Source organism: Thalassophryne amazonica, chromosome 3, assembly GCF_902500255.1.
Source record: "Thalassophryne amazonica chromosome 3, fThaAma1.1, whole genome shotgun sequence".
Classification (NCBI taxonomy): Eukaryota; Metazoa; Chordata; class Actinopteri; order Batrachoidiformes; family Batrachoididae; genus Thalassophryne; species Thalassophryne amazonica.
The window spans coordinates 28,516,489-28,588,577 of NC_047105.1; the positions used below are offsets into that span (position 1 = coordinate 28,516,489).

Here is a 72,089-nt window from a genome sequence, read left to right on the forward strand (position 1 = left end):
GCAGCCATCCCACTTTGGATGGAGCAGCTCTCATTTCTAGAAATCTGGCCAATTTTCTTAAATCCTCCAAACCGTGACTATCCAGGGTTGGGACCAGGAAGCAGAGTTGTAGTCTTACACACCTCTCTGCAGCTTCTCTCCCCCTGCCATCCCCTCATTACCCCATCCCCGTAGAGACGGTGCCTGCTCCCAGACCACCAATAACCAGCAAAAATCTATTTAAGCATAAAATTCAAAAAGAAAAATAATATAGCACCTTCAACTGCACCACAGACTAAAACAGTTAAATGTGGTCTATTAAACATTAGGTCTCTCTCTTCTAAGTCCCTGTTGGTAAATGATATAATAATTGATCAACATATTGATTTATTCTGCCTAACAGAAACCTGGTTACAGCAGGATGAATATGTTAGTTTAAATGAGTCAACACCCCCGAGTCACACTAACTGTCAGAATGCTCGTAGCACGGGCCGGGGTGGAGGATTAGCAGCAATCTTCCATTCCAGCTTATTAATTAATCCAAAACCCAGACAGAGCTTTAATTCATTTGAAAGCTTGTCTCTTAGTCTTGTCCATCCAAATTGGAAGTCCCAAAAACCAGTTTTATTTGTTATTATCTATCCTCCACCTGGTCGTTACTGTGAGTTTCTCTGTGAATTTTCAGACCTTTTGTCTGACTTAGTGCTTAGCTCAGATAAGATAATTATAGTGGGCGATTTTAACATCCACACAGATGCTGAGAATGACAGCCTCAACACTGCATTTAATCTATTATTAGACTCTATTGGCTTTGCTCAAAAAGTAAATGAGTCCACCCACCACTTTAATCATATCTTAGATCTTGTTCTGACTTATGGTATGGAAATAGAAGACTTAACAGTATTCCCTGATAACTCCCTTCTGTCTGATCATTTCTTAATAACATTTACATTTACTCTGATGGACTACCCAGCAGTGGGGAATAAGTTTCATTACACTAGAAGTCTTTCAGAAAGCGCTGTAACTAGGTTTAAGGATATGATTCCTTCTTTATGTTCTCTAATGCCATATACCAACACAGTGCAGAGTAGCTACCTAAACTCTGTAAGGGAGATAGAGTATCTCGTCAATAGTTTTACATCCTCATTGAAGACAACTTTGGATGCTGTAGCTCCTCTGAAAAAGAGAGCTTTAAATCAGAAGTGTCTGACTCCGTGGTATAACTCACAAACTCGTAGCTTAAAGCAGATAACCCGTAAGTTGGAGAGGAAATGGCGTCTCACTAATTTAGAAGATCTTCACTTAGCCTGGAAAAAGAGTCTGTTGCTCTATAAAAAAGCCCTTCGTAAAGCTAGGACATCTTTCTACTCATCACTAATTGAAGAAAATAAGAACAACCCCAGGTTTCTTTTCAGCACTGTAGCCAGGCTGACAAAGAGTCAGAGCTCTATTGAGCTGAGTATTCCATTAACTTTAACTAGTAATGACTTCATGACTTTCTTTGCTAACAAAATTTTAACTATTAGAGAAAAATTACTCATAACCATCCCAAAGACGTATCGTTATCTTTGGCTGCTTTCAGTGATGCCGGTATTTGGTTAGACTCTTTCTCTCCGATTGTTCTGTCTGAGTTATTCTCATTAGTTACTTCATCCAAACCATCAACATGTTTATTAGACCCCATTCCTACCAGGCTGCTCAAGGAAGCCCTACCATTATTTAATGCTTCGATCTTAAATATGATCAACCTATCTTTGTTAGTTGGCTATGTACCACAGGCTTTTAAGGTGGCAGTAATTAAACCATTACTTAAAAAGCCATCACTTGACCCAGCTATCTTAGCTAATTATAGGCCAATCTCCAACCTTCCTTTTCTCTCAAAAATTCTTGAAAGGGTAGTTGTAAAACAGCTAACTGATCATCTGCAGAGGAATGGTCTATTTGAAGAGTTTCAGTCAGGTTTTAGAATTCATCATAGTACAGAAACAGCATTAGTGAAGGTTACAAATGATCTTCTTATGGCCTCGGACAGTGGACTCATCTCTGTGCTTGTTCTGTTAGATCTCAGTGCTGCTTTTGATACTGTTGACCATAAAATTTTATTACAGAGATTAGAGCATGCCATAGGTATTAAAGGCACTGCGCTGCGGTGGTTTGAATCATATTTGTCTAATAGATTACAATTTGTTCATGTAAATGGGGAATCTTCTTCACAGACTAAAGTTAATTATGGAGTTCCACAAGGTTCTGTGCTAGGACCAATTTTATTCACTTTATACATGCTTCCCTTAGGCAGTATTATTAGACGGTATTGCTTAAATTTTCATTGTTACGCAGATGATACCCAGCTTTATCTATCCATGAAGCCAGAGGACACACACCAATTAGCTAAACTGCAGGATTGTCTTACAGACATAAAGACATGGATGACCTCTAATTTCCTGCTTTTAAACTCAGATAAAACTGAAGTTATTGTACTTGGCCCCACAAATCTTAGAAACATGGTGTCTAACCAGATCCTTACTCTGGATGGCATTACCCTGACCTCTAGTAATACTGTGAGAAATCTTGGAGTCATTTTTGATCAGGATATGTCATTCAAAGTGCATATTAAACAAATATGTAGGACTGCTTTTTTGCATTTACGCAATATCTCTAAAATCAGAAAGGTCTTGTCTCAGAGTGATGCTGAAAAACTAATTCATGCATTTATTTCCTCTAGGCTGGACTATTGTAATTCATTATTATCAGGTTGTCCTAAAAGTTCCCTAAAAAGCCTTCAGTTAATTCAAAATGCTGCAGCTAGAGTACTGACGGGGACTAGAAGGAGAGAGCATATCTCACCCATATTGGCCTCTCTTCATTGGCTTCCTGTTAATTCTAGAATAGAATTTAAAATTCTTCTTCTTACTTATAAGGTTTTGAATAATCAGGTCCCATCTTATCTTAGGGACCTCGTAGTACCATATTACCCCAATAGAGCGCTTCGCTCTCAGACTGCAGGCTTACTTGTAGTTCCTAGGGTTTGTAAGAGTAGAATGGGAGGCAGAGCCTTCAGCTTTCAGGCTCCTCTCCTGTGGAACCAGCTCCCAATTCAGATCAGGGAGACAGACACCCTCTCTACTTTTAAGATTAGGCTTAAAACTTTCCTTTTTGCTAAAGCTTATAGTTAGGGCTGGATCAGGTGACCCTGAACCATCCCTTAGTTATGCTGCTATAGACGTAGACTGCTGGGGGGTTCCCATGATGCACTGTTTCTTTTTCTTTTGCTCTGTATGCACCACTCTGCATTTAATCATTAGTGATCGATCTCTGCTCCCCTCCACAGCATGTCTTTTTCCTGGTTCTCTCCCTCAGCCCCAACCAGTCCCAGCAGAAGACTGCCCCTCCCTGAGCCTGGTTCTGCTGGAGGTTTCTTCCTGTTAAAAGGGAGTTTTTCCTTCCCACTGTAGCCAAGTGCTTGCTCACAGGGGGTCGTTTTGACCGTTGGGGTTTTACATAATTATTGTATGGCCTTGCCTTACAATATAAAGCGCCTTGGGGCAACTGTTTGTTGTGATTTGGCGCTATATAAAAAAAATTGATTGATTGATTGATTGATGACCTTCTTGCTGTAAAGCAACAGTGCTAACCACTAATCCACCATGCTACCATTCATTACTAATAACATTAATTATTATTATTATGACTTGATACTTTCCCAGGAATCAAAGCACTAAAGAAAATAAACTAATTTTAAAGGATATAATGGCAATAATAAAAAGTGCATTACAACAAATGCACAAAAATCCCAAATGGAAGAGGTGATTGTAAAAGAAAAAGGTGTATTGTACTCCAGTGCTTATACATGGGTTTTTCTTCTTCAAAAACCATTTTTTAACAGTCACGACTTATAGCACAGAAAATACAGCAAATAAAAGAATGTGGGCAATTTGGTGCTTTTACCATAAAATGCACTATCATTTCACATCTGCCCCGACTGTGTACAGTTGATAAACTCTTAAGGACTGATTTGACAGCACAGTGTGTGACTTCACTCCAGTATTTTCACACAGCATAAGCAGATTTCAGGCCTGAAACTCAGAAGTAGTAGACCTGCTGGAACATGGCTTGAAGGCCTTTGTTGACGGGACAGTAGTTGTAGATGAGAGCTTTAGCTTCCTCCTCAGGACTCTTGAATCTGTGACGACTCTTCATGGCTGAAAGTAGGAAGGAAAGTACACAAGAGCGTGAAGAACACAATAACGAAAGTCAAACACGGGTACGGAGCGAGGTGGGAGGACCACGACATTACCTTCAGAGACGAAGAAGGCGCCGGTGTAGAAGGCGACATGTGCAGCAGAGCTGGTGTGGACTATACCTGGTTTATTTATCCACTCAAACAGACTTTTCTCCGGATGCCACTGCACCGCGTAGAACGGATAACGGTAGGCTGACAAAAGCACAGAAAAATGCAACATTACCTCACTTTTAAGAAAAAGTGTAGCATTGCATCAAGTGATGAAATGGAGCAGAGAGAGCTGGAACACGTCTTTATCTGAGAGCTGTGTGTGGTCGAAAATGGCCACGTGCACCCATACTGAGCACTGAGGGGTTGAGTGCTTTGCTCAAGGACACTTCAAATACTCGGCTGGAATCAGACCCAAACACTGACCCAAATATATGTTCTGAGTTTACATTTGCAGCCTCCCTGTTGGACTTGATGTTGACATGATGGTGTTATTGTGCCATCTTGTGGACAGTCCTTTAAATATATTAAAACTGTTTTTATTGGTATTTCAGAATGTGAGCCGCTATTCTTGTAATTTTTTGTTTTTTTTTTAATACTTGGATACTATAAATTCAGGAATCATACCTTCCATAGTGGAGATGAATTTCTTCTTTCCATCATTGTTGGTGGTCAAGATCCTGTAAAAGTTCTTCAGCTTGGCATTCTGCGTGAAGTTCTGTTGATTCAAAGGTACAGATTTTGTTTAATACTGCATCCAAACTGGCAATGAACCTTCATGTACTTTGTGTTCACAAGATGGTGTTTGCTTAGTTTGGATTCTGACAACTTCTGCAGGAGGTATTTTTAGTTAAAAGAAATGCTTTTATGTCTCAGGCTGCCATTTTTTTTAAACACATTTAAAGCAACAATGGCACCCTGACTGATATCAGGCAGCTTCATGAAATCCTTGGACCCACTGTCAGACCCTATACTGGTGCAGGGGGTCCTGATTTCCTCCTGGTTCAAGGTTCAAAGCAAAGCCACGCTTTACCAGCATACAAGTCCCACATGTCCAGAAACTAGAGATGGCCGATACCGGGAATTTTGGTACTGATCTGATACCAAGTAAATACAGGCCCATTATCACCAATACTGATACTTTTTCATATTTAAGGTTCATAGATCCAAAGGATCCAAAAGACCTAGGATAGAATTTTGCCAAACATTGAACGTGACAACAAAATACTTTATTATCACAATCAACATTTTTGTTTAAAAAAAAAAAAATCATTCAACACGACTTAAAACAAAATCTCCTGAGGTAGAGGGCTGACAAACCACAATACAAGGGTGCGCTACTCCGTGTTGTGTGACACAGAGCAGTGCTGCTCTTACAGACAGAGTAGACTTTGATGAATCTGCGTGCGCAGCAGTCAGTGCGTGCAGGAGAGAAAAAAATCTTGAGTATCGATCTTTTTACACGAGGCTCATTCAATATCAATACAAGCGTTGGTATCGATATTAGGATCGATCCACCCACCTCTACCAGAAATGCTTGTTTGAGAGGAGAGAGAGAGAAAAAAGTGTAGGTCAGGTCTTTTAACAGCACGCAGCTTTTTTCTTTAACTCTCCTGTTCTCATTTCAAAAATAGAAGCATGCATCTCCACCTCATACCAATCCTTTATAAATGTCTGGTGGACTTTCTTATGGGCGAGACTGTCACAACATGTGCAAATATGTAATGTGTGCGCATGTGCACAGCATGTCAGAAGACGTGCAGATGAAAACAGGGAGGCAAAAGTGAACAGAAAATACCTGTGTGGTCAGACTCCAGCTGTGGAAGTTGGAGGTGATGCTTTCTTCAGCCAGAGACTGGAGGAGATCTTTTGGAAAACTTTGAAACATTCGACCGGACACTCCTGCAGAATTAGCAACACAGTAAGTTTCAAATAAAGAGACAAAAAAAAAAAAAAATGAAGGTCACATGTGAGTCACCATCAGTGTTGCCACAGTTACTTAAAAGTAATCCAATTACTGAATACTCCTTGAAGTAACTTTTACTTATTACTCAATTTTAAAAGTAACTAAGTTAGATTTCTAGTTACTTTCAGCAGCTGCCGACAACACCCCCCTGCCACCTCAACATGAAAATAACCAGTTTTGTCAATACTCACTTTATCGTCACCCTTTCTTGACTTCAATGAACATAAATACTAAAAAAAAAAACAGTCAGTCTTTCTTGACCTTATATATATATATATATATATATTTTTTTTTTTTTCTTCTAATATTTATTTCATTCATTTAAAAGAAAAAACAGAAAAGCAGAAATAACCAAACATTACGAACTGCTGAATGAAAAGGAGCAGATTGGAAGTCTTATATTTTCTGCCCAATTTTTACAATACAATCTTGCAATATCAAGCATCATTAATCGACAATTTTAACAGATTACATTTCTATGACTTTGTCACAGCCCACTGACTTATTTCATAATCTTAACCATTATGTAGAAGATTACATCCCTAACAGATTACATTTTAAACTTCAAACATTCTAAACACTAACAGATTACATTTTTGGCTTTGTCACAGCCCACTGACTTATTTCATAGTTTCATACTTACTAAATGCATCTAGTTTAATACGTTTTATTAAATAATTTAAGCGATCTTGATTCTTTGATTTCTTTACTGAGGTTGTTCCATAATTTTACAACATTCACTGCAATACTCCATTCCTTTATCTTGGTTCTGAATCTTGTTTTTTTTTTAAAGACTTCTATGCCTTTCAAATTATAACTACTTACTCTTTTTTTCAAACATATTTTGAATGTTTAATGGTAAGGTATTGTTATTCGCTTGGTACATTGTTTGTAATAATTTCAAATCAACTAAATCATGAAATTTAAGTACCCCATACTTAATGAACAATGGATTAGATGGATCTCTAAAACGACTGTTGCTTATCACTTTTAAAGCTCTTTTCTGCAAAATAAATAAAGGTTGTGTATAAGTTGTACATGTTGATCCCCAGATTTCTACACAGTAAGTTAAATATGGGACAATCAATGAATTATACAATGTTAATAATACATAACTATTTAATGAATATTTTCCTTTATGCAAAACAGCAATGGTTTTCGCTATTTTTCCTTTTATGTAATTTATGTGTGACTTCCATGTAAAATCATCAATCATGACCCCTAAAAATGTCGTTTTTTTACCCTTTGAATGTCCATTCCATCTATTTTTAACAACATCATTTTTTTTACTCTGTCAAACAATATGAAATTTGTTTTATTAAGATTTAATGACAATCTGTTTATATCAAACCAATATTTAACTTTTTTCAACTCTGTATTTATCACTTGTGCTACCTTATGTATATCTGATCCAGAGTAAAATAATGTTGTATCATCTGCAAATAAAATGCTACTAAGTATATTAGATACATTCACAAAATCATTGATATACAAAATAAACAGTTTGGGTCTGAGTACCGACCCTTGTGGTACTCCACAAATAATGTTACATAATTCTGATTTAGTATTATTTATCGGAACAAACTGTTTTCTATTTTCTAAGTAGCTTTTTACCCACCGATGTGCAATCCCTCTTATTCCATATTGTTGTAACTTGTGAAGCAATCTTGAATGGTTGATAACATCAAAAGCTTTTTTCAGGTCAATAAAAAAACACTTACAAAATAATCCTTATTATCTATTGCTGCTGATATTTTCTCTGTTAGTTCCATAATTGCCATAGCTGTCAAATGTTTTGTTCTGAATCCATACTGAGCATTATTTAAAATATGATGTTTCTCAATGAATTTATCCAACCTTGTCAGAAAAACTTTTTCCATAATTTTAGAAAACTGTGGAAGCAATGACACTGGCCTGTAATTTGAAACGTTATGTTTGTCTCCATTTTTATATAATGGGACTACCTTGGCAATTTTCATTTCGTCTGGGAAAATTCCTGTTGACAGAGAGATTACAAATGTAAGTGAATGGTTCAATAACAGTTTCTATTATACTTTTTACAGTCATCATGTCTAAATCTTCATAGTCAGTTGATCTTTTGCTTACACAGTTTTTTACAATATTCCTTATTTCATCTTTTTCCACATTGTCAAGGAAAATACTATTGACTGTATTTACAATTGTATTTAATTTATCTTCTACTATTGGTTTATTTCCCACCTTTGAAAAATAATCATTAAACTCATTTACAACTTATTTTATGTCATATATCTCTATTTTCCTTGACAAGGTAATTTGGAACAGTTGATTTCACGCCATCACTTTCCATCACACTTTTTATAATTCCCCATGTTGCCCTCATATTATCTTTACTCTTATTTAATTGTTCACTATAATAATCTTTTTTTTTGTTTCCTAATTATTGTCAATAGTTTATTTTAATTTTTTTGTATCTGTGTTCTGTTTCCTTTGTTTGCATTTTTAAAAAAACACCTATATAAAATAGTTTTTCTTTACACAAGCATTTTTTATTCCCTTAGTCAGCCATGGTTTATTTACTCTTCTCTTACTAGTTTTTATTAATTTACAATTTTTATTATACGATTTCATCAGTATTTCATAAATGAATTATATGCTACATTAACGTCGCCGACAAACTTCTTCCCAATTTTGATTTTTAAGGCCATAATTTAATGCCTCTAAGGCTTTTAATGACTTATCTCTTTTAGAGTTTATAACAGTTTTTTTTTTTGTACCTATTTTTATATTTAAATATTGAAAAAACTGGTAAATGATCACTAAGATCTGTCATCAAGATCCCATTCTTAATAATTTCATCTGTTCTATTTGTGAATATATTGTCAATTACAGTTGCACTTTGCGATGTAATTCTGGTTGGTTTTGTTATCAAGGGGAATAAGCCCAAGCTATTCATTGAATTCACAAAATCCAACTTGGCAACTGGAGCTTTCCACATTAACATTAAAGTCTCCACACATAAAGAGCATTTTGTTTTTGATTTGATGGAATAATTCTATTATTTTATCTGTAAATTTCACAACAAGAGTCTGGTGCTCTATATACACAACTGATTAGAATATTTTTTAGATGTTTCATGTACAATTTCCACTGTTACAATTTCTATGACATCATCTATAATTGTCATTTCTTCTACAATTTTACATGTCAGATCTGTTTTTATGTACAAAGCAAAGCATATTTACGAGTATCTCTCATATCTGGAGAAGGTTTGCTCTAAAATTGGGCAACCTGTTCCGTCTCTCACCTCTTTATGTGATCAACTGACAGTAAAAACTGCTCACAAAAATATTACATGACTCCACCCATGTGCTTTCTTCAGAGTTTGAGTGGCACCCTTCAGGACGCAGACTTCGTTGTCCAGGCTGTCGGACTCAGAGGAGAAAGACAACCTTTATCCCCAGGGCTGTCCAGCTCCTAAATGCTGAACTTTAAAGTAGACCTGCATTGAAATAAATGCAGTCAGATCTTTGGACCAAAAAATGACTTATATTTACACTTAAGATCCTTCTGAATGTAGTAAAGTAAATCTGCAAGCCCAGATCTGTCATTCAACAGAGAATCTTTGTTTAAAAATGGCAAATTTACAGCTAAAATTTGGCCCTCCGCAAAACTGTCAGCACATCCGGGACGTTGCCGAGACGTCAAAGAGAAGACCCTATCCCAGCATGCATTGCACGCGCCAACTGTAATTTGTGGATTTCCGTCAGTTTGCATCTCTTACAAAAGCACCTTTTTATTGTCTTATACAGAAGGATCGACTTTTTTAAAACTTCATATGGTCTTGCGGTACGTTTGGTGAGTATACATTTTATTTTTGCTTGAAAATTATTTTTGGGGAATTTTCATACACCCATTTGATTCAGTGGTGTTGCATTGAAAATCTACTGTCTTTAGCCTCCAGAGTTACCGCTGCGGGGTACGGATGCGGGACCCGCAAAGAATCCAAGTCATTATAAAGATACAAACCTCTCTCAGCGGCCACGGAGCTCTGCGGCTGCGATTACCAAAACCGTACGGCGCTGCGGATTTTTCCGCAAGAAGTCTATCCTTTTGGGCAGGGGGAGCGCTCCGCATCAAAACAGCGAGCGTAGTCTCTGGACTTGTTGCCAAGTTGGCCGTGCCTCCATTCAGTAGACAGGGTGGTGGTGCTGGAGTTGGCTGCAGCTCTGCACAGCAGACACGGGGGCGGTGTGAGTGGCCCGCTGCAGCGTTTACGGAGCCCGGTGACTCAGTAAGGGCATCGGAGGCAGTGAGAGCAAGGCGTAAGGGTCGGGGAAGAACGTCGCCCACTGTCGATGTCGCCGCTGATCTGAGCATGCAGAGCTGTATCTCGTATTCATTCAGCTTACTTTTGAATGTTGAAACCATGATGTGTATAACAGTAACATTACTAACAGATGACGTGTATAACAGTAACATTACTAACAGATAAAATCAATTTCAATTGAAACGCGCAAGATCGGACTGAAGGCGCTAGTACTCCGTCTTTTCCCTCACGTCACGGCAATGTCCCAGATGTACACAGTTTTCGGGGAGGGCCAAATTTTAGCGGCAAATTTGTCATTTTTAAAGGAAGATGTCTCTGCTGAATTACAAATTTGGGCTTGCAGATTTACTTTACTACATTCATAAGGGTCTTATAAACACATATCAGCTATTTCTTTCTGAGATCTGACTACATTTATTTCAATGCAGGTCTACTTTAACCCCCTCATGGCTTGGAATCTGATGTTACCACATTTTAATAGCACTTTATAATCCAGCACGTATAACCTTTTTAGCTGTTGAATGTGGCTGCATGGTCTGTGTATATTCTTGGAGGTTGTGTGTTGTGTGCATGTTATTTATTTATTTATTTATTAAAGTCTTCCAAGCTACTGTCGTGCCTTTTTAAAATTGTCCTTTGGGGATAAATGTGATTTGATTTTAACTGTTGACAGCAATGTAACAGTAAAATGTGCCATTTCTGACACATCCATTTTTTATGAATGTAACTATTAAATTCTTTCTAACATTTAAATTCTTTCTAAACATTTCAGTCGTTGAAATTATTATTATTATTATTATTATTGGTAGTACTAGTAGAAGTAACAGTATGAAATGTCTTCAAAAGTGGACCTTTAAATCTAGGGATGTTTGAGGAGCCATGCCCCTCCCCCATCCACCCACGCCCCCATCCTGCGTGGATTCACCTGTGGTTCGCTGTTTGAGCAGAAAAATGGATAACATTAAATTATGCAGAAAACACGACCAGATTCACAGGTAGGAAAGTTATCAGCATTTTTTACATCATGTCGTCCTCAGAAAGAGACTTAGGTGCATTTGCGTGGGAAAAAAAAATGTTTGTATTTGTGCATTGCAGATAAGCTGTTTTTAATGAGGACACACACAGTGGCACAGAGTTTTAAACACACAAAAAAAGCGTCTTTGTAAAACCACAGCTCTGAGCGTCACTGCACTTTGAGAGACAACTGTTTATCAAGTAACATGTTACTAAGTATGCTGAATGATGAGCAGCACAACCTGACTTCAATAACGTCTAAAAATTTGAGATTCAGGATTAAGGTGACTAAACCTAATTCTGTAACTGTGAGAAGGAAAGAAAGAGAACCAAAGGACAGATGTGAATACCTGGTTCAAAATTAAGGGGCAGAGCCACGGCTTTGGTGTCTGTGAGGGTGAGCAGGTTTTCATTGGCCGTGAGGACAGACAGCTGCTGGAAGCCCTGACAGATTCCCATGATGGGAAAGTAGTCTTTCATAATGTTAGCCTGCAGGGGAAAAGGTGGAGAGGATTGGCAAAGAAATATGAGGAGGGTTAAAAGACCATTTTAATCTGAAGTGATAATTTTATCCAAATTGAAAAGACTGCAAAGCATGACTGTTCAGTATTGTGTTTTATATAACTCCTAAACTGATCCTGGGCCATTAATTAGTGGATTCAATGTCATGTGACATTCATTATTTGTTCCATTGCATGGGTGGCGTCACTATCGTGCATTTTCAGTCCCATTTCCTGTGCATTTTTGTCCTGTCAATTTCGCACTATTGCATGGCAACATTTGCATCTTGAAAAAATTCTTTGATGATATGAGGAAGGTAAACCCAGCAGTCGCAGTGTTTGTGAGAGCATCTTTAGTGGCAGTTGAAGCACTGGCAGATGAAGAACTGGACAAGTTCTTGTGATGATTTTTCACTAGATTTAAGAAACCAAACATGTTTCCACAAACTGCCGAGCTACCTGCCGGCTGGAGTAAACTACTGGGTCTGCTGGCATCCCATTTCTGCTCCCAGAAGAAATACCTCTCTAATTTTAAGTAAATTGTCAATAAAATAAATAATGAGTCAGATGTATTTAAGCATTATATAAAACAAATAATGAATGTGTTGAAAGATGGAATGTACCATCATCTTTCAACCCAAGCAAATATTCTTACCAATGCACATGTAGTAAATATTCATTACCTGTGTGTTATAATCCTCCAGATGCACACATTCATATTAAGGATTTCAATGTTTAAAAGCACATTTAAAGCCACAGTCACACAGCATTAATATGGGAGTGGGTGTTTTCTTCTGCAGGCCTCTCATCTTGTGCACCAGCATGGACTCTCAAAATCTCCCAGAAATTTCCTGTATAATTTCTTGTATTGTCTATTGTTTCGCTAGCATGGCCCAAGCAGAGGGTCACCCCTTTGAGTCTGGTCTGCTTGAGGTTTCTTCCTCAAATCATCAGAGGGAGTTTTACCTTACCACTGTCGCAGGTGTTCTTGCTTTATTTATTGCAACTTTATTGTGATCTGGCACTATATAAATGAAAAGAAATTGAAATTGACACCGAAGCCAAAAGGAAACAAGAATTTTGAACTTACAGTGACATCATTTAACCGTTGTCCAGCTTCGTTCCTGTAGCTGGTGCTTCGTCAGAATTTTCAAACAGCTGAAAAATGTGAACGAATCCCGACAACAACCTCAATTTATCCGTAATCCATTTTGCTTTCTGTCTTGACGGTTCCTCATTGTTTGTGTAGTTCCCGTACTGTCAGCATTCCATTTCATTGTCGTCCAACCTCCTAAGTCGGACGTCTTGCAAGAATATCAACTATATCTGAATGGATCAGTAACTAAAGATCCGATGAGCTGAACGTGACTCGTCCATGTATGGGACGAAAAGCAACGTTGTCATACAGAAACAATAGCAGCAAGAACATTTTATCAACTACTTTAACTGTTTACGCACATTCGCAGGCCGTCTGTAGCTTTAGAGGCTGTGCACACATACAAATGGCTGTGCGCATGTTCGCATGCCGTCTGTGGCTGGACGGCATGTGAACGTGCGTGTGCGCACACATTGTTTTTGTGAAGACAAACGACTCTCGCACCTGCAGGTGCTGCGGACAGTATAGACTGGCTGCAGAAATGATCACAGGCTGGCGCTCGGTCTGATACCCGCTGTCAAGTAACGTCATCGTGAATGTTTTGTTTTGATTTTGTTTGAAGCGTCAAGGTCACCGTTGGCTTTGTTTTTCTTTTGTTTGTTTCGGTTTTGTTTCATTCTTTTATGTGCTCTGGACTCACAGGCTTTCCGGTGATGGGAGAAGTGCAGGCTCATTTGATTTGTGAGTTTGGGACTTTTTTGACAGGAGCTACCCTGTCAATGTGGAGACCTGGGTTTGAATCTTGCATATGCTCCCTATCTGAATAATTAGACAAGACACTCATCTGCATCGACTCAGTCCTCCCAGGTGTTACAATGGGTACCAGCCTTGGCTGGAGAAGTAAATGTGAGGCATTATTGTAAAACACTTTGTGCATCTGCAATACTCCTATTCCACAGAGCACGTTCCTTCCATTTTCATCCTGAATAGCAAATTGGGGCACATTCTGAAGTATCACAGTAACTCCTTGATCCATCTTTAGTCAAACTTGAACAAACTTGGAATATATACAGTAGGTATGGTCATCACTGACACCAGTTTTTAAATTTTCAACCCCATTCAGCAAATAGTCACTCGTGCATGGTCACTTTTGGGAGTTTGTAGTCTTAACAGCTTCAGTCATGTTCAGACGTCTTTAAACGGGGTAGTCCTACCGAGTACAGCTTGACACTTGTTTGACTGTGCTCCATCGGTGTAAAGATTTGAAGCAAAAGCAGCGTTTGTTGCAGTTCAAACTGAGAAATTTTGTTTGAGCAGGATGCCAGGTGTGCCCTTTAAAAGCCAGTCTCACACTCAGACTCAACCTTATTGTCCTTCTAACCGCATAACATGATAGAGCAAAGTGGTTTCACAGGTCTCAGTTTTGTTGTGTGAAATTTTAACTAAACATAAGCTAAAGTAAACAAACAATAATAAAATAACATAAAACCTGCATGCGTTATTGCACGATGTGTAATAGCAGCAACGGAAGTGTATATATACACACACAAGAATAGTGCGACAGCGGTGAGATGCGCAGTCGGAATGACAGACTCCGCAGCATTTTGAATTAACTGAAGGCTTTTCAGGGAGCTTTTAGGACAACCTGATAATAATGAATTACAATAGTCCAGCCTAGAGGAAATAAATGCATGAATTAGTTTTTCAGCATCACTCTGAGACAAGACCTTTCTAATTTTAGAGATATTGCGTAAATGCAAAAAAGCAGTCCTACATATTTGTTTAATATGCGCTTTGAATGACATATCCTGATCAAAAATGACTCCAAGATTTCTCACAGTATTACTAGAGGTCAGGGTAATGCCATCCAGAGTAAGGATCTGGTTAGACACCATGTTTCTAAGATTTGTGGGGCCAAGTACAATAACTTCAGTTTTATCTGAGTTTAAAAGCAGGAAATTAGAGGTCATCCATGTCTTTATGTCTGTAAGACAATCCTGCAGTTTAGCTAATTGGTGTGTGTCCTCTGGCTTCATGGATAGATAAAGCTGGGTATCATCTGCGTAACAATGAAAATTTAAGCAATGCCGTCTAATAATACTGCATAAGGGAAGCATGTATAAAGTGAATAAAATTGGTCCTAGCACAGAACCTTGTGGAACTCCATAATTAACCTTAGTCTGTGAAGAAGATTCCCCATTTACATGAACAAATTGTAATCTATTAGATAAATATGATTCAAACCACCGCAGCGCAGTGCCTTTGATACCTATGGCATGCTCTAATCTCTGTAATAAAATTTTATGGTCAACAGTATCAAAAGCAGCACTGAGGTCTAACAGAACAAGCACAGAGATGAGTCCACTGTCTGAGGCCATAAGAAGATCATTTGTAACCTTCACTAATGCTGTTTCTGTACTATGATGAATTCTAAAACCTGACTGAAACTCTTCAAATAGACCATTCCTCTGCAGATGATCAGTTAGCTGTTTTACAACTACCCTTTCAAGAATTTTTGAGAGAAAAGGAAGGTTGGAGATTGGCCTATAATTAGCTAAGATAGCTGGGTCAAGTGATGGCTTTTTAAGTAATGGTTTAATTACTGCCACCTTAAAAGCCTGTGGTACATAGCCAACTAATAAAGATAGATTGATCATATTTAAGATCAAAGCATTAATTAATGGTAGGGCTTCCTTGAGCAGCCTGGTAGGAATGGGGTCTAATAGACATGTTGATGGTTTGGAGGAAGTAACTAATGAAAATAACTCAGACAGAACAATCTGAGAGAAAGAGTCTAACCAAATAGCGGCATCACTGAAAGCAGCCAAAGATAACGATACGTCTTTGGGATGGTTATGAGTAATTTTTTCTCTAATAGTTAAAATTTTATTAGCAAAGAAAGTCATGAAGTCATTACTAGTTAAAGTTAAAGGAATACTGATGATTCAACCTTGATTCAACCTCATCATATCAGGCTTCCATGCGCTCTGATTCATGAGAGATTTTCCCGGAGACGCCCTGAGTGCGACTTCTGAGCTTTCCACAGCTCCTCTCAAAGGTAACCTGGCCTCTTGATTTTCCACAATAGAGTACTTTGACCTTTGGTGGTTCCAGATGCCTTCCTGCGCAGCTTCCATGCTGCAACGTCTCCTGGCTTCCACTCCACTACACATCACTTTGGAACTCGCAGCTGTGCCGTTGTTCATCTGCACTCTACCTCAGAGCATGCTGCTCTGCACCGCTCAGCTAAGTTCCTGCTGACTCTGAGTTTGTGAGATTCCGCCTCTCATTCTGCTCCTGTCAGTGACTGTGCATTTCGAAGAACTGTACGTACTGTTATGCAGAATGACGAAGAACTTCCGAGTCATTCCTGAAGCCAAGTCAAGCTTAACTGAACTGCGTCATAAGACACTGCTGACCTCTGAGAACAATTTCTGAACTGTGAACATTCCGGCTTTAAGCCTTCTTTGAACATTCTGTTGTTAAAGGCTTCCAGTGTTATGAGTACAGCATTATGAGCGCATGAGTGCTTTGTTTCCTCGTCTTTTCAGAACGTTCCTCCATCCTCGGCTCTGTGCGTTCCACCTGGCTCCGGTTCAGGTCCCATCTGTCCTGGATTTCAACCCACTCTCTAACTCCCAAGCCTGGCTGCAGTTGCACTGCAGCTCCCGATTTTCCACTGCTACAAACGGGCCCTGTTTCAGCTCTGCAGGCACCATCTCCAGCTTCAGCATATTTAATCCTTTGTTATTCATTCTTGTAAATAAATCTCCTTTCATTCACACCTGTTCTCATCATTGCTCCCAGCATTTGAGTCCATCGCCGGGACCGGACCGTAACAGTTATATATAAACATTGCTTTTTTGTGTTATCCATGTATCATTGATATATTCACATGTATGTTTATATTGATTTTACAAAATAAACAATCACTAAATGGATGATACGTGTTATTGTGCTCACTTGAAAGACACAATCCTCAGTGCACACTATTAGTAGATAAGGTTGCTCACTTGTTTGTGGGTGATATGGAATTTGCACTTTTTTAAATTTGTTCCTTTTACATGTAAAGGTTTAGTAAATCAGGCCCATGATGTCCTAAAATTTCAGTTCTTAAAAGCTGGATTTATTTTTTTTTTTATGTGGATGCAGCTGACTTGGTGATGGACTGTGCCTGAATCTGGGTGTATTGTTGCGTAATGTATTGTTTTATGAAGACTGTGCTTCACCACCAAAACTGTAAGTGGCACTGTTGTATGAATTGATGCTATTCACATTATTACACAATTTAAGCTCTGAGGGTTAATGATCAGTGGCTCGATGCAGTTTGATGCAGAATTCTTACCTTCACGGCTAAGTCATAAAAAATCTTGGCGATTTGGGTGAACTGAGACTTCTCAATATCCACATCTCCTCCTGGCAGCAGCAACCTGAGGAGGCACTGCTGAGTTAGATGTCTAAGATAACGCTGTGAGGTAAAAGTGAACTTGAGAATACAATGAGAATGAACAAAACTCACCCGTTTACTGAGTAAAATAGCTCAACATAGTCTTCTCTCGTAAGATTAATCCTAGGAAAAAAATTAAATGACTTTTAAAATGTTTGAAGGATAACATGGTCAAGGCAGAATCATTTTAATATCTTTGGAATGGCGTATTGACCAGTGAGTCAAATTATTTATAAGGATTTTTATTAAATAATTTTTTTCAGCAATTTTAGCAGCTCAATGAAATGATTAATTTCGAGACATTTCTAAGCATAGGCAACCTAATCTGCCAAGGGTGCCACCTGCAGGTACATATAGATATGTATCATGTAACATGGCTTTGTGGTTGGGGGATAAACCAGTTTACAACGCATCGCAACGGAAAGTCCAGAGTCATCAGAGAGGCCAAGTGTAAACACAGAGTATTGAGAAACACTCTGTAGAGAACAATCCCGAAGGGAATCAAAACATTGACAGACTGTAAGACGACCACTCTGCACACCACTGATGACACAGACCTTCCCGACGTCCTGAAACACCTTGTTGGCTGCTAAAGATGCTGGTGCTACTCCCCACACTATTCCACTAGTAGGTGAGCAATCACTAGCCTTACAGTGTCATCAGGTGAGATACACCCTGCAAAAGTCAATGCAAGCAAAGTTGCTGGTCCAGGTGGCGTGCCTGGGAGGACTCTAAAGGAATGACATATCAGGAGTGTTGACAGACATATTTAATCTCTCGCTACAACAAGCAGTTATTCCAACATGCCTCAAATCTTCCATCATCATTCCAGTGTCCAAGAAGTCAGCCGTGAATTGCTTGAACAACTACCAGCAAGTTGCTTTTTCACCCATAATCATGAAGTATTTTGAGATAGTGGCGCTCTCATATATCAGATCAGTCACCCCCCGACACACACCAGTTTGCCTATCAAGCAAACCACTCTATGGACAACGCCATCTCAGTTGCACTCCACATTGCTCCAAACTATTCAGAGCAACAAAAAAAATTATGTGAGAATGTTATCTGTAGTCTTTTGTGCTGCATTTAACACCACTGTCCCTCACAAACTGAACAACCTCGGCCTCGACACTACTCTCTGCTCTTGGCTGGTGGACTTCCTCATAAATAAACCCCAGAGTGTCAGAATTGGAAAAGAAATCTTTTCCACATTCATCCTGGTACAGGGATGTCTACTGAGCCCAGTGCCATTCACCCGTCTGACACATGACTGCTCCCCCAGACACCCTTCAAACACAACTGTGAAATTTGCAGATGACACGGCAGTAATTGGATTCATTTCAGATGATAATGTGTTGGTTTCCAGGATGGAGGTGTCACACCTCACTGACAACAACAATCTGGACCTCAACACCTGCAAGACAAAGAAGATCATTTTAGACTTCAGGAGAACAAAAGGCAAAGAACGCCCCCCTCCCCTCCCTTCACATCAATGGGGAGGTGGTGAAATGTGCTGAAAGCCTTAACTACCTGGGAACCTGCATAACAAAAGACATCACATGGTCCCCAAACACCACCTATCTGATTAGAAAACAAAGCCCAACAGTGAGTATAATTTCTCAGGAAGCTGAGACAGGCCCATCTACCTCAGAAGCTTTAACACTGGGAGGTCCAAGCTTTTCTCTTCTACTTGTAAAGTCCACGAAGAGTCAAATGACCCCAAGATCCCCCGTGGAGAGCTACTTCTGTTATGTAAACAAGGAAGTCTCAGAACACCTCAGGGGAGGGGCTGACTTGGCTAGCCACATTCTTGTGTTTGCATGAGATGCACAGTCGGAATGACAGACTCATTCAAGGTGGAGGTGGGATTCAATCAATCAATCAATCAACTTTTTTCTTGTATAGCGCCAAATCACAACAAACAGTTGCCCCAAGGCGCTCCACATTGCAAGGCAAGGCCATACAATAATTATGAAACACAGTCTACGTCTAAAGCAACATAACCAAGGGATGGTCCAGGGTCACCCGATCCAGCCCTAACTATAAGCCTTAGCGAAAAGGAAAGTTTTAAGCCTAATCTTAAAAGTAGAGAGGGTATCTGTCTCCCTGATCTGAATTGGGAGCTGGTTCCACAGGAGAGGAGCCTGAAAGCTGAAGGCTCTGCCTCCCATTCTACTCTTACAAACCCTAGGAACTACAAGTAAGCCCGCAGTCTGAGAGCGAAGCGCTCTAATGGGGTAATATGGTACTATGAGGTCCCTAAGATAAGATGGGACCTGATTATTCAAAACCTTATAAGTAAGAAGAAGAATTTTAAATTCTATTCTAGCATTAACAGGAAGCCAATGAAGGGAGGCCAACACGGGTGAGATATGCTCTCTCCTGCTAGTCCCCGTCAGTACTCTAGCTGCAGCATTCTGAACCAACTGAAGGCTTTTTAGGGAACTTTTAGGACAACCTGATAATAATGAATTACAATAGTCCAGCCTAGAGGAAACAAATGCATGAATTAGTTTTTCAGCATCACTCTGAGACAAGACCTTTCTGATTTTAGAGATATTGCGTAAATGCAAAAAGGCAGTCCTACATATTTGTTTAATATGCGCTTTGAATGACATATCCTGATCAAAAATAACTCCAAGATTTCTCACAGTATTACTAGAGATCAGGGAAATGCCATCCAGAGTAACGATCTGGTTAGACACCATGCTTCTAAGATTTGTGGGGCCAAGTACAATAACTTCAGTTATTGTACAGGGAGGGATCCTTGATGTAGGGATTACATCAAGGATCAGCTCTGACTCCTTTCTTGTTTGCAGTGGTGATTGACAGGTTGACGGATGAGATCAGACAGGAGTCCCCATGAACTATGATGTTTGCAGATGACATTGTGATCTGTAGTGAGAGTAGAGAGCAAGTTGAGTCTAGTCTGGAGAAGTGGAGATATGCTTTGGAGAGAAGGGGCAAGACTGAGTAAATGTGTGTGAATGAGAGGGAGCCCAGTGGAATAGTGCAGTTACAAGGAGTAGAAGTGGTGAAAGTAGATGAGTTTAAATATGTGGGGTCAACTGTTCAAAGTAATGGAGAGTGTGGTAGAGAGGTGAAGAAGAGAGTGCAGGCAGGGTGGAGTGGGTGGAGAAAGGTGGCAGGAGTGATTTGTGACCGAAGAATATCAGCAAGAGTGAAGGGGAAAGTTTACAAAACAGTAGTGAGAGGGAGGACAAAGAGGAGGTTTATGGATGTGCTGAGAGAGGACATGCAGGTGGTTGGTGTGACAGAGGAAGATACAGAGGACAGGGTGAGATGGAAACGATTGATCTGCTGTGGCGACCTCTAACGGGAACAGCCGAAAGACAAAGAAGAAGAAGAAGAAGTGCCTGCTTAAAGGGCTGCTGATTTGTGCTTAGGTGGATAAATAACCTTTACCCTGGGGGAGAGATGAAATTTTGTTTTCTAAATTGTATTGAAATGCGACAGGTATACTTGTGGCAAATGCAGAAAAGACCTTCCATGGCAGTGTGGGGACTGTTAGTCATTGTGAGTGACTGTAACATGTATCTATTGTATATATTTTGGTTTTCTGGTGTGTCTTTTGGTACATTTTGGTATATTTTAATAAAATCCAGAAAACAGAGTTTTCTTTTGGTGTGTTTTGTGGTACATTTCAATAAAATACAGAAAACAAAGTTTTCTTTTGGGGTGTTTTGTGGTACATGTCAATAAAATCCAGAAAAAGTTTTCTTTTGGTGTGCTTTTTGGTACATTTCAATACAATTCAGAAAACAAAATTTCATCTCTCCCCCCTGGGTAAAGTTATTTATCCACCTAAGCACAAATCAGCAGCCCTTTCAGACATTAAATATGCAAACACAAGAATGCGGCTAGCCAAGTCAGCCCCTCCCCTGAGGTGTTCTGAGACTTCCTTGTTTACATAACAGAAGTAGCTCTCCACAGGGGATCTTGGTCATTTGACCATCCTGTGGGCCTTTAGAGGTAGATTGGTCATTTGACCAGTCCTTGGTCTTCCAAGTGTTAAATCAACTTTTACTGCAGTATCCTCTCCTACGGTCTGATTATGTCATATGCCAACTGTGCAACTGCAGAACAGAAGTGTGCCTCAATATATTGAAGGTTGTTCAATGAATCATTGGGACAGACCTTGTCAAGAAAGATGACTTTAAGCTTGCTTTTAGCTTGTTTTCATCTTGGAATATAGTACGTGCCATTGGATTAATATACATGCTGTTGGATTAAACTGGACAGTGTTTGGTACTTTCCCAGAGTAAGTAAGGTCATACCGGACTTTTCCATTACAAATGGGGAGGCCCATGGAATGAACTCAGTGGTGAAGACGATGGAATATGTCTAAGATGATTCTAAAATGACAAAGTATGATCAAATGAAGTATTAATGTGTTAAAAGTAATATCTAAGAATGATCCTAACATAACAAGTATGATTAAATGAACTATTAATGTAATAAAAGTAAGAGATGATTAGAAAAAGTATGTTACAAATAAGTGAAATGAATGATTATATGAGTTGTTTTTCATAAAGAGTGCAGAGTCAGAAGAAAGAGGAAGTGAAGAAGTTTTTCATAAAGGGTGCAGTTAGAGAGAAAGAGGAAGTGAAGAAGTGATGTTGCAACAAGGCAGAAGCTGATGATAAACAACTGATCAAATGATTAAGATGTGGTAAAATATGAAAATGAATAATAAGGAATGAAAATGTTTGTATATGATCATGTGAACTGTTTTTATGTGAAAGAGAGTTGTAATGAAATGATTGAATATGATTGATGTGATTCTAAAGACATGATTTAGAAAAACGAATTCTCAGAAAAGTTGAAGTGTTAACAGAAAAGAGGAACTTAAGAAATAAGTTACTGGCAAAGGGCCGCAGATGGCTTCCACTAAGGGAAGGAGAAGGGAGGAGGTTTTGAGTCACCATCGTCCCCATGGTAACCAAGATCATCTGAACAGCAAAGAGTCAGCACATATATAAACTGTAAAACACCAGGAAATGGGGTTATTCTTCCAGGGAGAGGTGCTGTTGTCACTTCTCCCCTGCTACGAGGAGATCACAAGACTTGACCATCCTGTGAGCAGCAATTGGAATCGTGGAGTGAGAGGATTGGAGCCATAAGAGATCATTTGAGAGAGTTTTCAACTCCCACTCAGGCCATCCAGTCACGGAGTAGCAGAGCATTGGAGAATAATCACTGGCCTTAAGTCTGAGTGAGGAAGTTTCAACGATTTCTCTCTCAAGGAACATCACATCATACCAGAATGGATTAGATCAACTTTTGGTTGATTGAAGAAGGAATAAACTCTTATGTGGATTAATTTCCTGAAGGATTACAACATCACACAAGGATCACGGTCAGCTAACAACTAATAGCTGATGAAGAGGAAATCAAGTTCATCGAACTGGGGATTTTAACATCAAAAACCTCCTTCCCTCACTCCTAGAAAAATTGTTAAGAAGTTAATCCAGTCCAGTCAGAGTGAGATCAGACAGCATTATTGAATCAAAAACAAAAATCTCTGCCAATCATTATTCTGATTATATTTGAATTTCTGTTGTGAAATTATCATCATATAACCTATTTTGATTATGTTGTCGGCACTTGCAAAACCTGCAATAAATTTCCAAGCATGCAGTTAAAGTGTTAAGGCTCGGACATTGGATTATTGATGCTTCTTAAGGTGTAAAAGTTAAAGTTTATTGGTTGTATAACATCAAAAAGTGCTCTAAAGGTTAGTCTGGTTTTTAATGAATTAACGCATCCTGGGGACTCGCTGTACGAGTCACTAAATTTAAAATCTAGCAACATTCCAAGAGCCCTGATCCATAAGAGGAGAGCTGCCGTTAACAGGCGTGGCCGGTTCGTATCCTGGTTCCAGAGAAGGCTATTCGACCGGGGTGCGAGATCAGCGTCAGCGGGGTGGACGTCCGGATGGAGCGGCTAGACGAATCTCCTCACCACCAGCTTGAACAGCCTTTGTGCAGCCCTGCCGGGTAATACCCGTGGAGACACGAAGGTCGGACCCCAGAGACGGAGAGCTGGTTTTAGTACACAAACGCGCTCATCGGAGGGTGAGCGTGTGCCGCGTGTATCTAAAAAATACTAACGGGATCTGACAACCTCCCGAACATGAACACTGTCTCCCCTAGCAAACTCAGGACATCCAGGCTGCCATCTGTTTAAACCCGCGACTGTATGGAAAGAGGTTTAGGGCAATCTGTCCAGAGAACATTATTGTAGAAAGAGCAGCACGGTGGCTTAATGGTTAGCACTGTTGCATCACAGCAAGAAGGCTGTGGGTTTAATTCCCACCTGTGGCTTTTCTGTGTGAAGTTTTCGTGTTCTCCCCATGTTTGTGTGGGTTCTGTCTGGGTTCTCTGGCCTCCTCCCATATCCAAAGACATGTAGGTTAGGTGGATTGGAAACAAAAAAAAAAAAAAAAAAAAACTGTCCATAGGTGTGTCTGCAGGTGTAACTGTTTGCATGTCAACATGTGGTCTTGTGACAGACTGGCGTCCTGTCTAGGGTGTACCCCACCTTGCGCTCTATGACTGCTGGGATAGGCTCCAGCCCCCTGCGACCCTTAACTGGACTAAGCGGTTTAAGATGAGTATGTGTGAGTGTGTGGCTGAACTATGAAGGTTTGGCAAACATCTGTATGGCTTTTGTTTTTTTTTTGTTTTTTTTTTGTTTTTTTTAACAAAGGTATCCTTGGCCTTGGTCCATGGAACTGGCTTAAAGCACCGCTCCAGACTGGTCCAGGTCAACCTGGAGCTCTTTTTATGTTTTGCTTGGTGTGTCCCCTATCACAGATTTTCTTCTTAGGTTTTATTTCTTACTGCTACATCGGGTCCTTGTGCTTCCTATCTTATGGGCCTATCACACTGAACGCATCAGGCCGATACGTCAAAGCTTTCGAATGCGTTGTAACGCCAGTTGCTTCGCTTCAGAAGCGTCAAGGAGGTCGGAAATTGCTACGTCACACTCTGGCTGTTTCCACAACCCGAAAAAAGTTCAGTGATCGCCATCTTGAATTTGCATCACCTGAACCACAAAAAAAGCTTTAAAAAAAAAAAAAAAACAGCAGAATGATTTTCCCATCACCCTGCTGGGAGAGCTTTTTTCGGCTACTTTTCGGAGTGACGCCGAACGAGGGAGGACTGACGACTTGGTGAGATATCGATCAAACTGTGACAGCGGGCCGACCCACACGGAGAAGCCGGGATTTGGGGCATCATCCCTGGGCAGAGCGAGGCAGGCAGCCGGGGTGATGGAGGAGACCCACTCAGTCTGAGATCTTCCACTTTTTGGATATACAAGGTCTGTTAGAAAAGTATCAGACTTTTTTTTTTTTTCTTTCAAAAACCTGACATATTTGAATCACGTGTGCTTGCATGAGCCAACCTTGAACCTTTGTGTGCATGCATGAATTTTTTTACGCCTGTCGATTGCATCATTTGCTGGCAAGCAGCATTTGTATGAGGTCGTGTGTAGTGCTCTCGGCAGATTTTCATTGCAAGGAAAAAGGCGGAAATGACGCAATGGACAGGCGTGAAAAAATTCACGCGTGTGCACAAAGGTTCAAGGTTGGCTCATGCAAGCACACGTGGTTCAAGTCAAAAAAAAAAAAAAAAAAAAAAAGGTCCGATATTTTTCTAACAGACCTCGTATGCAAAGTCCCAGTTTGCCCAACAGAGTTTAGTTCTGCAGCTTTATCGAGGTGAGAATAATATAAAAGTAAAATGTGACGTTTACTGCACTGCTGTGAAGGTTTAATGATCGGCTAACCTTTTAGCACAGTTGATCTGAGTGAACGCTTTAATTTGTAAATGGTTCAGTCTTTTTATTTTTACCAAATAAAGCTACAGCTTTTTTGGAGACCACAAAAGCTCAACTTTAAAAAACTTTTTTTTTTCCATCGTGTGTTTTTTCTCTCTTTTTTTTTTCTTTATATATAAACTGTTTAGTGTTTCTTTATATTTTAAGAAATATTTTTATTTGTCCCAATCAGGAACATTTGCTGTGCAAACAACCAAACTTCCATTGATGAGCTGAACACCATGAAGTCCAGTCGAAAGAAAACATCTCTGCTCTTCAAAATAGGAGAAAAGTGTCAGCAACACCACCAGAGTTCAAAGCTGCAGAAGAGACTTATCTGGTCCGAAGAATCCAGCATAACATCACCTGCTTCTAAATAAAAGGCTCTTTCAACAGCAACTATTTTATTATTTTTTTAAAAAGCTGTTTCATTTTATATTTTAACAATAAATGAACGGATCATTAAAAATGTCCACAAATCAAAGTCAAAAGACATTTGAACAGGTACAACCCCTGGCACAAATTATGGAATCACCGGCCTCGGAGGATGTTCATTCAGTTGTTTAATTTTGTAGAAAAAAAGCAGATCACAGACATGACACAAAACCAAAGTCATTTCAAATGGCAACTTTTAGGCTTTAAGAAACACTATAAGAAATCAGGAAAAAAAAAAAATTGTGGCAGTCAGTAACGGTTACTTTTTTAGACCAAGCAGAGGGAAAAAAATATGGAATCAATTCTGAGGAAAAAATTATGGAATCATGATAAACAAAAGAACGCTCCAACACATCACTAGTATTTTGTTGCACCTCCTCTGGCTTTTATAACAGCTTGCAGTCTCTGAGGCATGGACTTAATGAGTGACAAACAGTACTCTTCATCAGTCTGGCTCCAACTTTCTCTGATTGCTGTTGCCAGATCAGCTTTGCAGGTTGGAGCCTTGTCATGGACCATTTTCTTCAAGTTCCACCAAAGATTTTCAATTGGATTAAGATCCGGACTATTTGCAGGCCATGACATTGACCCTATGTGTCTTTTTGCAAGGAATGTTTTCACAGTTTTTGCTCTATGGCAAGATGCATTATCATCTTGAAAAATGATATCATCCCCAAACATCCTTTCAATTGATGGGATAAGAAAAGTGTCCAAAATATCAACGTAAACTTGTACATTTATTGATGATGTAATGACAGCCATCTCCCCAGTGCCTTTACCTGACATGCAGCCCCATATCATCAATGACTCTGGAAATTTACATGTTCTCTTCAGGCAGTCATCTTTATAAATCTCATTGGAAAGGCACCAAACAAAAGTTCCAGCATCATCACCTTGCCCAATGCAGATTCGAGATTCATCACTGAATATGACTTTCATCCAGTCATCCACAGTCCACGATTGCTTTTCCTTAGCCCATTGTAACCTTGTTTTTTTTCTGTTTAGGTGTTAATGATGGCTTTCGTTAAGCTTTTCTGTATGTAAATCCCCATTTCCTTTAGGCGGTTTCTTACAGTTCGGTCACAGACGTTGACTCCAGTTTCCTCCCATTCGTTCCTCATTTGTTTTGTTGTGCATTTTCGATTTTTTGAGACATATTGCTTTAAGTTTTCTGTCTTGACGCTTTGATGTCTTCCTTGGTCTACCAGTATGTTTGCCTTTAACAACCTTCCCATGTTGTTTGTATTTGGTCCAGAGTTTAGACACAGCTGACTGAACAACCAACATCTTTTGCAACATTGCGTGATGATTTACCCTCTTAAGAGTCTGATAATCCTCTCCTTTGTTTCAATTGACATCTCTCATGTTGGAGCCATGATTCACGTCAGTCCACTTGGTGCAACAGCTCTCCAAGGTGTGATCATACCTTTTTAGATGCAGACTAACGAGCAGATCTGATCTGATGCAGGTGTTAGTTTTGGGGATGAAAATTTACAGGGTGATTCCATAATTTTTTTTTCCTCAGAACTGAGTGAGTCCACATTTTTTTCCCTCTGCTTGGTCTAAAAAAGTAACCGTTACTGACTGCCACAATTTTTTTTCTTGATTTCTTATAGTGTTTCTTAAAGCCAGAAAGTTGCCATTTGAAATGACTTTAGTTTTGTGTCATGTCTGTGATCTGCTTTTTTCCTACAAAATTAAACAACTGAATAAACATCCGCTGAGGCCGGTGATTCCATAATTATTGCCAGGGGTTGTAGAAGCTCTCCACTTATTGCACTCAAATTCATATTTTAGAAATGACTCTGTCCTGATAACATTAAAGGCAATTACATATTTTGGCAAAATTACAAGTTGAAATGAGTATAAAAAAAAAAAAAAAAAAAAAAAAAAGAGGTTTATGTCACAGAAATCCTACTTTACAATCACACTGCAGTCATTGTTAAATTATTTCCTGTTGCATTTATAATAAACATTTGTATTTATTGACATTGTCTGTTTTTCTGGTTGAAATGAGATATAAAGAATCTACCAGACTTTAATGTACAAGTTTCCATGTTATTTTGTTTAAAAATAAATGTCCGAGGTTCCTTATGTTAAATCAAATAACAGGTGGTTTTAATTTACAGATGAAAGGTTTCTAAAGAACCATTTATTGATTATTTAGCTATTTTCATTACAAGTGTTCTAAACTTTTTTTTTTTTTTTTTAACAGTAATCACAAATTTTGAGGTAACAAACAACAACAAAAAAACATTTCCAAGGATTTTTCTTCAGAAAACTGCTCTATAAATGAGCAGTCCTGTGACATGTTTCTGTTTTGTAGAGATCAGCGGTTTCTGCCACTAGTCTTCCATGTTTTGGCCCGACGCATCGTTCCTATTGGACAGCGTGAAGATACGTCACAGCTCAGAGTGTCGAAAGTTGGATTGGGTTGAACTCATTAGCCTGCCGACAAGCGGCAATGCGCGCTCCCGTCAGAAGTCAGTGTGAAAGGCCCATTACTGTATGGTTGTGAGACTTGAACTTTAACCAGTGACCTAAGGTGATGCCTGGATGTCTTTTTGGAAGATCCTTGGCTACCATAAGAATGACTTTGCATCACATGCAAAGTCGACATGCCCAGCGCTCCACAATTTCTCTTATACTCACTGGGCTGGTAAGCAGTGAAAGCCGAGATAGGCATGTCCCAACTTGTCCCCTGGCACGCCGAAACGGAGGTGTTCTCCTTTGTCTCACTCGATCAGCGAATCGGTCCTGACGCGCGAAGCCTCCGCACGGCTTTCCGTGACAAAATCTCTTGTTAAAAGTGAAATCTGCCGGAAAATGGCTGATGTCCAGCTCTTGTGATAACCAGAGAAATTGCTCATGACGGTCCCAGCTCCACAAAGCCATCCGATTAGAAATGATTGGTGTTTTCTGCCTCTCGATGGTGGCTAGGGAGTGTGGCGTGCCGTGTGCCATTGTGGGACATCCTTAAAGCTGTAGTAACAGTCCTTATTCTCTGTGAAGCCCGTAAAATTTTCACCAAAAGCCAGATAAATTTTTTGAATTGTTTCCAGCTGCTTACCTCTAACAGTTTCTGAAAAAATTCTGATGGGAAAAAAAGCCCAAATCATTCGGCCATTTCCTGACAATGAAAATCCGACGAGGGGGCTGGACCACTCCTCCCACAAGGCGTGCTCATAGGCGAATGACGCAACCGACAGGCGTGGAAAAACTCACATGCACACGAAGGTTCAACCTTGGCTGACGTAAAAACATATGAATCAAATCCATATGGTTTTTGATAAAAATAATAAGGTCGGATACTTTTCTAATAGACCTCCTACACTCAACAAAAAATAAATGCAACACTTATCACCATTTCCCTCAAATATTGTTCACAAACCAGTCTAAATCTGTGAGAGTGAGTACTTCTCCTTTGCTGAGATAATCCATCCCACCTCACAGGTGTGCCATATCAAGATGCTGATTAGACACCATGATTAGTGCACAGGTGTGCCTTAGACTGCCCACAATAAAAGGCCATTCTGAAAGGTGCAGTTTTATCACACAGCACAATGCTACAGATGTCGCAAGATTTGAGGGAGCGTGCAAATGGCATGCTGACAGCAGGAATGTCAACCAGAGCTGTTGCTCGTGTATTGAATGTTCATTTCTCTACCATAAGCCATCTCCAAAGGCGTTTCAGAGAATTTGGCAGTACATCCAACCAGCCTCACAACCGCAGACCATATGTAACCACACCAGCCCAGGACCTCCACATCCAGCATGTTCACCTCCACGATCGTCTGAGACCAGCCACTCGGACAGCTACTGAAACAATCGGTTTGCATAACCAAAGAATTTCTGCACAAATTGTCAGAAACCGTCTCAGGGAAGCTCATCTGCATGCTCGTCATCCTCATCGGGGTCTCGATCTGACTCCAGTTCGTCGTCGTAACTGACTTGAGTGGGCAAATGCTCACATTCGCTGGCGTTTGGCACGTTGGAGAGGTGTTCTCTTCACGGATGAATCCTGGTTCACACTGTCCAGGGCAGATGGCAGACAGCGTGTGTGGCATCGTGTGGGTGAGCGGTTTTCTGATGTCAATGTTATGGATCGAGTGGCCCATGGTGGCGGTGGGGTTATGGTATGGGCAGGCGTCTGTTACAGACGAAGAACACAGGTGCATTTTATTGAAGGCATTTTAAATGCACAGAGATACCGTGACGAGATCCTGAGGCTCATTGTTGTGCCATACAGCCAAGAACATCACCTCATGTTGCAAGGATCTGTACACAATTCTTGGAAGCTGAAAATGTCCCAGTTCTTGCATGGCCGGCATACTCACCGGACATGTCACCCATTGAGCATTTTGGGATGCTCTGGACCGGCGTATATGACAGCGTGTACCAGTTCCTGCCAATATCCAGCAACTTCGCACAGCCATTGAAGAGGAGTGGACCAACATTCCACAGGCCACAACTGACAACCTGATCAACTCTATGCGAAGGAGATGTGTTGCACTGCATGAAGCAAATGGTGGTTACACCAGATACTGACTGGTATCCCCCCCAATAAAACAAAACTGCACCTTTCAGAGTGGCCTTTTATTGTGGACAGTCTAAGGCACACCTGTGCACTAATCATGGTGTCTAATCAGCATCTTGGTATGGCACACCTGTGAGGTGGAATGGATTTTCTCAGCAAAGGAGAAGTGCTCACTATCACAGATTTAGACTGGTTTGTGAACAATATTTGAGGGAAATGGTGATAGTGTATGTGGAAAAAGTTTTAGATCTTTGAGTTCATCTCATACAAAATGGGAGCAAAACCAAAAGTGTTGCATTTATATTTTTGTTGAGTGTATATCACTGTGATAAATGCGGTGTTTTTATATGGTGTGGGATCTTAATTTTTTTTCTAATATTTCCATGTCCTTCCTGATATGACGCAGATTCCCGCAGCTTTCAAAGAACAGCTCTGTAGCTCAGTGGTAATGTCTCTGACCGACAATCAGAACTTTTGAAACGTGCGAGTTTGTGTTCAGTGGGTGGTGTGTTTTTTTTCTTTTAAAAAAATTATTCCACATAAGCGGCGCAATGTGGTTCCACACGTACCAGCTGGTTTTATTTTTTATTTCTTCCATATAAGCGGCGCCATGTGCTGCACCTCGCACTGTTCCTGCTTGAAAGACGTGCAAGAACTCTCGCACCGGGTTCATGCACGCCTGCCCGTCAGCGCAATATTTTCATGGTGCGCTAATTTCCAACTGTTTCGCATGGTTTCGCCGCAATCGACAAGCCGTCGACCAAACTTCGCACTGTGTGTGAAGGGGCCCTTTTATTTGTTTTTCTGTATCTTTTTAGCTGATGCATCATACAGAAATTGTTTTCAATAATTTCATTGTTTAGGCGACTGCACAATGATAATAAAGATATCTTGAATATTAGCTCAACATTTTGCTTCCCAGTGGTTCTTGGACTCCAACAGGGTTGCCTCTGGTGACTGATCCTGTTTGTGATTTTCATGGACAGTATTTGATGGAGTCAAGGACTGGTTGGTATCTGGTTTGGTGCCTTCAGAATTACATCTCTTTTTGCAGATGATGTGGTTCTGTGTGCTTCATCAGACTGAACTCCGATGTGCACTGGGCAGGTTTGAGGCTGAGTGTGACGCAATTGGGATGAAGCTCAGCATCTCCAAATCTGAGACTATGGTCGTTTGACAGAAAAGGGTGGATTGTCCCCTCTGGGTCAGGGAAGAGTTATCACCCCAAGTGGAGGAGTTCGAGTACTATCTTGGAGACCTTGGATTCATGAGACCTCCGGGTATCCCGTGGTGTATTACCATGCATAGCAGGTGCCGGAGGCAGAGCAGGGAGAGGAAGCAGAAACATGGACAACAGGAGGGCCTGCAAGCCCAGCTAAGGAACCAACCGCAGAGATCTCCGCTACCTTATAGCTTCCTCACAAACACCAGATCCCTTGCAAACAAGATTGATGAGCTGCATCACAGATCGCCTAGAAATGCCACATCTGCGAGTGTTGTCTACTGATTATTAGCAAATCTTTGCTGCACCTGCATATCCCCAATGCCACAGTGGAGCCAGCAGGCCATACCATTCACCGCTATAATTGGACAGAAACCTCCAGTAAGAGCATCAGACGGGGGACTCTGTATTTACATGCTCTTCTACCTGCCACGGGAGCTAACTGTATCCATTGTGACTGCTGTTTACACACACACAAGACTCACACAAGACTCAGACACAACACAGACATTAGACACACCAGACATGGAGGATGGGCAGCGGTAACGAAAACATGACGGGGAACGGGGTGACAGAAGCACACGCATACACACCAACAACACGACGGGTACAAAGGACTGAGACACACACACACACAGACAAGATGACGTGCATATAAACACACTGGACTCGGAGGACAGACATGACACAAAAACCAAATAAAAGCCCCTGAACAGATAACTCCACAACATATATTAGTATATAGTACATATTTCATATTTAAACAATTTTTGTGGTGTATAAGATGCCTTGTTTCTTATACGGTGTACAGCAGCTGTAAAGATGATTCTATTCTATGAGTGGGGGTAAGATGGAGTGTGAGATCAATAGATGGATTGGGGCTACATCTGAGGTCCTAAAGATGCTGTACCAGATCATTGTGGTTAAAGAGCTGAGCCTGAAGGCAAGGCTCTCCATTTACACTCACTTGTGGTCATGAACTTTGGGTAATGACTAAAAGAACAAGGTCGTAGATACAAGTGTCAGAAAGGGGGTATCTGGGCTGACACTCTGGGACAGGGCGAGATGGTTGAATATCTGGGAGAGACACAGAGTAGAGTCACTGCTCTTTCACATGGAAAGGAACCAGCTGAGATGGTTCCTCACCCAAGGGAGGTCCAGGCATGTCCAAATGGAAGGAGGCCCTGGGGAAGGCTCATGACATGCTGGAGGGATTCTATTTCCTAACTGGTTTGGGAACACTTCGGGATCCTAGACTAAACTGCTTGGTCTACTGTCCTCATGACTTGGACCCAAATAAGTGGCAGAAAATGAATGAATGAATTATTGAAGAAGGTTTTTCCCAAACTGAGTGCTGATTGTATTTGGGATGGTCTGTTCCTGAAAGTGTTGTACAAATACAGTTATTATTATCATGATTGCTATTATTAAGCTGTGTAGGCAATTATATTGTTTGTACATTTTCTTGTCATTATTCCTCTTTTTCTTCTGCAATGTAAGTCTATGGCAAGCTGCAATAACTATATAGTAAAAAGTTGTATAATTTGGCATATTAAGGGCACTCCCAGTAATCCCAAAATGATTTTTCAGTCTCGAGTAGAATATGATGATCCACGGTATCAAATGCAGCACTGGGATGGAACAGCACTAGAACCGTAGTGGTGTCAGAATCCAATGCAAGCAGAAGATCATTTACCACTTTAGTGAGAGCTGTCTCTGTGGAATGATATTTTTCTAAAAGCAGACTGCAGTGGCTCAAAAAGATTATCCTCAGTAAGGTGGTCCATGAGATGCTGTGAAACCACTTTTTCCTGAACTTTAGAACAAAATTATAGATTTGATATCAGCCTATAGTTTTCCAGTATACTCGGGTGAAGATTAGATTTCTTAAGTAATGGTTTAATCACTGCAGATCTGAAACATTTAGGAACAGATCCAGAAGTTAATGACATATTGATAATTTCCAGCACAATGTGCCCAAGAGATTAATTATTAATTAATAAGAAATCATATACTCTCAGAGCTTGGCTGTTGAAACCACCTCCAGTAATCAGAGGAATTTTCTACAGCTGCTGCTTGTCTCATGTGCTTCATGGTGTGGAGAACACATGTGGAATCATCTCAAAGGTAATTATTTGTAATATTTATATTGTAATGGCTTCGTAAAATAGTTACGTTTTCATTCCTTTTTAAGAGTATCTAAAATTGTGCTTATTGTATCTCATCATAATCATTTAGATGAGCTGCACTGTCGTGCAGCACTGATGCCATGACTTGCAGTGACACACTGTTTTCAAATAGATTGTGCAATGTTGACATGTAGTTCTCAAAATTAATGCGTGCTAAAGAGTTTGAACATTTAAAAATTTTCTTTGCACACAGCTGCACCCAGTTTACAACAGTATACAATAAGTTTAAGTGTACCTTAAAAGGTACCTTAACTGTTATTTATTCCCCTTAGGTGGAACAGACTAGGTAACAACTGGCCCCAGGCCTGGGAACATGTGCTGGTGCCGCACATATTTGCACTGTAGCTGTTGTTTATGCCAGAAAAACACTGATGATCTCGTCATCAAGAACCACCTCTGTATTCATGTGGAAAGCACAACCTGATTGGCTAGTAAGATGCAGGCCACATGCACAATGCTTCAAAAATACACTTAAGCCTCTTTCAGACCGGGTCAACGCCGAGCTTATCTACGTGGCAATAAACTGAGCGATGGAAAGCGGTCCGTGAAATGGATGCAAAAAATTACACATTTAATTTTTTTGCACACTTTCGGTGTAGATCTCCAGACGCAGCTTCACTGCCAGTGCAACGCCTCCAAACCACGGAAGAAGAATAGGTGGGCCAAGCTTCCCCCCCTGCGCTCAACTTACGCAGCCTTTCCTGTGTATCAGATACACAGCACAATGCAACTGTACACAGGCCTGCAGCACTGCTGGCGAGTTAACACAAACCATCAATAGATCAGGTGGCAACAGACCCATACGGAATGCAGAGTTATGGGTGTGACATAAGTGTTCTGATCAATGAAAAATTGCAGTGCCCTCCACAAGTATTGGGACACTTGGTATTTCACACATTTTAATTTGTTTGAGATTTCAATTAAACCATTACTTAAAAAGCCATCACTTGACCCAGCTATCTTAGCTAATTATAGGCCAATCTCCAACCTTCCTTTTCTCTCAAAGATTCTTGAGAGGGTAGTTGTAAAACAGCTAACTGATCACCTGCAGAGGAATGGTCTATTTGAAGAGTTTCAGTCAGGTTTTAGAATTCATCATAGTACAGAAACAGCATTAGTGAAGGTTACAAATGATCTTCTTATGGCTTCGGACAGTGGACTTATCTCTGTGCTTGTTCTGTTGGACCTCAGGGCTGCTTTTGATACTGTTGACCATAAAATTTTATTACAGAGATTAGAGCATGTCATAGGTATTAAAGGCATTGCGCTGCGGTGGTTTGAATCATATTTGTCTAATAGATTACAGTTTGTTCATGTAAATGGGGAATCTTCTTCACAGACTAAAGTTAATTATGGAGTTCCACAAGGTTCTGTGCTAGGACCATTTTATTCACTTATACATGCTTCCCTTGGGCAGTATTATTAGACGGTATTGCTTAAATTTTCATTGTTACGCAGATGATACCCAGCTTTATCTATCCATGAAGCCAGAGGATACGCACCAATTAGCTAAACTGCAGGATTGTCTTACAGACATAAAGACATGGATGACCTCTAATTTCCTGCTTTTAAACTCAGATAAAACTGAAGTTATTGTACTTGGCCCCACAAATCTTAGAAGCATGGTGTCTAACCAGATCGTTACTCTGGATGGCATTTCCCTGATCTCTAGTAATACTGTGAGAAATCTTGGAGTTATTTTTGATCAGGATATGTCATTCAAAGCGCATATTAAACAAATATGTAGGACTGCCTTTTTGCATTTACGCAATATCTCTAAAATCAGAAAGGTCTTGTCTCAGAGTGATGCTGAAAAACTAATTCATGCATTTGTTTCCTCTAGGCTGGACTATTGTAATTCATTATTATCAGGTTGTCCTAAAAGTTCCCTAAAAAGCCTTCAGTTGGTTCAGAATGCTGCAGCTAGAGTACTGACGGGGACTAGCAGGAGAGAGCATATCTCACCCGTGTTGGCCTCCCTTCATTGGCTTCCTGTTAATGCTAGAATAGAATTTAAAATTCTTCTTCTTACTTATAAGGTTTTGAATAATCAGGTCCCATCTTATCTTAGGGACCTCATAGTACCATATTACCCCATTAGAGCGCTTCGCTCTCAGACTGCGGGCTTACTTGTAGTTCCTAGGGTTTGTAAGAGTAGAATGGGAGGCAGAGCCTTCAGCTTTCAGGCTCCTCTCCTGTGGAACCAGCTCCCAATTCAGATCAGGGAGACAGATACCCTCTCTACTTTTAAGATTAGGCTTAAAACTTTCCTTTTCGCTAAGGCTTATAGTTAGGGCTGGATCGGGTGACCCTGGACCATCCCTTGGTTATGTTGCTTTAGACGTAGACTGTGTTTCATAATTATTGTATGGGCTTGCCTTGCAATGTGGAGCGCCTTGGGGCAACTGTTTGTTGTGATTTGGCGCTATACAAGAAAAAAGTTGATTGATTGAATTACAAAAAGTAAATCAGGCTTCTCAATATAAAAATTTCTAAAATTATTTTCCTTAAACTCAAACTCAAAGCAAGTCTCTGCAAACTGATGTAAATTGATTAAAAATATGGAATGCTTCGGTATAACACCTGTAAATACAACCCCTGGCAAAAATTATGGAATCACCAGCCTCGGAAGATGTTCATTCAGTTGTTTAATTTTGTAGAACAAAAACAGATTACAGACATGACACAAAACTAAAGTAATTTCAAATGCCAACTTTCTGGCTTTAAGAAACACTATAAGAAATCAGGAAAAAAATTGTGGCAGTCAGTAACGGTTACTTTTTTAGACCAAGCAGAGGGAAAAAAAATATGGAATCACTCAATTCTGAGGAAAAAATTATGGAATCATGAAAAACAAAAGAATGCTCCAACACATCACTAGTATTCTGTTGCACCTCCTCTGGCTTTTATAACAGCTTGCAGTCTCTGAGGCATGGACTTAATGAGTGACAAACAGTACTCTTCATCAATCTGGCTCCAACTTTCTCTGATTGATGTTGCCAGATCAGCTTTGCAGGTTGGAGCCTTGTCATGGACCATTTTCTTCAACTTCCACCAAAGATTTTCAATTGGATTAAGATCCGGACTATTTGCAGGCCATGACATTGACCCTAGGTGTCTTTTTGCAAGGAATGTTTTCACAGTTTTTGCTCTATGGCAAGATGCATTATCATCTTGAAAAATGATTTCATCATCCCCAAACATCCTTTCAATTGATGGGATAAGAAAAGTGTCCAAAATATCAACGTAAACTTCTGCATTTATTGATGATGTAATGACAGCCATCTCCCCAGTGCCTTTACCTGACATGCAGCCCCATATCATCAATGACTGTGGAAATTTACATGTTCTCTTCAGGCAGTCATCTTTATAAATCTCATTGGAACGGCACCAAACAAAGTTCCAGCATCATCACCTTGCCCAATGCAGATTCGAGATTCATCACTGAATATGACTTTCATCCAGTCATCCACAGTCCACGATTGCTTCTCCTTAGCCCATTGTAACCTTGTTTTTTTTTCTGTTTAGGTGTTAATGAAGGCTTTCATTTAGCTTTTCTGTATGTAAATCCCATTTCCTTTAGGCGGTTTCTTACAGTTCGGTCACAGACGACTCCAGTTTTCTCCTATTTGTTCCTCATTTGTTTTGTTGTGCATTTTCGATTTTTGAGACATATTGCTTTAAGTTTTCTGTCTTGACGCTTTGATGTCTTCCTTGGTCTACCAGTATGTTTGCCTTTAACAACCAACATCTTTTGCAACATTGCGTGATGATTTACCCTCTTTTAAGAGTTTGATAATCCTCTCCTTTGTTTCAATTGACATCTCCAGGGGTTGTAATCAGTTTTATTGACACTTTTCTTGAGACAAGTCAGGGAATAGATACATGAACATTTCCAAGTCACTGACTATGTCTTGGACTTTATTTACAACAATTATTAAGAAATACAAACAGTATGACACTCTATACAGTGGTACAGAGGAGGATTTTCTTAAAAAGAAGACCCCAAATTCAGCTTCACCTCTGACATCTACAACCCCTGGCAAAAATTATGGAATCACCGGCCTCGGAGGATGTTCATTCAGTTGTTTAATTTTGTAGAAAAAAAGCAGATCACAGACATGACACAAAACTAAAGTCATTTCAAAAGGCAACTTTCTGGCTTTAAGAAACACTATAAGAAATCAAGAAAAAAAGATTGTGGCAGTCAGTAACGGTTACTTTTTTAGACCAAGCAGAGGAAAAAAATATGGACTCACTCAATTCTGAGGAATAAATTATGGAATCACCCTGTAAATTTTCATCCCCAAAACTAACACCTGCATCAAATCACATCTGCTTGTTAGTCTGAATCTAAAAAGGAGTGATCACACCTTGGAGAGCTGTTGCACCAAGTGGACTGACATGAATCATGGCTCCAACACGAGAGATGTCAGTTGAAACAAAGGAGAGGATTATCAACTCTTAAAAGAGGGTAAATCATCACACAATGTTGCAAAAGATGTTGGTTGTTCACAGTGAGCTGTGTCTAAACTCTGGACCAAATACAAACAACATGGGAAGGTTGTTAAAGGCAAACATACTGGTAGACCAAGGAAGACATCAAAGCGTCAAGACAGAAAACTTAAAGCAATATGTCTCAAAAATCGAAAATGCACAACAAAACAAATGAGGAACGAATGGGAGGAAACTGGAGTCAACGTCTGTGACCGAACTGTAAGAAACCGCCTAAAGGAAATGGGATTTACATACAGAAAAGCTAAACGAAAGCCATCATTAACACCTAAACAGAAAAAAAACAAGGTTACAATGGGCTAAAGAAAAGCAATCGTGGACTGTGGATGAAAGTCATATTCAGTGATGAATCTCGAATCTGCATTGGGCAAGGTGATGATGCTGGAACTTTTGTTTGGTGCCGTTCCAATGAGATTTATAAAGATGACTGCCTGAAGACAACATGTAAATTTCCACAGTCACTGATGATATGGGGCTGCATGTCATGTAAAGGCACTGGGGAGATGGCTGTCATTACATCATCAATAAATGCACAAGTTTACGTTGATATTTTGGACACTGTTCTGATGTTTAAGGATGATGAAATCATTTTTCAAGAAGATAATGCATCTTGCCATAGAGCAAAAACTGTGAAAACATTCCTTGCAAAAAGACACATAGGGTAAATTTCATGACATAGGGTTAATGTCAATGAGCAGATGTGATTTGATGCAGGTGTTGGTTTTGGGGATGGAAATTTACAGGGTGATTCCATAATTTATTCCTCAGAATTGAGTGAGTCCATATTTTTTTCCTCTGCTTGGTCTAAAGTAACCGTTACTGACTGCCACAATCTTTTTTCTTGATTTCTTATAGTGTTTCTTAAAGCCAGAAAGTTGCCATTTGAAATGACTTTAGTTTTGTGTCATATCTGTGATCTGCTTTTTTTCTACAAAATTATACAACAGAATGAACATCCTCAGAGGCCGGTGATGCCATAATTTTTGCCAGGGGTTGTACAAGAAGAGATCATCAGACTTTTATCTTCTTCTTATAAATCATATTTGAGCTTGATCACAATATTTAGTGTCAACTCTGTTGTAATGTAGAAAACACCACAAGTCACAAGTGATAAGCAAGTCACTTGATGTCCAAATATTTATGGACCTGACTGTAAAAGAGAGGGAAGAGACCTTTGTAAGATGCTGGACTGTGATAAGGTTCACTGAAGTCAGTCAGTGGATCCTGTTTGTTCTGGATTGTTATTCATACGTCAAGCCTGGAGGGACTCTGGAGGGATTCATACGTCCTGGAGGGACTCTCGTGCCTTTGTCAGATGTGGTTGCGTGTTGATCGTCTATGCTGTTGGCAGTCAACCAGCCATCTTTTGTCATCTTTCATGCTTGTAAGGAATGTCAGCACATTACTTCTGCTAAATGAACCACAATGACAAAAATGCGGCTCCTGTCCGTGAGAAGGTTGCTTCTTGAGCCCCCTCCTGCCTGAACCATTCTGCTTCCTGCCCTGACAGTCAGTCCTGTAGGTCTACACTAGGAATTAAAGACCAGTCCTGCCACTGTGTGTTGTGTGTAGGAGCTCATTCTACCAAACGTTCATGATGACAACTAAAGGCCCAGTCACACTATGACGTGAGATTCATAAAACCTCAATGAAATGCTGGAGAAGACTCTCCAGGGGTCCAAATTTCATGTTTTTAATGCAGGTCGATGTAGCTCAGCAGAGGGTGACGCTGTACTGGCGGAGCTTGATGTTTGCCAACTGTCCACTGACTTACCCTCAGATGAAGTTCAAGTTTTGTGATTGGAAGGGAGGTGCATTGGTAGCGCACTCCACAGAGCAGTAGAGAAGCTTGGCGGAGATGATCACCAACTCAGTGCTTGTGACGTCAGGAGCCTACATACAGTCGACGTAACTGTGATTGTGTCACGTGCTACTGGTGCATTGTGGAGACTGATTCCACATATTCCTTCACATTTCTTCACACACGTCTTCATGACCAAGAGATCCAAAGGAGATGGTCCATCCAGTCAAGCTTATGACTTTGACCACTGGAGGTTGGCAGAGATGAAAGGAGCAGCACTACTGGGGAAGGTGATGCAGTGGTAATGGAGCTCAACTGTTGCTTGCAATTTATCATGAATGTTGAAGGTTTAAGCAAGTTGAAATTTTTTCTGGGACCACAACAAACATCAGCATTGCTCGACTGAGTTAAGGCCCCCTGACATTTGCACAACTTTGATCTGCGCACTTGCACACATGTCGTCGTGACAATCCCACCCGCTGTGTTACCAGCTAGATGCCATGCTTTGTTCCACTGACTGCCACATGCTGTGCGCTGGATGCTGCGTATATAAAATAATTATTTCGCAGAGGATTAATCATTTTCTCTGCAAGTTGGTTGCTGAAAACGGCTCTAATCACTTTCTGAATCACAGAGCACTAGTCAAGCCGGAGCCTGAATGAGCTGGAGAAAGCATTTGGAGCCGTCTAAAAAGGTAATTATTTGTCATGTTTACAATGTCATGGCTTGGTAAAACAGTTGCGTGTTCTTCCCTTCTTGTGTGCAGCTGTAAAAGTATGTTTATGATAGATTTAACATTCTTGTTATAATCGTTCAGACGAGCTGCACTCTGATGTGGTGCACTGAGGCAATCACTCACACTGTTCACTTCTTCATTACTCGACTTGACGAGCTGCACGTCATGTTGGCGACTAGATTGCACAACGTTGCATGACATTTATGCGTGAAAGAATTTTTGAACATTTCAAATTTCTCTTTGCGCAATTGCACGCGCCGGTGCCCCTCTCATTCAGTTTACACCCGTTAAAGACACTTTTACTCTCGTGCACGACACAGGGCATGCAAGCACATGCATCAAAGTCATGCAAGTGTCAGAGGATCTTTAGACTTAGCTCCTGTGGAGTCTGACAGACCTCGGTGCTCATCAACATTAATCAACTTTTCACTCTCTGAATACCGAACTAATCATTACATTGTGAATGCACCATAAAGGGTGGAAAATACAGTGCCACCCTTGGGTTTTCACAAGGGATGTCCTGTGTACTATGATGGTTTTGTGACTTCTTCCCTAAAGTTACTTTATACCAATAACTTTTATTCATCAAACACACGTATCCACTAATCACCTCTAGATACATATTTGAGGAACATTCCCCCAGGATTCACCCATCTAGGATTTTTGGTTGCTTAGATAGACAATAAAGGTGTTTTTCAGACCACGTTTTCCTCGACCTTGACCTTTGACCAAACTACTCCCAAATCTAATCACTTCTCCAGTCAAGTAATATTTTCACCAAGTGTGAAGGAAATCTGACCAGCTGTTTTCGAGTTATCTTGTCCAAGGACAGACTGACACAGACACACATACTAACACACCAGAGAAAACACAAGTCTGCTATTGGTGCTTTGACACCTCACAGGCTGCCTAAGTACATCCAACACCATGAAGAGTAGCACGGAGGCATCACAGGAGACAGTCCTGTCTCCCTTCCTATTCACACTCTACACATCAGACTTTAGGTTCTGGTCACAGTCCTGCCACCTGTAAAAGATTTCAGATGCCTCTGCCATTGTGGGCTGCATCATTTGACTAAGAGGCTGAGTACAGGAGTGTTTACTGTTTCGGTACCCTGGCAAAATAATTTCCTTCAGGATAAATAAGTTAATCTTATTTTAACTGGCCTATGTTAAGTTACAAATGTAACTGACTGTTCATATCTAGTTCTCCTACCTTATAGGTACTACCCTGGCTCCAGCTCCCTCCAGATATTTAACATAGGAGGCAGCAATGTAAGACGTTCCTTGAGCCAACACATCTCCAGGAAGGTTTTCCTGTGCCAATACCCCTAAGAAGAAGAAAGAACAGATTGACTTTAAAAACAGCACATTACAAATGTGACTACTGTATTTCCTTGATTAAAACAGGGCTGTGAAATGAAAATTATAAAATCCAAGAAAAATTTGTAGAGGGTCGGCCCGTTGAGCCCCAGAAGCCAAAAATTGTTTGCATCTATTGTTATGCAAAAAAAAAAAAACCTCAAAAGAAGCACATATTTTAAATCATCCTTGATTCAACCTTTCATTTAATCTGTCAACAATAATCTTGAAATAACAGAATATGACATGGAAGTAGGACCTGGAATGATGTTCCTTTTAACTGTAAACCAAATTATGCATTAACTAAGAACAAACTCCATCAACTTCATTAAGACTGAAAAGACTTAATGCATTTCAAAAACCACAGCTTGTCCAATATTTTGAAGATCATGGTAAAATAACAACATACTTTCTTGTAAAAAGGTCACATATTCATGTGTGAATTCCTGTAAATCCCTTAGAAACCACAATGTCTTTTTCCAATGAAAGAAAAAGTCTACATTTATAAAAAAAAAAAAAAGACATTCTTGTATGAATTCCTGTAAATACCTTAAAAGCCAGAGTCTTTTTTCAAATGAAAGAAAGTCTACATTGTTAAAAACGTCACTTAGATTCTTGTGTGAAATCCTGTTTCAATGGCACAATGTTTATTTTTGCAGTGAGAGAAAATTTTTACTGTGGTTAACGTCCTGAAACTGAACTTCTGCTATACAATATTTTTCTTTGTCATTTTCAAAAGTGTTCCATTCAAGAAATATCTCCATTCTCACAGATCCAGTGAAGCTGCATGAAAATGCTGTAGTACACATGCCAGGCCTGTATGTAGCGCTGTAACGCTTCTACAAAAAATGGAGAAGACGACGTGGGGATAACAACAAAAGCTAACACTTTAGAAGCTGACTCACGGATTAAAGTCTTTTAATCTGACCTGTTTCCAGAAATTAATCATCACAGATGAAAACTGTTCTCCACATGACAGCCCTGTTTTGGAAGATGACATCTGGAAATGTGTTAATTCGTTATGATGGAAGTTACTTGTTAAGGGTTGTTTTTAAAAGTTTTTTTTTTTTTTTTTTTTTTTGAAGAGTTTTCAGAGACGTCCCACAGCGTCTCTCTGCTCTGGGTGAGTTTTTCAGCTAGAGGACGCCAGCACTTTGTCCCACCAACTTGAAGAAAAAAAAACAATATGCTAAATTAGACTGTAAAATTACACTGAACGACATGTTACAGAGGCAGGGTGATGACATCATCCCTTCAGTTTTCCACAGTAAGACACTTCTGGCATTTTCAGATTTGTGTGATTAGATAAATATTCCACTCATAAAAGAAAATAACCATTCATCAGCAGAACTGATTGTTTTACACAAGATGAGTGCAATGTGATGTTCAATGACATCACATTCAACAATGTCATGATAATAAATTTAACTTATAATGCATTAATGAAAGGTGCCACTGGGAAGAAAATAAAACCAAGGATAAATAACAGAATAAAAAATAAAATCTTAAGATAAAAACAGTCACCAGAATATAATAAATCCAAAATAAAATAGAATAAAAAGTTTAAGATGCAACAGATTAAAATGATTGAGACCTGTGCTAGGCCTGTCTAAACAGGTATGTCTTGAGGCTTTTTTAAAAGCTTCCACAGTTTGTGGAGCCCTCAGATGGTCAGGGAGTGAGTTCCAAATATGGGGAGCAGCTGAACAGAAGGCCCTGTCTCCCACAGTGTAAAGTTTGGTGGGGAGCCAGTGAAGGTTATGGAGTATAGGTGTCATGTGCTCCTGTTTACATACTCTCATCAGAATTCTAGCTGCACTGCTTTGAATGTATTGAAACCTTTGAAGTTTTTTCCAGAGATCCCAAAGAGCAGGGAGTTACAGTAGTCAAGCCTAGAGGAGACAAAGACATGGACGAGTTTTTCCAGCATCAAAGATGATGATGTACTGCAGTGAGTGTAGTTTCATATTGCTGAAATGGTTCAGTTTTTGCTGCCCAAATATCCAGGAGTGGAACTGAAAAGAAGTGAAGTCTGTGTCGCTTAAAGAACTACCTGAGGAACAGCAGCAGCCACAGACAAACCGGTGACCCGGTGTCACTTCTGGCAATTACCCCTCAGAGAACACGGCCTCTGGACAGCAACCAAATCATTGATTCTTTTGCTCTTAATCAAAACAACAGGTGCATTGTGCTGTTATGAAGACATCAGTGGTAGGTTAAAGATTTTCTCTCTGCCTGCTGTTGGCATTTTTCTCCTGAGGCTAGAGGCTACACGTGGAGGTCTGTCAATATTTGTATTGAACAGTAGCCTAGGTTTGTGTGTGTGATTTTGGTCATTCTGTATGTCATTAATGACTGTCACAGATCAGAATGTGGCTATGTGTGCGCACACCTGTGAATGTGACAGAGGTGTAGCTGCCGTGACACACGAGCCCACAGCACCATCATAAAAATACCAAGCTCCCCCATAGCATCTACAGAAAAAAAAAATCTCTGGAGCCACCACTGGCTGCTCCCTCGTTTTTCCACTGGGGGTTACCACAGCAGATCCAGGGTAGAGCTGCATGTTGATTTGGCACAAGTTTTACACTGGATACCCTTCCTCACACAACTCCACATTATGTGCAAAAATGTGATAATCTGCAGGAAACAGCTGCCGGTACAGATACACACAGTCATGTCATGTGTTAAACCAATTTCGTGTGTACTCATACCCACAGATGATTGTGGAACCAACGGATCTTTTTTTTTTTTAACCCAAGACAGCCAACAGCAGCACGTCTTACATATTTGACCCCAAGCAGATGAATTCTTTATGATTCAGTGATATTGTTCTGACATTTGATCAGTTCTCTCCAGATCTTATGGAGTTAAATTTGTCTCATTAATACTTGCAAATGCACAGAGAGTGATTTACAAATATTCCTTGATTTGTATGTGTGCTTTGTGATCCACAAACACTCATTTCTGATTTGTAACTTGTGTGTGGGTTTTTTACAAATAAATGTATTTGAAATGTATTGTTTTTTTCATAAAAAAAAAGCATTTGCAAATCTGAAAATTGTGATGTGATGTGTCCTTCAGCATTTGTGGATCCCCGATTACATGCATTCATCATTTTGCTCAATTACGCAATATTGAGACATTCTGAGCGCAAAACTGCATAAATCCACAAACAGCTCATGAGTCACACAAAGCAACACCGTCATACTTGCAAATGCACAGAGAACGATTTACAAATATTCCTCGATTTGTACGAGTGCTTTGTGATCCACAAACACAAATTGCTTATTTGTAACGTGTGTGGGCTTTTACAAATAAATATGTATTTGTAAGTATATTGATTTTCATTTGTAAAAAAATAAATAAATAAATAAAAACTGCAAAACTGAAAATCCTGTTTGTGACGTGTGATTCAGTATTTGTGGATCCCTGATTACACGCATTCATCGTTCTGGTCACTTACGCAATATTGATTCATTGTGAGCACAAAACTTCAGTTAAGTTGCACAAATATCTAAATCGCTATTTACATTTCCATCCAGTAGAATGCATTTTGATGAGTGGGGGGACTAAACGTTTCTGACCTTTCAAAGTTGCTCAAGGTCAAATGTCATGTGACCAACACAGGTAAAAAGCCATCCCACCCTGTCAGGTGACGCACTGCATTGTGGGAGAGGTTAGAAGTCATCTGACCCAAACACAGCTGATGCATGTGAGCGGCGCTATTTAAATCCAAGTAATTTATCTCTGTTTAGCAGTATTTTGTGTTAATTCCAGCTCCAAAAGTGTATGTTAAAATTGCTACAGTTAAAAAGCTCGTAGTTGGATCTTTACCTAAATTCTGGGTCTTTTAGTGAAGCTTAGGGCTATTGGCCGGCGATCACCTTAGTATTTCCTGTTTTTCTTGTTGTTTAAAGCTGACAAATTATACTGTACAGTGGTGCCTCGCTATAACGTGGTTCAACTTTCGCTGCCTCGTAGTTTCGTGGATTTTTTTTGTGCCATTTTGCATGCTTTTTTTTTTTTTTTTTTTTTTTTTTTAAACAGCGCACTGTGTTCTGCATCCTCATCAGGCGGGCCGGTTGTGGCACCGGTTGGCATCACCGTGATTGCTCTCTGCCTCCGATGCACTTACCGAGTCTGCGGGCTCGTTAAGCGCCGCAGCGGGCCACTCACACCGCCCCCGTCTGCTGTGCAGAGCTGCGGCCAACTCCAGCAACAGGTCCAGAGACTACGCTTGCTGTTTTGATGCGGAGCGCTCCGGCAGCTCGCAAGGACAGACTTCTTGCAGAAAAATTGGCAGCATTGCATGGTCTCAGTAACCGCAGCCGCAGAGCTCCATGGCCACTGAGAGAGGTTTGTATCTTTTTAATGACTTGGATTCTTTGCGGGTTCCACATCTGTGCTGCAAAGGTAACACCGCAGGCAGTGAGCGAAGAAACAGCACGTGCATTGTGTTCTGCATGTGCCTGTTTATAATCTCTTTTCCCAGAAGAAAAAAAAAAGCACCAACAACTACCCATAACTGTGTTCTTCACTCGGAAAAAGACACCTGCACCGACGTGTCACTCAGTGGAAAAGACGCAACAGCGGAGGGACGCCAGGATGAAGAGGCACGATCAGAGGAACTGTGAAATACTGATCAGTCACTATTAATAATTTCTTATGTGTCCATCCTCGTAGGTTGATCGTTAAAATTGAATTCGTTAGTTCTAAAAGCCATCATAATTATTTATAGGAAAATGTCTATTTTTATTTCTCAAACAAATGTTTGGGTCTGAAAACAGGTTTTGATCTTTGGTTTCATTCTATAATTCTGGACTTATTTTTCTACTAAGGTTTGAACTTTGAGAGTGTTTACACAGGACATAAAAGTGAGAAAATGTTAATGTCTGTTTGAGAAAAGTGTATAAAGTGTGTAGTGAGGGGTTTTACAGCCTTAAAACATCTATAATAATTGTAAAAAATAACGCTGACTACGTGGATTTTGCCTATACTGCAAGTTATTTTTAGAACGTAATTCCCGCAATAAACGAGGGACCACTGTATTTCTTGTCTTTCTGATGCTTGATTCTGTTTTTCTCTCTGTTGAAGGTGCAGCTCTATCCAGATATGGGTGTGATATTTGTGCTGGAGACCTTCCTGTCCTGTGTGCCAACAGCTTTTCCTATATACAGTGGTCACTGTATATACTCTGTTGTGATTTGGTGCTATATAAATGAAAATTTTAAAAAAATTTACCATCAATCAAACTGCTTCATCTGAGACCATAAAGCGTCCATGAAATATAAAGTTTAAAAGGTTACTGTACCTGATTTCCTGCTGTGTTCCATTGTTCCCGCAGTATAAATCACGCAGGACTGTTTTTATACCGTGTACTTAATGCAGTAAAAACTACATGCTGAAAAAAAAAAAAAAAAAAAAAAAAAAAATGCAGACTGATCGCCAGAAATATCCAGTAAAAAGTTCGGACATCTCTAGTCCACTCATGGATGTTCGTTCACACTTGCACATGTGAACAATTAAAAGAAAAAAAAGTATGGCTGCAGGCATTAGTTTGTTGTTCTCTGCTCAAACTCTCACATCACAGTTAAAAAAAAAGGACAAAAAAGGACATAAGTCCTCAAGTAGAACTCCAGACATCACATGTGCTTGACAGTTCGTTCGCACGCGCATCTCACAGTCAAAGGAGGAAAGAAAAGAAAAAAAAATTAAAAATTGTCTGCAGGCAGTTAGTTCCTTTCTCTCCTCAGACTCTCTCATCACAGTTAAAAAAGGACACAAGTCCAGGACATGTCAACATCAAGTAGAACTCCAGACATCACATTTGCTCAAGGACAGTTCGCGCACACGTGCGCGCGCGCATCTCACGGTCAACGGAGGAAAGCTAAACTATAACAGAACTCAGAGCGCAGCCCTGCAGCTCAGCACAACAACAAGTAGAAGAGTCAGAGTGCACAGTCTGTCTGCAGCCAAACTGTGCACTCTGACTTCTCTGTGCAGAGAACCTGCATGCTGCGTTCTCACCTCCTCTCTGCCCCCTGCTGTGCGCACCTGACACAGATATTCCTGCGTCGTCATGACACCACAGGAAGCAACTGGGAGCAGCCCCGGTGTGAAAGGGGCTTTACAGGCAGGGACGGAAGGGCACCACCAGGAGCCTGCGGATTAATTAGACTTAACACGGGAAACCTCACCTGGCCCGGACACAAAAACAACTCTGTTAACTCAACTAATAATTTGCATCACTTTTGACCAAAATTAGGGCAAAAAGAACTTTTGAACCCTGTACAAAGTGAAACTAACCTTGTCACCAGTCTTGCTGTTTTTTACCCCATAACATTCAGTCACAGATGGACCAAACTATACCTTTTTGGAATGGTTATGATCAAGCAAATTATGTGATATAGTTTGCACTGTGATTAGAGCATCTTTTAATTTTGACCCCTGTGTAATTGTTCAATTGACCCCTACCTGGCAGCATATTGAAAATTCAGGTGGCTAATCGGCAGTGGTGGGCACAGTTCAGCTAATCCAATAGCAGATAATTATCGAAGCTAATGTTTTTGCTGGTGGATTAGCTTTTCAGATAAGTTTTAAAACCATCATTGGACCAATTATCTTCCGCTAAATTTCAGTCCAATAACTTTTTTTTTTTTTTTTTTTTTTTTTTTTTTTTTTTAAATGGTGAAGTGAGCAAAGTTTAACGGTCAAAAACGTTTGTAAACCCTAAAATCAAACATTTTAGCCCGTCTGTTGCATGTTTATTTATGGCAGACTGGCTGTCGCTTGCCAATGACGTCATCATTAAGTGCAAAATGTGACTGGCCGGGCGACACAGGGAGCATTGTGGGTAGTGTAGTTCAGGTTCACTTTGGACGTTACAGTATTTCTGTCCCTTGTCCCTTGGAAATCTGCTGCAAAACCCATCACACATTGTGCAAAAAGAATTATTTAAATATCTAAAGGCCACTGGATTACTTCATCGCATCTAAACAAATGACTATGGCTACCAGGAGTTAAGGTTTTGTAAAATCTCAGCAATTCCTCACCAGCCCGGTAGGTGGCTGGTAAATGCACCTTAAACTGGTGCTGTCTGCCATTGGATGTGAAAGAAGAAGAAGAAGTCCGCTTAACACAAACACAAAACAGACTAATTTTAACATTATTTTTATTTTATTTCTTTGTGGCTGATGGTATCGCCAAGACTCGGTGGGAGAGAGGAGCTCTCACCGCGCAGCTGTGTACAGACTGGGACATTTCTTCACCGTTGAGATCGCTAGGATAATCTCAGGACGATTATTTTTTCAGATGAATCCCACTGAAACTAACAGGTAAGAATTTATATTTACTACGTGTATTTTACTCTGTCAATCAATGCATTAATGGACGTATTTTGGTTGTTTAAGCTGCAGGGTTGAAAGCGTGTGGGGAAAAAAGCGGCAATTTTTAGCTCGTAAATGATGATGTATCTAATACCGAGATGAACTGTGACTTCTAATACTGTTTTACTGCTTTTGAAAGATGACGACAGGGTTTGGGGTTTTAGTTTTTTTATTCATTCATTCATTTTTCATGCATTCTTGTGTGTTTGTGATCCTTGAATTTACCCAGCAGCCCCTGCGGCGCTTAAAGTGAAACTGGTTTATCATAAGTCGACAGTGTAATCTGATGTGGCCGCATCCAAATAAATACTAAAAGTTATAGGTTATTTGTAATAAAGATAAATTGTTTTAGCAGTTTCTTGTCATAAATAACTTTTCAGTTATCTGATGAATAGTTATCGAAGAAAACTTTTAGCTAGCTGTGCCCAACACTGCTAATCGGTTATTTCAAAAGCGTTAATGTTTAAGGAGTATTTGTGCCGAATTTGATACTTATCACCATTTGCAGGACTGCTTCAGTTATCTGCTGCACTATTTGGGTCTGTCCTGAATCAATGAGGCTCTGTTACAAAAAGGACAGTTTATTACCAGATCTGGGGTTCTCATCGTCCCGAGGTCACGCAGGAGCTTGTTCAGGAAAGAGACCCCGAACACAGTTTACAGTAAGGTTGACATCCATTTAAATCATTGATAAAGAAGTGCGTGTGCTTATATGATCGAAAAATGCCATGCCATGTTTAAGCCATGTGGCTAACGGCTGGACTGAAAGGCGCTAGCTTTTACAAGATATATTTTTGGTGCAGCCAAATATCTTAACAAGAACACAGTGCATTACTGTGCAGATATGAGGAACATATTGATCCAGTGCAAACTTGCTGACAGTAGTCACTCTTAACCTCACATAACCCCCAGCAGACATGCAACAAGGTATTAACATGGGTTTAGGGAGTCTGAAATCAATATTATATGGCATATGCATTTCTAAGGTATTTATTAACCCCCACTGCAAGTGTTCATGTTGAACATTAATTTTATTATATCCTAAAGTTGCAAAATAACATCTAACCAGGAAATTGCCACGATTTATTATGAAAATTTGTTTGCAAGTAAAGAAAAAAAAAACAGACAGCACTTTTTTGTTGTGTATAAAACAGCAATAAAAAAATATTTAAATATGGCAACAGCGTTATAGTTGGGTGCCAAACTGTGCTTAATTTCCAACGGTAGAGGTGGGCAATACCAGGAATTTTGGTATTGATCCAATACCAAGTAAATACAGGCCCAGTATTGCTGATATCGATACCGATACTTTTTCATATTTAAGCTTCATAGATTCAAAGGATCCAAAAGACCTCGGATAGAATTTTGCCAAACATTGAATGTGACAACAAAATAATTTATTATCACAATCAACATTTTTGTTTAAAAAATATCACTCAACACAACTTAAAACAAAATCTCCTGAGGTAGAGGGCTGACAAACCACAATATAAGGGTGTGCTACTCCGTGTTGTGTGACAGTGCAGTGCTGCTCTTACAGAGAGTAGACTTTGATGAATGTGTGCAGGAGGAAAAAAAAAACCTCGAGTATCTATCTTTTTACACGAGGATCATTCCAAGCGTTGGTATCGATATTAGGATCGATCCGCCCACCTCTACCCAACGGACACAATCAAATGAAATCACAAACCAAACCGTGAAGACGCGTTTCCAGGATCCAAACCAAACGCGTCAGAAAGCTGCATAAATCCTGCCGATGAGGACGCACGGCCTGGAACATTCTGAAAACGACGAGCGCGGAGCCGCTCCCGTGCCACACAGTCTTACCGATGATGGGTCGGTAGTTGAGTTGCTGGGCGGAATCTGTCGCGCACACACACAGACAGGCGGTGAGCACCGCCAGCAGCGCTGCAGCCGGCCGACGCATCCAAGACACCATCCAGCACATAGACAGGACCGAAGAGAGGTGCGTACACTGCGTAGCCCAACAACCGGCCTGATGTTGATGATGATGATGATGAACCACACGACTAATAAAACCAGGAAGAACCTCTTCTTCTTATGGATTTCCGGCAGGCTGCGCGCCAGTACCAGGAAGAACAACCCTCTGCTGGTTGTTAAAGAGATGCGTCACATGTGTAACTCCCCAAAGTGAGAGGAGCAGCTCCTCCTCTCTGCTGCCATCACTGCACGAAACAGCACCAACCTGCTGCTGCTGCTCCAAGAATCACTCAGAAATACAACTGCAACAGCACTCACAGCGCAGATGCCTCAGACAGAGACGAACACTGATGACCAGGAGGGGCGCCTTGCAAGCCAAACGTCAGAGAGGAGCAGAGGTTAAAAGCAATTAATGACGTCACTTTCTGCTATTTGACATATCTGTTTAAAAAAATTAGAGAGATGATTTTAAAACTTAATAGTGAAAGGAATGAGAGGGCTAATGGATGGATACCCTGTGGGCTCGACAAACAAGAATATACACCGTCCGCAATGGTGTTTGACTATGACTTCATGTGACTTGTGTGTGCTTTCATTATGACGTCATTTATACCAAACAATCGCAAATATTTTGTTCTGCTATTCTATTTTTTTCTGTTTTAGATCATCCATTATCTTGGTTATTGAGATATCCAAAAAAAAAGGTGTTTAAAAAAAAAAAAAAAAAAAAACTGTTTTCCTTGACGCTTCATCAAACTACTCCAAAATCTAGTCACCTCCTGTATTATGTATTTCAGTTCAGTTGTATTAAAAAATTACATTTTATTAAATATTCTGATTATACAAAAATATATAAATACAATTCCACAAAAATGGTTCATTGATGTACGAATAATTGTGCCAAAGTCCATTTTAAGTTTGAATTTTAATTTAATGAAAATATTTCTGTTGTGGTTAAAAAAAATCTGATGATACAAAAATGATATAAAATATTTTTTTAACTGGTTTATTGGTGTGCAAACTTGCATTTTGTTTATCTGCATTTTAATTTCATTGCTATATTGATGTTCGTTTGTTTTTTTGTTTGTTTGTTTTTTAACCTTACACATTTTATTAAATATTCTGATTGCACAATAATTACATATATAAATATAATTCAAATTAAATTGGTTTATTGATGCCAATAATTGTGCCAACATACATTTTATGTCTGTATTTTAATTTTATTTTAGTATTTCTTTTGTTTCTTGGACATCCATCCATCCATCCATTTTCTTCCGCTTTATCCGGAGTTGGGTTGCGGGGGCAGCAGCTCAAGCAAAGCCGCCCAGACCTCCCGATCCACACACACCTCCCCCAGGTCCTCCGGGGGAACCCCAAGGTGTTCCCAAGCCAGCCGTGAGATGTAATCCTTCCAGCATGTCCTGGGTCTTCCCTGGGGCCTCCTCCCAATGGGACGTGCCCGGAACACCTCTCCAGCGAGGCGTCCAGGGGGCATCCAGAAAAGATGCCCAAGCCACCTCAACTGACTCCTTTCGACGTGGAGGAGCAGCGGCTCGACTCCGAGATCCTCCCAAGTGACAGAGCTCCTCACCCTATCTCTAAGGGAGCGCCCAGCCACCCTGCGGAGGAAACTCATCTCGGCCGCTTGTACCCGTGATCTCGTTCTTTCGGTCATGAGCCAAATTTCATGACCATAGGTGAGGATCGGAATGTAGATCGATCCGTAAATCGAGAGCTTTGCCCCCCTACTCAGCTCTCTCTTCACCACGACGGTCCAATACAGCGACCGCATCACTGCAGATGCTGCACCGATCCGTCTATCGATCTCACGCTCCATCCGTCCCTCACTCGTGAACAAGACCCCGCGATACTTAAACTCCTCCACTTGAGGCAAGGACACTCCACCGACCTGAAGAGGGCAAAGCACCTTTTTCCGGTCGAGAACCATGGCCTCGGATTTGGAGGTGATGATTTTCATCCTGGACGCCTCACACTCGGCTGCAAACCGCCCCAGTGCACGCTGAAGGTCCTGATTTGACGAAGCCAACAGAACCACATCGTCCACAAACAGCAGAGACGAGATTCTGTGGTTCCCAAACCAGACCCCCTCTACACCCTGGCTGCGCCTAGAAATTCTGTCCATAAAAATAATGAACAGAACTGGTGACAGCCCTGGCGGAGGGCAACGTGCACTGGAAACAGGTTTGACTTACTACCGGCAATGCGAACCAAGCTCCTGCTGCGGTCGTACAGGGACCAGATAGCCCTTAGCAAAGGACCCAGGACCCCGTACTCCCGGAGCACTCCCTACAGGGTGCCCCGAGGGACACGGTCGAACGCCTTCTCCAGATCCACAAAACACATGTGGACTGGTTGGGCGAACTCCCATGAACCCTCGAGCACCAGATGGAGCGTGTAGAGCTGGTCCAGTGTGCTGCGACCAGGGCGAAAACCACACTGCTCCTCCTGAATCCGAGGTTCGACCATCGGTCGAATTCTCCTCTCCAGTACTCTGGAATAGACCTTACCAGGGAGGCTGAAGAGTGTGATCCCCCTATAGTTGGAACACACCCTCCGGTCCCCCTTCTTAAACAGAGGGACCACCACCCCGGTCTGCCAATCCAGAGGCACTGTCCCCGATCGCCATGCAATGCTGCAGAGGCGTGTCAGCCAAGACAGTCCCACAACATCCAGAGACTTAAGGTACTCAGGACGGATTTCATCCACCCCAGGAGCCTTGCCACCAAGGAGCTTTCTAACCACCTCGGTGACTTCTGCCTGGGTAATGGATGAGTCCGCCTCTGGGTCCCCAGTCTCTGCCTCCTCTTCGGAAGACGTGACGATGGGATTGTTTCTTGGACATCTTATTAAATATTCTGATTATACAAAGTGGTTTATATGCATTTATTTTGAAACATATTTTAAATTCTGTATATAAAATTCAGTGCTTTAGTCTGAGATATTCTCCCATGATGTTAATTCCAATTTAAAATTACAGAATTGTTGTGGCTTGGTGGACGGTTGTGCTCAACAAGTGTTTGTCTTTGTGGCGTAATTAATAAAAGAACTGTAAGGGCCCCCTGACACTTGCACAACTTTTTTGCCGCGTTCTTACACCACTCTGCCGTGCACCAGAGTAAACTCATTGTAAACCGGTGTAAACTGTGTGCGGCTTCGTGCAGGTGCGCAAAGAAAATTTTTAAATGTTCAAAATTGAGAACAAAATTGAGACAGAGAGACTAACGGACTGTGTGTATTTCTGTTTAACATTTCTTTTAGTTTTTAAGTGCATCTATTGTGAATCTTATTTTATCTAAATTTCTCCTGTTGTGAATCTTAGGAGTGGTTCGCGTTTCACTAGAGGTTAGATTGTGCTAGCTCGACTACGCATTTTTTTCTTGTAATTGTTTCTTTCATGACTGTTAGCAGTCTAATACTTCTGATAGTTTTTTAGTGTAACTGCCGTGAATTGTAGCTCATTATTTTATTCCTGTGTGATTCTTAGGAGTGGTTAGCATTTCGCTAGTGCTTAGCTTGCACTAGCTAGGCTGGCTTTTTTAAAATTGTTTCTTTTACTACTGTTACTAGTAAGTCTCTTCGGCTGCTCCCTTGTTTGCACTCGGGGTCACCACAGCAAATTGAACTGGCACAGGTTTTACGCCGGATGCCCTTCCTGACGCAACTCCACATTACATGGAGAAATGTGGCGGGGGTGGGATTTGAACCCGGAAGCTTCTGCACTGAAACCAAGCGCATTAACCACTTGGCCACCACCCCTCGTTCTTTTACTACTGTTACTAGCAGTCTAATATTTCCGTTAGTTTTTTGATGTAACTGCAGTGAATTGTAGCTCATTATTCTGTTACTGTGTGAATCATAGCAGTGGTTAGATGAGCATTTTCAATAGCAGTCAGCTCGCGCTAGCTTGGCGACACTCTTGAATTTTCTCGTGCACAAAGTACACTGCTTTAAACTTTACATTAATCCTGTGCGATGCTGACAGAGAGGGTGGCTCTCTTAGAGAGCTGTGTCCGTAAGCTAGAACAGCTTCTTATTTCAGTAGAGTTAGATGTTACACGCACTCCAGACAAGGTTAGTGTTGGGTCGGTTAGTGTGCCGATTAGCATTAGCCTAGAATCGCCAGCTGCGGATGACGGCTTTCGGACAGTGAGGGTTTAGGCGGAGGAAGTTATGTAGGGCTCGGTGCCCGGTTGTGGTACCACAATCACACTCACCACTGCGAACTTTGAACCAGTTTTCTCTCATGTATGTGCCTATGTGCCTTTGAGCACACGAGTGACTTCCACTCCTATCCCCAGGCCAAAACGCCAGGCTTTAGTGATAGAGGATTCCATCACTCGCAAAGTCAGGTTACATATGCCAGCTGATGTTAAATGTATTCCTGGGGCCATAGCTCCCGACATTGCTTCTCATCTCAGGGTGCTGATGCTGCAGAAGGGTAGACAGACAAAGGAACTAGATATAGCCACATAGTTATTCATGTCAGTGCCAATGATGTCAGGATGAAGCACTCTGAGGTCACAAAAATGGACATAGAGAGGACTTGTGACCTTGTCAGAAAGTTGTGTCTGCATCAAATAATAGTCTCTGGTCCCCTCCCCTCCCGGGATAAAGATGAGGCGTTTAGCAGGCTGACATCATTAAATAGGTGGCTGGCGCATTTTTGTAGACAGCAGGGCTTTAGTTTTATTGAAAACTGGCTTTTGTGTTCGGGCCACCGTGGCTTGCTGATGCTGGACAGCCTTCACCCTCCTGGGGAAGGTATCTCCATCTTGTCTGTGAATATAGATAGGGCTCTTCAGGGAGGGTAACATTAGGACTTTACAGCAGGTCGTGGAGCAGGTGATTAGAGATCCTGCAAGGCTTATGACAAATGTGGAGGTGGATTCCATTAGCTTAGGAGGGAAATTAGTGCAGAAAATCCTCTATGGTGATAGTGCAGTTTATGTGGCAGGGAGGGAAATTCCTCCAGTTGAGACTGTGGCCTGTTTCCGCAGACGTGTCCATAAAAATCATAGAGGGATATGTTTTGCAAACTTAATATCCATTACTACATTGGATGACCTTGAAATTGAGGAAGGCCCGCTGGCTGTTCCAGCAATATCAAATATTTTATAAAACAAAAAAGAAGGAGTTCACCGCGCTTCTGTATAGCACAAACAAATCTGATGCAACCAGATAGGACTGATTTGTAAAAGAGAAAAAAATAACCGGTGCAACACAGAAATAAGTGCTGAAAAATTTAATAAGGTCCTGAAAACAAAAATATACAGAGGGACTAACGTTTCGACGTGAGAATCACATCTTCCTCAGAGTCCTGCAAAGACAAGGATGGTACAGCTTAAATACTAATAAGAAACAGGTGTCCTAATGCTTCCAAATGGGCATGACCATCTGTCAAACACAACACTCACTCAATTGGTAATCAATTCATAATTAGAGACACACTGTGCCAAAACAAAACCAGAATAAAAAACAGTTATTAGAGAAAACAAGTGAATTTTAGTTCTTCATTCAAACCAAAAGGTTCCAAGGTGCCTAAAATGTAAATCCAGAATGCTTCTCTACATAAATGTTTTTTAATGATATCACCTCCTCTGTGTGGAACTGTGATTTTTCTCAATCCCCCAAAATTTTATGGATGCTGGGGAGCCATGACCGGCCTGTTTATAGTGCCTTGCCATGGCATAAGTTAGATTCTGAGTATGGATTGCTGTTTTATGTTCAGCTATCTGTAATTTAAGTTGACATTTTGTTTGGCCAATATATGCCAATCCACAAGGGCATTTTAGAAGATATACTACATGAAAATCCAGTAAGGTATATCTTATATATTATATTCCAATTCTAAGGTGGAACTATGCCAGTATACAAAGGTATATCTAAATATCTAAAAAGGAAGAGTAAAATAGGAGAGTAGAAAAGAGTAGAGTAGAGCCACTTAGGTGCCTGGTCTTGAGTACCAGGGATGGTAGGTTAAAATGCTTTTTTATCCCATGGGAACTCTCCCTACCCACCCAAGCAGCTCAAGAAAAAGGTATATATAATATAATAAATAATAAGACATAAGAAGGATAAGACATAACAGGAGAAGATTGTAGTATAGGTAATTAGTATGTAGACTAGTAGTAAAATCAAATATAGTTAGTATACTTAGTAGTGTACTGGTATCTAAAGTAACTCTGTTAGCATGCTATAGGAAAATTAAAAGTATAATCATTATGCTATCAAATGGAAACATAAGAACTTAGGTACTATATGTTGATGTCTTTACAGGAACACAAACTGATGAATCATTAAAAATCTACACCATGTAAAATAGAATTGTAAATGGCGAAAATAAGCTAGTTTTAGTAGAAGAGCTAAATTAGCCACGAATAAGCCAACCGTACCCAGCAAGCTAACACGATAAACAAAAATGGTAATTAGTGTATAAAGTATAATAACATGAATTTCTCCTCTGTGAGATCAATAAAGTTTATCTTATCTTAATAGCATAGTTAAACCTACAGTAATGGTATTAACAAATACATATAAAATAAATGTGGGCAAAAGTATGAATTAATGTGGGTTATCAAACACAAAAGAACCAACTATTTTGTAAGCTACGCTGAACGTTGCTAAGCAACGCTAGATAAGCTAACGTTAGCTGTTAGGTATAACTAATTGTACCCCACTCCTCCAATATTTACTTAAATATAATAATATTAAAAAGGGGGGAAGAAAAAGTAAAGCATGTAGAAATGTATATGGAGACATATATTTGCAGAAAAGAGGAAAAACAGCAACCGTTTTAATCACCAAACCTGCAGTTGCCAGCGTTACACATCTTGCTGTTTCTTCTTCTTCTGCTCATATTTCTAACACAGTATTCAGTAGCTTCGCCCTCGTGTGGGAATACATGTAATTACAGCTGATCATCCTAGTAACTACTTAAAGCGTTAAACATTAAACAATTGATAAATGAAGAAATAGAATATTGCTTACAAGTACGAGGATGAGAGAAAAACGAAGCATTAGTGTCCCATGCTTTACCAATATCAATTTTACTATAACCACGTTGTTCAAGCAGAGTTGCTAGATGAGCTGCTTTTGACATGAAGTCAGTGATAGAACTACAGTTTCTTCTGGCTCGCAAAAACTGTCCCACTGGTATGTTATGAACTAAATGGGGCGGATGATTACTATCAGCTCTCAATAAAGTATTTCTACTAAGACAGGGGTGGCCAAGTTCGGTCCTCGAGAGCCACCTTCCTGACACTCTTAGTTGTCTCCCTGCTCCAACACACCTGAATCCAATGAAAGGCTCACTAAAAGTCTGCTAATGAGTCTTTCATTGGATTCAGGTGTGTTGGAGCAGGGAGACAACTAAGAGTGTCAGGAAGGTGGCTCTCGAGGACCGAACTTGGCCACCCCTGTACTAAGAGGTTTACGGTAAATAGTTGATTGCAAAAAATTATTAGCATCCTTATAAATAGTGAGAGCTAAGAAATCTATGGAATGAAGATTATAGTTCATAGTAAAAGATAAATAATCTGTGGTGAAAATAATATAATTCAAAAATTGATGTAACTCATCATATATGCCCCTGCAAATTAAGAGGACATCATCAATGTATCTACGCCATAATGATATTTTTGAGTGAAAAGGGTTATTTTCAATACTAAAGATATGTTTCTCTTACCAAAAACCCATCACTAAACAGGTGTATGATGGAGCAAAAGCACTCCCCACAGAAATCCCCTATAGTTGTAGATAGTATTTGAGTATTTAAAAACATATTCGATAAGACAATTTCAACCAATTTAATCAAAAAGTCTGAAGGTGGCAGCACATCAGTAGGACATTCAGCAAGATAGAAGGAAATGGCTTCTAAGCCTGCGTGGTGATGTATATAGGGTTTGTACATCCAAAGACACAAGGATATCATCACTTGCACAATTCCAATTATTGACTGCATTTAGAACATCAGTGGTATCCTCAAGATACGAAGGTAATTTACAAACAAACTTTGCCAGAAAGAAGTCAACAAATTGTGAAAGGGGCTCAGTAAGAATCCCTATTCCAGAGACGATAGGCCGTAACGGAGGGTCATCCAATTGTTTATGAATTTTGGGGTAAACAATAAAATACTGGACAACGAGGATATTCACTTAAAAAGAAAGGCCGTCTCTTTTTCTGTTATCCAGCCCTTCTTATAAGATGAATCAATAAATTCATGAATCATACTATTGATATTAGAAGTGGGATTGGAAGGTAAGAGTTGATAGTGTTTAAACATTATTCAACAGTTTCAGTTTTCCATATTCATACTTCCCCACCCCATAACAACTACATCACCCCCTTATCAGTGGGGCGAATGATGATATCCTGTCTGGATTCCAAAGATCGCAATACATCCAATTCACTCTTTGTCATATTCTTATCTTTAGATGGACAAAAAGCCTCTAATTTAGCAAATTCCTGCTCAACTACCTGGCTAACAGTCACTATGGTAGAATTTAAAATTGAAGACGGCAAAAAACTTGATTTCTTTTTAAAAGGAGTAACTTCTATTAGAGACTCAATATTAGAATCCAAATCACTTTTATTATCAGGCTCATTATTAGATTTAGAAAAAAAATATTTCAAATGCAGCTGTCTAAAAAATTTAAAAGTTTTCTCTAATAACTGTTTTTATTCTGGTTTTAGTTATGTTTGTTTTGGAACAGTGTGTCTCTAATTATGAACAGATTACTCATTGAGTGAGTGTTGTGTTTGACAGATGGTCATGCCCATTTGGAAGCATTAGGACACCTGTTTCTTATTAGTATTTAAGCTGTACCATCCTTGTATTTGCAGGACTCTGGGGAAGATGTGATTCTCACGTCGAAACATTAGTCCCTCTGTATATTTTGGTTTTCAGCACCTTTTTAAATTTTTCAGCACTTATTTCTGTGTTGCACCGGTTATTTTTTTCTCTTTTACAAATCAGTCCTATCTTGTTGCACCAGATTTGTTTGTGCTATACAGAAGCACGGTGAACTCCTTCTTTTATGTTTTATAAAATATTCGATATTTGTTGTGTGCTGGGGGGCTGGGGTGGACATGGTTTTTTGGATGTGTGTTTATTTTCCTTCCTAGGTGGTTTGGAACTGATCTCTGGGAAAGCTGTGCTGCAGAAGAGTCTCTCACCTTTATTATGATGATTGGCTGCACCTGCTGTGATCTTGTGCGGCTCTCCATTAGGAGGAAGTTACAACACCTGTGATATTCACGTGCAGATCTAAGGGCTTTCAGCTGGTACCTATGTGGTAATGAGAAGCTGCATTTAAGCCAGCAGTGAGTTGGACTGGATTGCCGGAGAATTGAACTTTGTTGCATTCTTGTGACGAGTATGTGAGGACGCCGAGGGCTGCTCCAGAGGCTGACATCACGTCTGTGAAGGAGGATGAGGGTGAGAGGCAAGCGCTGTCAGCACACGTCAGAGGTGATTATTCCTAAAAGCTAAATTGTTCATATGTTGTGGCGTTTGACGCAGTTAAAATTAAAGAATTGAAGATAATTGTTCTGATTGCTCCTCACGGCTGTGGTGAAGGGATTGATGATCTTCCACTCACTGTGAGCTGCTGTTTGTGTGAAGTAGGTCTGCAGTAAGATCTGAACGTGTTGCTGATAAGTGTGCCTCTGTGGAGAAAATTGTGGATAATGATGGTATGAATAACCTCACTTCTGCTCCTCCTTCACAGAGCATTGTTCTGGAAAGCCACCTGGGGGGGGGGGGGGGGGGGGTGTTGACGGAACGATTGACGATTGAGTCCAGAAGATTCGGGCTCGGATCTGTTGTGGCGCTGAGAGAGTGTGCCACTTGTCCACCTCACCAGACTTTTATTATTTAGATTTTATGTACAGCACAGGGTGGACAGTAATAAATCTGTTTTTCTTTCTGGAGCTGCTTCTGGTCAATTAGTGCTGGGTTCTGTTGGACTCTGGGCCGCTCCTCGGTCCGCGTCCCTCACATAACAGAATTCTCCGGCCATATTTCGTATGGACCCAGCGACCGAAGCGGCTCCGTTTCAGGAGAAAGTCCAGAAACACCTGGAGCTGATCTGGGAGCAGGTACAGCACCTGTCACTCCAGATTAAGCAAACTGATGCTCGTGTGACGGAGCTTATAGCGCAGGCTGCTCCGCTTCCCACGGCTGCAGGCTCGATTGTTTTGGTTTTTCTTTTCCTGTCCCTAACCCCAGCCTCTCGCGCTTCGGGCCGTCTGTCTTTGGTGTGATGGGTGGTGCAGGTTGGCTGTGCTGGGCGTTCCCATGTGAGCCTCTGCGCCTGGGGGGTGGGGTTCGGGTTTTTTCTGGGTTTTGTTGTTCCCGGTTCCGCTCCAGCCCCGGCGGGCCTCTGACCATTCGCCATTGGCTTTGCTGGGGTATCGGGCAGTGGGGATGCACTTTGGTCGGAGCCTTGGGGCCGATCTGTGCCGTTCGCCTTTTCCGCTGGCCACCCCTCCTGATGGGCTGGAGTGTAGTCGTGGGGTCGACGCCGGCCGTATTGCAGGTTTCTCCCCTGTCCTTAGGGTTGGAACTGGGTTTCGTTTTCCCGTCGTCCCTCTCCGGCTTGTGGTCTTGGGCCGTTTGCCGCGACATGACAGATTGGCTCTGGGGGGGTGTTTCCGGGTCTTTTTCGGTGTGCTGGGGGGGACCTACGGGGCGCTCCTTTGTTTTGTTTGCCCTGGGGTGGTTTTTGGGGCCGCCTGGGTTTTTTTTTTTTGGTCTTTTTGGGTTGCTTTGTTGGGACGGTCCTCTGGGGGGGGGTTTGCCTGTGGGGCCGGCTGGACGAATTGGCTGGGGTGGGGGGTTCTGGGTTGTGGGGGGTGCCCCCTGGGGTTTGATGGGACGGTCCTCTGGGGGCGTTGGGACTCCGGATGCGCCTGGGGCTTCCTAGATGGCCCCGGCCGTGGTTATAGTTCCTGGAGTTGACGAAGGGGTCCTCTGGGTGTTGTTGGGCTCTACAGGTTGGGGGTGTGTGTGTGTTTTTTTTTTTTTTTTGTTTCCCGCCTGTGGCCTGTTTTTTGTTTTGGGCCCCGTTGTGGGGGTGGGTTTTGTTTCCGGCTGTGCGGTCGCCGGGAGGCTTCCCGTTGATGGGGGGTACTGTTGTGTGCTGGGGGGCTGGGGTGGACATGGTTTTTTGGATGTGTGTTTATTTTCCTTCCTAGGTGGTTTGGAACTGATCTCTGGGAAAGCTGTGCTGCAGAAGAGTCTCTCACCTTTATTATGATGATTGGCTGCACCTGCTGTGATCTTGTGCGGCTCTCCATTAGGAGGAAGTTACGACACCTGTGATATTCACGTGCAGATCTAAGGGCTTTCAGCTGGTACCTATGTGGTAATGAGAAGCTGCATTTAAGCCAGCAGTGAGTTGGACTGGATTGCCGGAGAACTGAACTTTGTTGCATTCTTGTGACAAGTATGTGAGGACGCCGAGGGCTGCTCCAGAGGCTGACATCACGTCTGTGAAGGAGGATGAGGGTGAGAGGCAAGCGCTGTCAGCACACGTCAGAGGTGATTATTCCTAAAAGCTAAATTGTCATATGTTGTGGCGTTTGACGCAGTTAAAATAAGGAATTGAAGGTAATTGTTCTGATTGCTCCTCACGGCTGTGGTGAAGGGATTGATGATCTTCCACTCGCTGTGAGCTGCTGTTTGTGTGAAGTAGGTCCGCAGTAAGATCTGAACATGTTGCTGATAAGTGTGCCTCTGTGGAGAAAATTGTGGATAATGATGGTATGAATAACCTCACTTCTGCTCCTCCTTCACAGAGCATTGTTCTGGAAAGCCACCTGGGGGGGGGGGGGGGGGGGGGGTGTTGACAGAACGATTGAGTCCAGAAGATTCGGGCTCGGATCTGTTGTGGCGCTGAGAGAGTGCGCCACTTGTCCACCTCACCAGACTTTTAATTATTTAGATTTTATGTACAGCACAGGGTGACTATAATAATCTGTTTTTCTTTCTGGAGCTGCTTCTGGTCAATTAGTGCTGGGTTCTGTTGGACTCTGGGCCGCTCCTCGGTCCGCGTCCCTCACATAACAATATTGCTGGAACAGCCACCAGGTCTTCCTCAATTTCAAGGTAATCCAATGTCAGGATTCTGAGGAAGATGTGATTCTCACGTCGAAATGTTAGTCCCTCTGTATATTTTTGTTTTCAGCACCTTATTAAATTTTTCAGCACTTATTTCTGTGTTGCACCAGTTATTTTTTTCTCTTTAAGCAAATATTTTATGTTTGCTACCTACAAACTGCATGGAATGTCTCAAACCTAAACCTACTTCCAGGCATCTTATATATGCTACTCTGGAACCACCCCTAAATCCAAACTGTCCAACTATCAACCCCACTGAGGTGCTTAGTCTGGGTCTCAATGACATATAAGATCAATGTCCTCAAAATCACTGTTGATTTATGATCTAATTATGGATCACCACTTAGACATGATTGGCTTATGTGAAACCTAAAGCTGTCCTCCCCTTAAATGAGGCCTGCCCACCAGGGTACACATTTAGTCACGTCCCTTGTGATGTGAAGGCGGGGATGATGCTGATGAACATCTGATTCTCTGCTCTGCCCACAATGCTATGTATTGCCAAGATCAGAATAATAGAAATCAGCCATATTACTTTGTCACTGTATATAAGCCCCCCTGGCCCATACTCTGAATGCTTAGATGATTTTGGTGAGTTTATCTCTAACTTGTCAATTAGTGCAGATAACATTCTGATTATTGGTTCAACATTCATATAAATAAGCCTTCTGATCCCCTCTGCAAATCATTTATGGAAAGTATGGATGTATTAGGATTCCAGCATTGCATTCAGGACTCGACCCACATTGTCTAGTGGAATAACCACCTTACTTATCACTACAACTCCTCAACTACGACTGAACTTGAAGCTAGACTGCCTGATATCTTAGCTTCATTTTTGGAAAATGCCCACTCAGTAGACAGTCTTGTGGACAGTTTAAACTCAGCGCTCAAAAATGCACTCGACATGATTGTGCCACCTATATTAAAACCACCACCCACCCACCCCAAAAAACAAAGCACAGTCACCTTGGTTCAATGATTGAGCGAAGATTCGTTCCATCCTGTCTATGGCTGATGCTGAGACCCTGATTCATGCATTTATCTCTTCTAGAATGGACTACTGCAATGTTCTATTTTCTGGTTTACTGCAGTCCAGCATTAGGGGTCTCCAATTGCTGACAGACTTTTGACACGAAGCAGAAAGTTTGACCACATTACACCCATTTTGGCATCTCTTCACTGGCTTCCTGTCCCTGTGAGATCAGATTTTAAGGTTCTGCTACTAACCTATAAAATTGTTCATGGACAGGCTCCTCGTTCTCAGGGTGGAGGACTATTTTGTGTCCCTAGGGTGAATAAAAACTCTGCGGGTCACAGAGCTGTCTTTTATTGTGCCCCTGTTTTGTGGAATCATCTCCCTGCATCAATAAAACAGTCAGATTCTGTAGAGACTTTCAAGTCCAGACTTAAGACACACTTAGTTTCCTTTTCATATGGCTAGCATACTGGCATAGTATGTTCCTATGCTTTTAACTTTTTTACTCTTTTTCTGTGCTTTTTAAATTTTTTAATTAATTTTGTTTTTTGAATTATTTTGTGTGAAGTGCCTGTTGTAATTTGGTGCTATATAAATAAATAAATTGAAATGAATTGAAATAAGTTGAAAATAATAAATTCAACTTTGCATTTTTGAACCACTGTCTCTGCCTCTTTTGCAAATGAACCCGAGTGCCTTATTGCAATCCAGCCTCATGGCAGCATGACGAAAAGTACATTAATCTATGGGTTTGTGATGGGGTATGAAAATGTGGCGCTTTTCATGACGGGGGCACGAAATGTGGGGTGACGGGGGTATTGGGGGTTATGGTTAGGTTTAGGGGAGGGGGCACACTTACAATATGGTTATGGTTAGAGTTAAGAGAAGTGGAAGTTTTATAAATAGCAAACTGAAAAAGATGATGTCATAAAAATGGGGCACTTTTTGCGACGGGGTCAGAAAAAAAAACAAAACGTGAGCCTGCGCTGCACTAATTCAATTTAAAGACTTCCCTTGGTGAAACTCCCAAGGTGGCGTTGTTGAGTAACAATATATCACCTGCACCACCTTAACTAATCACCCAGACAGAGGAAGATACAGAGGACAGGGTGAGATGGAAACAACTGATCTGCTGTGGCGCCCCCTAACAGGAGCAGCTGAAAGAAGAAGAAGAAAAAGAAGGAACTGCGTTATTCATTCATTCATTTTCAGCCACTTATCCAGATCTGGATCATGGTGGCAGTAGACCAAGCAGCTCATTCCACACGTCCCTATCCTCAGCCAAATCATCTAACACTTCCTAGGGGATTCTGAGGCGTTCCAAAGCCATCTTGGAAATATAATCAATCCCTCCAGTGTGTCCTGGGTCTTTAGGGTGTCAAAATCCAACACCATGTCCATGTTGTGACTCCTAATGTATCAAATACTAGAGGATTGTCTGTTGGGGTGAAATACGGCAGAGATGTTGTGTGCCCAGTGGCCACCAAGAAGGACCAACAAGAACCCTCAACATGAGACGGCTAACGGAGCTCTGGTGAAACAATAAGTCTTCAACGGTGGATCGGGTGGAGGAAGTGATGGTTTGTAACCCAACGACTGTGAAGGCAGATGAAGACTGCAGCAGGTCCTTGTTGTGGTTGTTGGTGTGCAACAACGTTCCCACATTAAATAAAGCCACACACAGGCCTCTCTAGATCAACCCTGGATGTAAATTTTCCTGGGTCTTGATCTCAGCCACTTAAAAATCAGTTTTGATTTGTCGCAACTGCCATTTCTCTCCCCTGCAGAATCAGTTCCATAAACAACTGCTTTCATACTGCAGTGATTTTGCACAGGTTCAGTGAGCATTAACTTTTTTTCCGGTGTGGCTCACTCACTGGCCAAACCATCCATACACATACTTCCTGTTTTAGTTTATCAAAAAATTATATTACGGCTTTATCCTTTTGAATTTGACCCTTTAAATAACTTGGTCTTCATGTGTGTTTGCACAGCATCCTGTCATAGCTCATTTCTCATCTTAATTAGTCTTCTAATGTCTGAGGACAGAAGAGAGAAACTGTGTGTGTGTAAACTGATGATGTCAGCAGTGTGTAATGCAGATACAGCACGGGCCGCTGACTTCTCTTGCAGCATACTGCAGAGGACCAAAGTGTGCTACAACAACAATAACCACAAGAGGACACTCTCCTCCAGCAAACACCGCTTCCATTTCCACTGTCTTCAAGTGTGTGTGGATGTATGTGCAGTTCAAATCAATGCCTTCCTTTGGCAAATAAAACCATGTGAGCACAGTGTGGTGGTTTTTCTCTTTCATACAAATGAGATTTCTGCCTGTGTGGTTTGCGCTAATAAGTTTTAGTTCAGGTTCAGCCTTTTGCTGTAATATTATGAAATATCATTATAGGGTTAATTATCCTACGCACAAGCAAAGTGGTGAAAAGAGGGTAATGTGTTCCCAGTGCGTGTGTGTGTATTTGGACAAGATGAATCAAAAACAACTGGAGGGACTCCCATCAAACTTGGTAGGAATATTACCTGGACAGACTGCTAGATTGTGATGACATTTTGGAATAATTTGGTCAAAGGTCAAGGTCAAGGAAAATATGGTCCCAAAATCATCTTTTTTGCTATATCTCAACAACGAAGATGCCTCAAGGATCAAACTTGGTGGTAATATTACCTGAACAGTCAGCTAGATTGTGATGACATTTTGGAATAATTTGGTCAAAGGTCAAGAAAAACATGGTACAAAAATCATATATATACGAGGGCTGTCAATAAAGTAACGGTCCTTTTTATTTTTTTCAAAAACTATATGGATTTCATTCATATGTTTTTACGTCAGACATGCTTGAACCCTCGTGCGCATGCGTGAGTTTTTCCACGCCTGTCGGTGACGTCATTCGCCTGTGAGCACTCCTTGTGGGAGGAGTCGTCCAGCCCCTCGTCGGAATTCCTTTGTCTGAGAAGTTGCTGAGAGACTGGCGCTTTGTTTGATCAAAATTTTTCTTAACCTGTGAGACACATCGAAGTGGACATGGTTCGAAAAATTAAGCTGGTTTTCAGTGAAAATTTTAACGGCTGATGAGAGATTTTGAGGTGATTCTGTCGCTTTAAGGACTTCCCACGGTGCGAGACGTCGCTCAGCGCTCTCAGCCGCCATCGTCAGCCTGTTCAAGCTGAAAACCTCCACATTTCAGGCTCTATTGATCCAGGACGTCGTGAGAGAACAGAGAAGTTTCAGAAGAAGTCGGTTTCAGCATTTTATCCAGATATTCCACTGTTAAAGGAGATTTTTTTAATGAAAGACGTGCGGACGGGTCCGCGTGTCGGGACGCAGCCGCCGCGACGCTCCGCCACAGGAAAAACACCTCTGTTGAAAGCCTTAAGGACAAGTTGGAACATGTCCTGCCTGTTAAACAATTTCTCATATACTCACTCCACTGAAAGCCATCAAAAGCCGCCTGGATTTTACAAATGGTTATCAACACGGAGGTGTTTTTCCTGTGCCGCCGCACCGCGTCGGCTGCGTCCCGACGCGCGGATCCGTCCGCACGTCTTTCATTAAAAAAATCTCCTTTAACAGTGGAATATCCGGATAAAATGCTGAAACCGACTTCTTCTGAAACTTCTCTGTTCTCTCACGACGTCCTGGATCAATAGAGCCTGAAATGTGGAGGTTTTCAGCTTGAACAGGCTGACGACGGCGGCTGAGAGCGCTGAGCGACGTCTCGCACCGTGGGAAGTCCTTAAAGCGACAGAATCACCTCAAAATCTCTCATCAGCCGTTAAAATTTTCACTGAAAACCAGCTTAATTTTTCAAACCGTGTCCACTTCGATGTGTCTCACAGGTTTAGAAAAAATTTTGATCAAACAAAGCGCCAGTCTCTCAGCAACTTCTCAGACAAAGGAATTCCGACGAGGGGCTGGACGACTCCTCCCACAAGGAGTGCTCACAGGCGAATGACGTCACCGACAGGCGTGGAAAAACTCACGCATGCGCACGAGGGTTCAAGCATGCCTGACGTAAAAACATATGAATGAAATCCATATAGTTTTTGAAAAAAATAAAAAGGACCGTTACTTTATTGACAGCCCTCGTATATATATATATATATATACATACATACATATACATACATACATATATATATATATATATATATATATATATATATATATATATATATATATACAAGGTTGGGTAGGATTACTTTGAAAGAATACATGTGGATTACATGTATGTACATACATTTGGATTTCTTGTAATCTGATTACTTTTGGATTACATTTCAAAGTAATCCTACCCAACCTTGTATATATATATATATATATATATATATATATATATATATATATATATATATCTCAACAATGAAGTAGCCTCAATAGATTATACTTGGTGGGAATATTACTTGATTATATGATGATATTTGGAGTGTATGGATCTATCAGGTTTGATGGACAGAGACGTCTGGACACAAATGCTGGACTCAACAACACACATCTGGTTTTTAAGATCATTTACTGAATGAATCAGCGGGGACCGGTACACAGAAAGGCAGTCAACAAAATATTTGTGATTGATTATTATGATTGCCTTTACAATGTAGTCACCCAGACGTCACATGATGAAATCATACATAGTCAAAAACACCATTACAGGCATGTATATTTATGTGTACATTTATGTCTGATGTCTTACATTCAACTTGTGGGTTTTACTTATTATTTGAATAAATACATTTGAATTTGTGATGTTTAGTTTGAAGAACAGCACTGCAGTTGGGGATTTTGACTCAAGAGATTTGAAATGAATAAAATCCTTAATAAGGAGATGATATTCTTCATTTTATCCTCTGGTTGAGTCACATTTACAGGTTCTAAGACAGCCCCACTGACAGCTGGTAGATGTTGAACTTTCATTCTAATTTAACAATGGATGAATTTCAACATGATGATAGCACCTCATACTGTTGTAATGGACAGGAGTTGCTACAGTTTTACAGGAAGCCAAGCAACAGCGCCCTCTGTTGGCCACCATGACCCTTTGTTTGGCCACCATGACCCTTTCATTAACAACAAGGCTTCACAAGCAACTTGACAGGCTTATCTGTCTTAACATTGTTACGACGATGCATGTTAGAAGATGTCCACATGGCCCAAAAGAGATGGTTCTGTAGTTGTCACCTGTCTCTAAACAACCTATAAAATAAGATAATAGATGTTTTGCAGCTCATTCTGACTGGTTCCATTCCTTCCTTTGGTTTCCGTGGTCATGACCCGGAGCAAGTCATTTTGTGCAAATGTTACAGCCGACCAAACAGTAGATGCTTTTGTTTGATGAAACCATGTTCACGTGTTTGTCTACGCTGTCTGTCTGCAGGTGCAGGACTCTGTACTCCACACATTTTGAAGACTTTTATCTTCTTCAATGTTCAGCATCTTTCAGTCGTCTGTGGATCATTGTCACAAGTCACATCATAGGAAGTGAATCTTGCCTGAGTTCCGAACTTGGAATTCCATGTGGAATAACTGTTGCATTCCATTTTCCTGCTTCTGAGCATGGTGGATTGTGTCAGTATTCTGTCTGAGCAGAGGTATAATTAAACGGAAATAAAAACATTTGTGTGGGTGTGCAGAGACATTTAATGCATCATAATCAGCCAAACACCTGACTCAGTCCACAGCAGGATTATTAGCATATCTATATTTTAAACAGAGAATTTACATTATGTTCAGAAATAAATGCAAATGATATAGTGGAGGGGAGTGAAATCATGGAGGAAGCAACCTCAAAACAAAGGAAGGGCATGAGTGAGGGGAGCCACCAAGATGCCCATCACAACTCTGAAAGCAGCCATAAACTTCAGATTGCAACATTTATCTTTAGGTTCTTCAATCTCAGCTTCATTGTTGAATGGAACACAAAAAGACTTAAAAAAAATCAAGACATCTGAGAGACATTTTACAATTCACATTTTTTATGCCAACACTGACAGATCTTTCCACGAACGTGGTAACGATAAGATCACCAAAACCCTACAGAGAGAGTATCAGAAAGGCAAACTGCAACTGTCAATAACCTTTTCATTTCTGACAAAACTGTGACAGTTTTATCAGTGTGCTGCTGCAACCACAGTATGTGTATTTCAAATATGACTGAATTTTTTATTCAGTTTGGACATTGTACAACTTGAGCCTGCACCGAGTGTCTCAAAAATCTTTAATTACTGAATAAATTGAAGAAAAGGTGGAACTGCTTCCAATAAATTTTCATGCATAAGCTGTAGTATATCCTCTTCATCGGAGTAAGTGGTTGAAGACGAGTGAGTGACTGTAGTAAATTGTGACATTGCATTATGGGTAACATCAAAAACAGGGTACTTCATTACTTTGTCCAGATGGTACAAGTGTTAATTTGCCATTTAAAATGTTGAAATAATTTTTCTCTACATCGTTAACATGGAAGTTGTCAATGGACAATGTCATTGCATACAAATAATTTATGTTTATGAGTGCAATAGTCAGAATATTTTCACGAGATGAAAGATGTAAAGTTCTACTCAACAAAATGAAGCAGAGCTGAATGGAACATTCCAGTGAAAATATTCCATTGCATGAATGGACAATATTCATTATTTGTTTTATATGACACCTAAATAGATCCTTGTCATTTGATATTTTATGTTAAAATGAGCAAATAAATAAATAAATAAATAAATCACAATAGGAACTTGTCCATGCCATCTGACAGCAGTTCTATGGCCACTAGAGATGTCCCTGAGAACACTGCATAAGCTTCTTGTCAATGTATGATAAGAGAGCAGAGTTGTTCAACAGAACAAAATGTATTTAACCAAAATGAACGATAAATTGCATCAAAATTGACAAATCACTCAATGGGCTAGTTTAATATATACTGGCAGAATTAATTAACCACGTGACAGTAAATACGATCCACCAATCACATGATAAGGATCCACTGAGGTGTTATGTAATTGTACAATAACATGATGTTGGAGGGTGCTTTGGTATAATGCCTGGTCCTCCAGCTGTGGTTAGCAGCCCGCCATATCATTAGCAGGCAAGATGGCGGAATATGCTCCCAGACAGTTGTATTTCTGTTTAAATCTAATATATTTAGCATGTTTGTTTCTCATATTTTGTCAACATTAGTAAGAAATAAACAGTTTTAAATCTAAACACCCTGTTTTTGTAACTAGAGAATACCATTGTGGTGACTTACAAGATGTCTTACTAAGATGTTAGCATGCTAACATGTGATACACATGGGTGCTGGGTGCCAATAGGCAAGGCAGGCAATTGCTTGAGGCCTCCAGCCCGCCAGAGGGCACCAACAAGCAGACAACTTTGAACCAATTCAGAACAACAACAGCAGTGAGACAGGGAAAAGTTTGCCTTGCTGTCTCACAGTCTCTGAAAGGGCCC

General features: G+C 40.7%; 1 protein-coding gene across 1 annotated transcript; it reads right to left on the reverse strand.

The window, feature by feature from the left end:
• Positions 1 to 3,659: 3,659 nt before the first annotated feature.
• Positions 3,660 to 51,619, reverse strand: zgc:171566. Its single transcript, XM_034165961.1, has 9 exons — positions 51,396 to 51,619; positions 42,035 to 42,149; positions 17,612 to 17,662; positions 17,438 to 17,522; positions 11,847 to 11,985; positions 6,006 to 6,109; positions 4,835 to 4,925; positions 4,274 to 4,411; positions 3,660 to 4,178 (listed from the first exon to the last, which is right to left on the reverse strand). The coding sequence occupies exons 1-9, from the start codon at positions 51,514 to 51,516 to the stop codon at positions 4,060 to 4,062; spliced, it is 963 nt and encodes a 320-aa protein (XP_034021852.1). The 5' UTR covers positions 51,517 to 51,619; the 3' UTR covers positions 3,660 to 4,059.
• Positions 51,620 to 72,089: the final 20,470 nt, after the last annotated feature.

Bases quoted from the DNA above. Each gene is read 5' to 3' on its own strand.
- zgc:171566 (XM_034165961.1), bottom strand. From the start codon at position 51,516: ATGTGCTGGATGGTGTCTTGGATGCGTCGGCCGGCTGCAGCGCTGCTG. The intron at 42,150-51,395 runs GTAAGACTGTGT...TCTTCTTCTTAG, and splicing joins CAACTACCGACCCATCATCG to GGGTATTGGCACAGGAAAAC. The intron at 17,523-17,611 runs GTGAGTTTTGTT...GTGCCTCCTCAG, and splicing joins CTATTTTACTCAGTAAACGG to GTTGCTGCTGCCAGGAGGAG.